The sequence below is a fragment of the Cornus florida genome, unplaced genomic scaffold, assembly GCF_030987335.1.
Source record: "Cornus florida cultivar Cherokee Brave unplaced genomic scaffold, ASM3098733v1 CherokeeBrave_3.0.0_Hap2_Chr11, whole genome shotgun sequence".
In the NCBI taxonomy this organism is placed as follows: domain Eukaryota; kingdom Viridiplantae; phylum Streptophyta; class Magnoliopsida; order Cornales; family Cornaceae; genus Cornus; species Cornus florida.
In genome coordinates, this window is record NW_026775581.1 from 111,406,429 (window position 1) to 111,478,517 (window position 72,089).

A 72,089-nucleotide genomic window follows, 5' to 3' on the forward strand; every position below is an offset into this window, starting at 1 on the left:
ATTGATTTTTATGTATTTTAAAATTATTTTATTGTGACAACAATAAAATGCTTATTTAATAAGATTACATACGCTAATGCACATAAATGGAGAGAGATTCTTATATATCCGGAATTGGGAGGCGTGGTATGAGGTTTTTAGTCAGGGTGGGTGTTGGAGGCATGTGAGATGGGGACCCACAAGGAGAGTGGCGATTATAAATAGGTGGCCGTATGAATGCACGTGAGGGAGAGTGATGCCAGCCGCTCACGTGCGCCCATCCCCTGCCGTTCATCTGCCACACTGGCTGCCGGCTCGCGTGCGGTGGGGACCGATCTTTCTCTCTCTAAAATACACGCACTCTCTCTATATATATACATATATAAACCTCTCTATGTTGTATGGAGTAATCTGTATGCATGTCATTGTCTGGTGAAATCCGTCTCAACGGAACGACGTTAACGGACGTTTGCTTGGCTTAACGCCATTACACTCTGGAGTCGTTATGGTTCGTTAGAGTGGTTTCCTTCAATGCCCAAGCTATCCCAATTTTTCTCACATATTTCCCAGCATAAAAGTGCAAAAATAAAATGAAAATATAGCACATTTTTGCCAATGTTCTATTTTAAAGTAGGGTAAATTGCACTCACACCCCCAAGTAGGGGTGTAACTTAGGTTGGGTAACTCAATTCAAGCCTAGTCCGATTTTTCATGCGTTTGGACAATTATTTTTACAATTAAGATTGGGTTTGAATTGAAAAATATCAATCCGAATTTAATTAGGGTTGAGTTTGGGTAGAATTGCTAACAATCCGAGCCAATCCAAATCCGAATTATAATATTATTTTCATATATATTTTTACTTTTAAATGCATTATATATAATATTTAAACTATGATTACTTTTTTTTTTTTTTTTTTTTTTCAACTTCTCTTGTTAAATCTTACCTTATTGTATGTTAACATTTAGGATAATGAATTTTCTAAAAATTTATTTGTAATTTAGTAATAATCTACAAAAAGTATCTTTAAACTTTTTCTGGATTAAGAGTAATTTAATCTAAAACTAATTCAAAATCATATTAAATTTTCGGTGTAAGGATTAGCCATATGAGTAATCCGAATTAATTCGAAGTTTCTATCCGAAATCGAAGCCCGAGTTGCAAGCCCGAATTTAAAAGTAGAAGGATGTGTTGGACTTGGGTTGAGTAGTTAAGGTTAAGGACATGGTTAAGGTTGGAAACCTGGGTTTAGCATTTCATATGGTGGGTTGGACGCAAGTTATACCTCAAATCAGCCCGAATTACAATCATACCCCTTGAGGTTTGGGTCAAAACCATTCAGCGGTCGGTCAACGCACAAGTTTATATTGACACCTGAACCTGTTAATTGACAAAAATAACCCTAATTAATATTCATAATCCCCTCTCACCCACCACCGCCACCGCCGCAACCACCCACACACACACAACCACAACCACTGCCATAACCACACCCGCCACAACCAAACACGCCGCCACACACCCAAACACTGGCTGAGCAAGTTGTTGGACCACCGAGCAAGATTTAACCCTACCCACGGCGAAGAGAAGAACGATGATTGGGTGGTGGCAGCAGACTGGATCGTTTTTTGTTGAGATTTTACCTATTATAATCCGGGATTATACAGATCCTACAGCTGTAGGATTGAATAATTTACTCTTTGATTTAGGACTAATTGGTAGATAATTTATTTTCCAATTATTGTATATTTAGTTACCTAATTTAGCTAGGTATTACTCTATAAATTGGATGTAATACCATCGTGAATATTATTGAATTGAGTTTTTAATCCTCATATTCTTTATTTGAATTTCAAGATGGTATCAGAGCCATCCTTGAATCATACCTAATAGACCTTTAAATCTCTTTGAATTTATCATATGACGTTTGATTCTAGACAGGTCTCACCTCTTACTTCCTCCTCCCAACAATTTGTTTCTACTGCCAATGGTACTTCGACCCCAGTTATTTGGGAAGGATCTTTAACACTCACTGATAATTTGCATTTAGATTCTGTTTTAGTTGTTCTATCCTTAACTTATAATCTTTTGTCAGTTTCTCAAATAACAACAGCTTTATCTTGTGTTGTAATTTTTTGGCCTGATTTTTATGTGTTTAAGGACATCTAAACAAAGCAGATGATTGGTTGTGGTATTAGGCGAGGGAAGCTTTATTACTTGGACTTGATGTCAAAAAGTTCTAACAAGTTACGACAAGCATTAACAGTGGATGTTTATAAGGGGGAGAAAAAGAAATCTGAAATCTGGTTGTGGCATCGACGTCTGGGGCATGCTTCCTTTGGTTATCTGAAAAAATTATTTCCTAGTTTATTTAAAAAATTTGATGGTTCTAGTTTCCGCTGTAATATTTATGAACTAGCAAAGAGCCATCGTGCTTCGTTTCCATTATGTTTGAATAAAAGTCCACTTCTTTTAATGGATATACATTCTGATGTTTGGGGTCCGTCCAAAGTCACTATTTTAGGTGGATTACGTTGGTTTGTTACTTTTATTGATGACTGTACCAGGATGACCTGGTTGTGCTTGATGAAATCCAAAAGTGAAGTGAACTTATTATTTTAAAAGTTTCATAAATTGGTTGCAACTCACTACAATGAACATATTCAGGTTCTCCGTAGTGACAATGGTAGAGAATATCAGAGTTTTGATCTTCAACACTATTTGGGAGCATATGAAACTATTCATCAAACCACTTGTTCCAATACACCCAAGAAGAACGGGGTTGCAGAGCGAAAAAATCATCACTTATTAGAGGTTGTTCATGCTTCATTGATAGAAGCTCATATGCCGTTATCGTATTGGGGAGAAGCACTTATGTCTACCACATATCTAATCAATCGAGTACCTTCCAGCTCTATTGACTTCCAAACACCATTGCAGGCTCTCACTGATGCAGTTGTTGCCCCAACCGTCCCAAATCTACCTCCTCATGTCTTTGGTTGTGTAGCATTTGTACACTTCCATAAGTATAAGCGCAACAAGCTAAATCCTCGAGCATTGTGATGTGTTTTTCTCGGATATGCTCATCATAAAAAGGGGTATCGCTGTTATTACCCTCCAACTTAACGAATGTTTATCACCAAGGATGTTGTTTTCCATGAAGACTCAATATATTTTTCCTCTGCGTCTGAACTTCAGGGGAAGTACTAGAAAGAAATTCAAACTCTCGATTATGATTATCACACTTTTGAGGACGGCGTTTCTAGTGGTGCTGACTCACAAGTTGAACCAGCCAATCAGGAATCGGGCGAATTGGATTCGAGTGGTATAAGTTTGGATCAAAGTGGTGATGAACGCCCAGAAATGGCACCAACTCCACCGTCGTCTGAGTTTGAGTCCCTCGCAACTGATATATCAAACTAATCGCCTGCTGAGGATGTTCTTGATTTACTGCCTGAGCCACTCAGAAAACAATTGCCACAGCGTCACACTAGAGGCATTCCTCAACCCACATATGAACCCGAACTGTCTAGTAAAGTTAAGTATCCTATGAGTCATTATATGTCGAACCATCGTTTGTCATAATCAAAATTGTCATTTGTAAATTAATTATCTACTGTATCTATTCATAACAGTGTGCATGAAGCCTTAGTTGACCCTAGGTGGAAAGCAGCTATGGAAGAGGAGATGAAATCCTTACAGAAAAATAACACTTGGGAACTCATTAATCCTCCATCAGGAAAGAAACCAATAGGATGTCGATGGATCTACATTGTGAAATATAAAGTCGATAGCACAGTTGAACGCTTTAAAACAAGATTGGTGGCAAAAGGTTACACCCAAACCTATGGAATCAATTACACAGAGAATTCGAAATGAAAGATCTAGGTCCTTTGAGATATTTTCTTGGGATTGAAGTATCTCGATCTAATAAATGAATCTTTCTATCTCAAAGAAAATATGCCTTAGATCTATTACAAGAGACTGGCATGATAGCATGTCAACCAGCTGAGACACCAGTGGAAGAAGGACTGAAGTTATGTGTTGAGTCCAATCAAGTACCTGCTAATAAAAGAAGATACCAAAGACTTGTAGGGAGATTGATGTACTTAGCACACACGAGACCGGATCTGGTTTATGCATTGAATATTGTTAGCCAGTTTATGTATGATCCTGGAGAGCAACATATGAATGCAGTTATGCGCATTTTGAGGTTTCTGAAATCTACTCCTGGAAAAGGAATTTTGTTCACTAAAAATGCTGGTTATCAAAACATAGATACATATATTGATGCTGATTGGGCTAGAGCTATAGATGATAAGCGATTTACTCATAGTTGTTAAAAGCGCCGGAGGCGCGCACCTGAGGCGCAAGGCGCCTCCAGGTGCCACCTTGGCGCCTTGAAAGACTTAAGGTGAGGCACTTTAGCTAGGCGAGCGCCTTTGAGGAAAAGGCGCAGTACAGGCGCGCCTGTATGGAAATTTATTTTTTTTACTATTATTTTGTTTGTTTATTTTTAGTTTTTATTTGTTTATTACAAAACTTATACATGCAAGCAACAAGTTACAAAGCAAAAAAAAAAAAAAAAGCAAAAGGAAAGAAGAAACAGAGAAGAGACATAGAACTAGAGAAACACGAGACGTTGAGATCTGCGAAGCGCCGAAGCTCGAATTTGCCGGATCTGCTTCTCTGCCAGTAAGTTCTTGCTTCTTGCTTCTTCTTCTCTCCTTCTTGCTTCTTCTTCTCTTCTCGGTAATTTTATTTTATTTTATTTTTATTATTATTATTTTTTCTCGGCTCTCTCTCTCTCGAGTCTAGTCTCTTGCTCCTTTTATTTTTTTATTTTTTTTATTCTCTTTGAGCCGAGCCTAAGAGGCTTTTCTTTTATTTTTATTTTTTATTTTTTTCTATTCTTCTTCTCTCGGCTCTCTCTGCTGTTCTTCTTTTTATTTTTTTATATTTTTTTTGTGTGGTTTAAAAGAATTCTATTCTTTTTTATACCTATTATATCCTAACTATTTTTTTTCCCATTATTAAATCTCAACTAATAATGAAAGTAATAGTGGGGCTAAAATAAAAGTTCTACTAACTTTTATTTTTATTTTTTTTCCTTATTTCTCTTCGATATTACAAAGGATGATGTTTTCCTTATTTTCATTTTAGATATTATAACTCTTCAAAATAGTAATTATAATGTTTGATTGTTTATTTATATATTTTTTATCTTTACAGGTTTTGTGATACCCCCGAATTTTCGAATGTGGGTTGGCCAGGCCCACGCCCGAATACCCGAGGATATCAAAACAAATTGATAATAAACAAACACAGAGTACAAAAGAATAAAGAAGAATAAATAAAATGCTGACAAGAAACTAAAATGATAATCTAATAATAAACCTCATAATATATTTCCATTAATTAATAAACTCTTCTGATAAAACTGATCCTCCAAAATACAACTCGGGAATCCATACTGTGTGGACCCCTAGAAAATCCAAACTAAACAAATGACAGTATTCTAAAACAGGAAACTGAATCATAAAGGAACTCCTATGTAGCATCGGAAGAATGAAGTAGATTGATCCCCGCTCAGCACGAACAACCTCTACTCGTGACGAACACCTGAAAAACAATGGTGGGTCAGGCCCACAAACAAGTTCTACTCTACTACAGTCCAAGCAGAGATCCGATACACGTATACATCCTAGTCAATCCAACAGTAACTAGTAGTCCGTATATATATATATACACACTAAAGGAACCTCACTAGACTATAGGATTGTCTCAACCTGAATAGTAGGCAACATGCAAAACGCACATATAGTGGGCATGAGTACCTAGACCTACTAGGGTACACAACTACACTATATCTAGCTACACATCCCTGGCGATATACGCACCCTAACCACTGATCCTGAGACTCAAGCTCATATCATGGCACCATACTTATATATATAAAATCTAGTGACCATCCTATCCAGTATAAATTAATCCTCCATAAGTCATTCAACTTGTTCAGCTGACCTGACTTGAATATAAGTAGGACTTAATATTTTAGTTAATCCATTCCCTTATATAATAAATTAATCCTCTATAAGTCATTCAACTTGTTCAGCTGACCTGACTTGAATATAAGTATGACTTAACATTTTAGTTAATCCATTCCTTTATATAAAATAGGTAGGACTTAACTGATAAGTTAATCCGTCCCTAGAATGCCACCGTCCCATACCGGTGCATTAAACCACACAATCCAACAATTGATGTAATAATTAAAGAAATACATCAAACATTCCAGAAATAACTATGATAATATGATATCAAGTTATCACAGAATATGAATGACTTATTATTTATTTAAGCTCATATATCATATGTCCTACACAAACTGAATCTTATACATGATGATATTTTATTATATCGTCAAATAAGCATTCTCCATATCCAATTCATCCTACACATTTATTCTCAATTGCTAAAGCATTTTAAAAGATTAAATCCATTCATTTGTGTAAACATTTAAATAGCAAGCATCGTTATGATTGAGTGTATTTAAATTTATTTAAACCCAAACCTAGTCCCTATTTAATGTTCAGGAATCCTAGGCATGTTTCTACGTTCCATCATTCCACATATATGAAAAATACATAATTCAAACATATAAAAATTCACACCAGAAATCAAATCAAAATCATGCATTTTTTAATTTATAACACAAGAACAGATATGACCCAATTTCACAAAAACCTATACTTTAATCCAATTAAACATGCATAATTATTTAATTTTATGTGTTTAGTAAATCCTGGAATTTCCTAGGCATGTACAGAAACACGAATCAAAGGGAAAGAGATAGAAGAAGAACTTGCCTTAAACTTTCGGATTGAAAGTTAAACTTCTTCTTCCTTGATCTTCTCTCTAAAGGGTTTTCTCCTCCTTCCTCCCTCTTTCTCATTCTCTCTCTAACTCTCTCTCTAGAATATATTACGTGATATATTTTCACTCCTTTTTCAACCTATAGTTGTGTATTTATAGGCTAAATAATAACCCTATTCCTTTTCCCAATCCAAGTCAACTTAATAAAAAAAAATAAAAATGAAAATATTAAAAAGGTAACTTAAAATATGTTACGTATATAATCTATGTATATCCTTATTAATTAAATAAAATATATACATTAGATTATTTAGTAATACTAAAGTTACCATAATATTAAAAGGTAACTTAAAACATGTTAAGTATATAATCTATCTGTATTCTCATTAAATAAATAAAATATATACATCAGATTATTTATTTATACTAAAGTTACCATAATATTAAAAAGGTAACTTAAAACATGTTACGTATAAAATATATGTATATCCTTATTATATAAATATATAAAATATATACATCAGATTATTTATTAATACTAAAGTTACTATAATATTAATAAATTACTTTCCTTTTTATATATATGTATATACATATATATCTATATATATATACATATACAACTATCCATGGATAATTATCCATACCCATCCAACCTCCTATCCAAGCAGTCCATGGGATCCAATTGGTTGGCCAATTACCACTAACCATAACCATAAAAGAAAAATAAAATAAAATAATAAAAGAAATGAAAACATTTAATTTACAATTAATTAACATTAATCAAATACATCATTTAAGCACACAATCTAATTAAACAAATAATACAAATAACAGCTAGACAAAATACAAATAACACATAGATAAGTAGCCAATTAATCAAGTAACACTTAATTCAATTAAACACATAAACAATTAGTCAAATAATCAATTAAACAAATAAAAAAAATATAATAAAAATAAATAAATAAATACCGAGACTATCCTTTTAAAATTAGGGGTATTACAGGTTTTCTATTCTCAGTTTGCAGTTTTCAAATGTGATGTTTACAATTTTCTATTTTCTTGGGTTCAAATGTGATGTTTATTTATATCCAATTTTGTAGATGTTATGCAATTTCATTTTCTCTTGTTGCTGTATTACAAAAATTGTTGTTTGCATATTAGTGTTATTCATCTATTCTGTGGTGACTGGTGAGGGAAAATTTTATATATATATATATATATATATATATATATATATATATATATATATATATATATATATATATTCTGTGCTGAGAAAAAAAAAAATTTATACAAACTTTTGGCATTATATATACAAATACAGTTATCGATTATTAATATTAAAAAAGGGCAAAATCCTATAAAGAAAATAAAAAATCCTAAATATCAAGTTTTGACATCCTCTTATTCTAATTGGCAATAAACCCCATTGAATTTACCCACACATTTCTTATTCACCCCTAGAATAATTTTTATCTGCAAGTGTGTGTATATAAATGTATGTTGTTATACATCTCTTGCCAGCAGCCCGTATCTATCATTATCTTGATATGTGAGTGTATAGACCATAGAGTACACCATCTTTGTCATTTAGTTGCCTTTTTCATCTTTATATATACTATTGCATCTTTAATACTTTATTAGGTGGGTTTTTCTTTTTCTTTTTTTTTTTTTTTTTTCTTTTTTTTCTTTTTTTTTTTAACGTGCGCCTTGCTTCAGTCGGGCGTGCGCCTCGCCTTGCGCCTCAGGCTCTAGGAGGCATTTGCGCTTTTGTGCTCCTTGAGCCTTTAACAACTATGGATCTACTTCTGGTTATTTCATTTTTGTAGGAGGTAATCTTGTTACATGGAGAAGTAAGAAACAAAATATTGTTGCTCGCTCGAGTGCAGAAGCTGAATTCAGAGGTATGACGCTTGGACTTTGTGAAACTTTGTGGTTAAGACTCTATTGCGGGATTTGGGTTATCTACCCAGGCAACCGATTCGACTATATTGTGATACTAAAGCAACATGTGATATTACCCATAATCCAGTTCAACATGATCGTACGAAGCATGTCGAAATAGACAGATTCTTCTTTAAGGAGAAGTTGGATGAAATAATTGTGGAGTTGCCTAAGATTTGATCTAAGGATCAACTAGTTGACATTCTCACCAAAGCAGTCTTAAATCAAGTTGTTTCAAAATTTTTAGACAAATTGGGCATGTGTGACATCTATACATCAACTTGAGGGGGAGTGTTGAGATTTTACCTATTATAATCCAGGATTATAAAGATCCTACAGTTGTAGGATTGAATTATTTACTCCTTGATTTAGAGCTAATTGGTAGGTAATTTGTTTTCCAATTATTGTATATTTAATTATCTATTTTAGTTAGGTATTACTCTATAAATTGGATGTAATACCATCGTGAATATTATTGAATTGAGTTTTTAATCCTCATATTCTTTCTTTGAACTTCAAGATTTTCTTCCTCAGATCGCCGCCATATGCACTTTTACGCTCTCCACACGCGTAGATCTAACACATTTTTCATGCGCGCACATGTCACTTTCTTCTTCAGCGATTCTAGTCTTCTTTATACCCTGATCATCATTAACTCTTTAACGCCGTCAAGCATCAAAGATGTTGTTACCCTCTGTTGCTTTTCTTCTTCAATGCCGCCTCTAAGATTTCCTCCTACCTTGTCGTCCTCTGCTTTCGCTTCTACGACCTCAACTCCCTCAAGGCCAAACCCCGAATCTGTTGGGATTTATATGCCCTGGCATAGCAAATTCCTATTTGGATTAAAGTGACATATGTTCCTGACATATCTGAAATATTTATGATTTATATAATTGGTGGATTCAATGTATTATGTTTCAATTTATTTTGGAATTGATAGTGTCCATTTAATTACGAGAGATATTTATATATGTATGTGGTGGCGATCAATACATGAATATAAATGGTAATCATAAATGGTTCATAGTTGGTAATTATGGATAGACTTATAATTAATTAAGACTTGAACTTGATCCGCGTTAGGTTGAGATATATTGCGAGAGTCGTCGTATGCAATTGCTCCCTATCACCGTCATGGCATTTGACTCTTAAGCATGAGAAAATTATAAACTCTTTTATTAATTAATAATTACTTTGATTTGTTCGGCGGATTTTTCGGGATCCTTAGACCGACACTTTGGGTAGTTATATAATTAATAGTTAGAGGGTTATATTTTCAATATTTGTATTATTGCTACTTGTATTTATTTTGTATTGATTATGGTTGATCACAAAGTAAATTCGAAGGCCTTCGTGTGTTTTTAGACAAAATGATTTATTATATATTTATTTATTTAAATTATTATTTTTGTCAAACAAATGTTTTATTGTGATCGAATAAAAAATAATCAATGGTACCAAAATAAATATATTAATTAAGTAGTCGGATTGATGGCTTTATTTATCCGATAACTAATTATGCATAGAGGGGTCAAAGTGCAATATTGACTTTGAGGTTATTTAATATTTAATTGGAGTTCAATTAATTTCTTTTAGTGGAGTAGAAATTAATTTATGAATTGATTGAATTGGGTTCATGGACTGGACCAATTATTAATTCATTGTAGGCAATAAAATAATAAGCCCAAATGATTCTCACTCATAGCCGAACTTGATATTGGAATCATATTATATTTGAGACATGTGAATTAGAGATTGAGAAGGATTAGTTGTTTCTTTTTCTTTACCTTTATGTTGCCTATAAATATACATGGTCTATGTATATTTTGGGGGTGATTTTTAGTGGAAGGAAAAAGGAATATATTTTCTCTCTCTAGAAAATTAGGGTTTATGTTCTCATCTAATGAAGGCTCCCATAAGCTTAGTTTTCCAAGGTCATTCATGGAGGCTTATGAGTGATTCCTAAAGGCAAAACAATTACCAAGAAGATGGAGATCGAAGGAGAAGGCATCTTGCTAAGGGATTTACAATAAGTGAGAACATTCACTTTAGAGGAAAGATTTAAAGGTTTACTCAGATCTTTGATGTAAGTATTCAATCCATTAATTGAATGATACATCATATTTTATTTTTGCATAAAACTTGTTTCTATGTGATGAATCAAGATCTGTGAAAGAAAATCTCTCGAAAAGTTTTTAAAACTATCACGTTTCCCAACAGAATCTTTGCCGGAATCAGCCGCATTGAGGAGAACGAAGAACAAATCAACCCTGTCACAACCAAGCCTGCATTGCTGAAGTTTCTGTGATTGTCATGAAAAGCAAAACCCTTTTCTCGCTAGAGTCAGTCAGGAGACGAGCCCACTCTCCACCCACATCTCCACCTGAATGTGTTCTCACGAGACCAATCGTAGTGGCTACCTTCTTGTACAGAAGCCATGTTTTATGCCTTTGTTATGATGTAACATATATGATAGTTAGTAACCGGACGAAGAAGGGAATGGCCCCCCAACAGGATTGTGTAGGGTTAGAGAGAGAATGTAAAATGAAGGGTATTTTGGTGCTTCAAAATTTAGTTTAAAGGTTATATTAGTAATTTATATTTTTTTATGTATTTGTTGACCAAGTCAAATGTTAAAATAGTGGTTTCCTCAGGTAAAGGAGGTGTGTATAAACATTTTGAAACTTGAGGGAGTGTCAACGTAAACTAGTGTGTTGATCAGCCGTTGAGTGGCGTTGACTCAAACCTTAGGCTCAATACAAATTACTCTTTAAAGCGCGCGCGCACACATATATTTGTTTTCATAATATATTCACATACAAATTCTTGAAAAAATATTCACGTACACACATTCACATGCACATATCCTTCTTTTTTTCTTCCCGGCAGACAAGATTTCATCATCATTAAGAAATAAATTTTTTGTAACAGGTTAACTCATACAGCTACACACAGTGTTCTCCAGTGAAGAGGAGAGGGTATACCAATATCCAATGTTTCATACCTCTTAATATAGCGTGAATGAGAATGCTTATATAATTACATGAATCAGAATGCTTTGTTACACTTCTATTGTGATATAGCGTGTTGCATATACGATTGACAATTTAATTAAATTGAGCTAGTGTTGTACATTTTATTTAGTGTGTTGTTTGTGTGTTCAATATGTCAATATATATATATATATATGTATATATCTCAATATTAACAACTGTAAAGCAAAGGGTTTTATTTCGTAATTATATATGTCTTTAGATGTTTTGGTGATATTTAACTAAAATATCTTAACATATAGGTAGACTTTAAATCACATAAAGCGAAAATGAGAAAATTAAATCACAAATAATGAAAATTTTAGTAAGAAAGAGCGAAAGCGAGTTTAGAATGACACTCGTTGCGAAAAATTGTATGACTTAGGATAGACTTAAAACGTTATTCCATCTTAGCCTAATCAAATGAGACACTTGTCATTTATTTTTATTGTTTCACTCGTTGACAACATGAAAATTAATTTGCGCTCCTCACTATCTATCCAATGAATGAAAGGCAGAGGCCTTTGGTGTTGCCTCCAATAAGGAATAAACAAAAAACCTAACTTAGATAATTTGTTATATACACCCATGGATAAGCTTATTAAAAAGGAATTGCTTTGTATAGATTAAAAGATGCTGAATAAAAACTAACCAGATTGGCTTAAATAACCAGAAACACAACTCAACATTTCATTTTCTTTATACTTTGAGGGCCTGTTGGCAACCGTTTATATTTTATGTTTTTTTGGTTGGAATGTATAGTGCGAAGGAAAAACACGAAGCGTGGTGGTAAAATTTGTTGCGATTTGAATAATATCGAATTGCATCCGAAAAAGAATTCAAAACTGAAAGCGTCAAATTGGTGCTACAGTTTTCAACTAACAATTTTATTTGTCAAACTTGTAATAGTTTTTTGCCAAACATGTTTTCATATTTTTACTTTTAAAAATCGTCCAACAAATATACGTAACGAAACATACTTCCGAATAGTATTATTGATGACACTGTAAAGTAGAACATTGTTTTTGTTTCGGGTCAAAGTAAAAACACAAAACAACTGTGATTTCTAATAGACCTGTGTTAGCTTCCCCAATTATGTTTTTCAATTTAATTCTATTTACGAACATAACCTCGATAGATTACTAATTTTAAGAATTGAATTAAAAAATTAAATATTTACTAAAAAAACTTACTTGTAATAGAATAGAATAAAAAAAAAAAAGAAAAGAAAAAAGAATTTATGTGGTTAATCTATTCATGTCATATAAAATTAAGGATACTGAGGACAGAACAAAATAAAATTCAATTTTTTTTTTTTTCCTTTTGTTTAAGAACACTTGGAAAAAGACATTGGTTACATCTTTATAGTTATTTTAGATGCATGCATTAATAATTCTAATTTTAATCCTCCATGTGTCACAAAAGTAATGTCTGAATTATATATATCTATGCATCTATGGAATTGGTAATTCATGTAAAATTGAAATTCTAATGAGTAGTAACATGAAAATACAGGGGTATATTTGGTAGAGTGAAAAAGGGTATGGGCATCAGTTGGGAGATTATTGGAGGAAGCCAAGGGTTACGTGAGAGCGCGTGGTGGGAGGGAGGACTAGGACTAGCCGGTACGTCGCTCTCTTTCTCGTGACGGTGTCACGTGGGGATGAGAGAGAAAAGTGGGACCCACTTGAAAACCCGTCGAAAAGAAGGCAACTTAGTGGGGGCATGTGCTTTCCTTTCCTAAGTGACCTGTCGTTTCGGGGTCATTGAAGTCCAAAAGCTGTCTGACGTGGCACTCTCACGTGCTACCCCCTCTCATCCCCTTTTGGCTGGTCCTCGTACATCATACGTGGTCCCACATTTTGCTCGACACGTGTCACCTAACTCTGTGAGGGAGCTTTTTTAATTGCTCTTGTTCGTGAAGGGCTGGCCCACAGTAGAGCCCATTTGGAGTATGGTTGAAAATTGGGCTTGATATGAGGTCCAAACTTTGAATTCCTGTCAACCGTTGGGTTTTTGAGCTTGTCAACAACTAATATTTGCTGAGCCGAAGCCTGATTAAGTTAACTTACAGACTTTTTTGTTTTTTTGTTTTGGGGCCTAACTTAAAGATGTGAAATGGAAGGATCAGAAGACGATGATTCAATATGGCTCTCAATCTTCGGATTTCGGATCATTAATTGGTCAGCAAGAAAGCAACGAACATTTCGTCTAAAGATGCTGTGGCGGTGTTCGACATCTGGACAAGAGTTGGACATGGCTCGAGCACATGTAAAATTTATATATATATATATATTGTTTTGGACTTGTTAAAAATACCTTTTGAACACTTTCAGGGCGGGGTAGTCACAAATTATTATTATTTTTTTGTATAAAAAAAGGAATTCAATGCAATTTAAAATATATTAAGAGTTAAGTAAAAAAAACATTAGGGTTAAGTGTAGAAAAACAAGTCTAAAGTGTATTTTGCATCACACTTCCACACACTGTTTTAAAAAACGTTATATTATTTCTTTTGTTTTTTTAAATATGTGTAGAAACACCCCTTAAATGTTGCATTTTTTAAAACAAAAAGTAATGCTTTATTGCCCCTTTTTCTCTTTTTAACCTTTTGAAAATATCCAAAAAAAGTATAGGGTATTATGTGACATTAACTATATTTAATAATAATATGGCAATCGTATAAAAAAAGAAAAAGAAAAAGGGAGTTTTGAGACACACAAAATTGTTGATGTTCACTTTCGGACCCTTGTATTTGAGGTTTCAAAAGAAATGTTTGTGAATTAAGAATAAAAAACCAAGAAGAAAAACTTATCATGAATTCAATGATTCAGAACAAATTTTAAATAAAAAGATTATTTACAAAAGATATTAGCCTTCTTGCGGAAACAAACTGACAATAATGTGCTACTAATCTGGCCCAATACCATAACAAGCCTGACTTTAATTAGGAATCAATCCATCATCTACAGCCCAACCAAATAGTACCCTCTCTCTCTGCATGTTCACTTTGGTAATATTGCCCATTACCATAACAAACCTGACTTGTATTAGCCCGGTAGGGATTGCTTTATAAGCTTTGAGAAGTTGTGTTTGGTAATTATTAAAACAGCTTCTAATGATTATTAAATTTAGAGCATTTGAACAAAGTTAGAATTTGGAGATTTTAAACTATGTTTTGAGTAGAGGTTTAATATTTTAGATAAATATTTCTCATTAGTCAATTACTCTCTTTTTTTTTTTTTTTTATAAAGACAATTACACTCATTTCTCAATAAAATTACTATTATCTAATATGTTACATCCTATCAAAGATATTATTATAAATTTAGCAATATAAATATTTTAAAAAAATATTGTTACAAAATAATATAAAAAATAATTTACCTATGAAAGTACTTGTTATAATGTGTCACCAAACACATAAGAGCACCCGTATGTTAAAAAAGTCTTTTGTATGATATGTAAATTTTTTTTTAGGGTTAATTCCAAAAAAATGAGTTTATGGAGGTGAAATGCAAAAAGAAAAAAAAAAAAAAAAAAAAAAAGGAGAAAAATGCCAAAATAATGAAATTTACTGTACATTTTATTTTAATTCCCAAACTGCCCTTTAAAAATTTGAAGTTCGTCATTCCTTGCCCCTTGTCATAGCCACCGTCACTCGTCATCATCACCGCCATAGTAAAACCCTACTCATTCACGATTCTCCGGCAGCCGCCCTTCATTGTCGGCGTTCTCTGAGCTTTACTTTACTAATGATAAAAAATCTTATTTTTCTGCAGCCTTTCCATGGATTTCTTGTTCCGACAGAGTAGTGAGCGCGGCGATATCTGATTCATATGGGACTTTGGATATGCTCCTGATCCCGGCAATTCCTTTGCGTTTCATTCTTGTGAACGTACTTACCTAGGGCGCAGGCGGTATTGGTCACGAACGGTCTAAGAAGTGAGTCAGAAAGTGGATATCCTCGAAATGGCACTCTCTTTCCTTCAGAAGCTAGGTTAAAGAGAACTTGGTGCGCAAATAGATAGAGTAGCATCAAATACAACCAATATCCCAATTCAACAACCTCATCGTTTCATATCACGATTTCATTCCATCGCAACCCAAGGCGAGGTGTTCAGCGATCTCGTACTAAACCTCAAGCATTCCTCTTTTTATTAACATCTCTGAACAATAGTCATCTTTCTTTCTTGAAGCTGAGTCAAATAGCATGTCTGTGGCTTGGTATGTGGTTCAGTCTTCTCTTTATCTCCATTTTCGCAACTGGGATATTGGATCTTAAGTGGAGTGGTGTTGGTATTGAAGACCGGTGGGGAAATGAACTATTTTGTGTCATTGATGGTACATCGGCACGTCTCTTTGGAATCCTCACGGCTGATTCTGAGATGAAGAGAGAAAGGGTAGGTGAATTAGTGAAGTTGGTGTAAGGGTAATAGGGTTATTTCTCAACACAATTGACGGACATTTTGGTAATCAAGACAAATTCCTTTTTCTTTTTTGAAAACATTGACTTTGACTACGTTTTGGCATTTAACCTGCATAATCCCATTTTTTTAACCCCAATGTGTTAAGATACACCCGTCATTAATTTGTAAAATAGTTATGTATTTTGTACAACGTTTTTTTACAGACACTTCAACATATTTTCTTTTTTAGAGCTGCAAATGAGCCGAGCCGAGCCAAGCCGAGCTTTATCATGTTCGGACTCGGCTCACCTATGCTAGTAGTGGGCTCGGGTGAGCCTAGTCAAACCTGGCTCGAGCTCGGCTCGCCAGAATTTTGGCAAGCTCGGGCTCGGCTCGCCTTAAAAAAAAAAAAAAATTAAAAGAAAAGCTTTAGATTTGAATTGCTTTAGATCTGTAGCAACTGTTTTCAACTAATTATTTGGAATCTATGAATCCATCACTGCATTTCTTTAACTGTCTACGCATCTTCCTCTGATTTCATTAACACTAAAATGAGATTGAGACGTCATAAGAGAAAAGAAACCCAAGAAAAATATTTGAGAGACAGAGATCTGTGGATACTGTCACTAATGAGCGAGAGGAAGATGTGCTGAATTGAAAGGGATTAAAGAGCCAACCAGTAAGAGAGGCAGAAGGATGCGTAGGAGAGGAAGAAGGATGCTTTGTTGAAACTGAAGGTCACCGGTCCAGTAAGGCGAGGAAGAAGGATATTTGTTGCGGCTGGATATGGGAACTCAAATGGTCAAATGTAATCAATGGTTGATACATATATAATATATATATGATGATAGGGTAAACAGGTTAGTGGAGTTGGGCTTAAGTTAAAAGAATGGGCTTAATGAAGAATCAAGTTGGCCTTAAGTTAAAAGAATTTGGGCTTAATGAAGAATCAAGTTGGGCTTATGAACACACAGTTTAGACTGAAATTATATTATGGGCTAATAAATTTATATAGAAATTTTTTAAAAAATAAATAAATGAACCTTTTACTAAACGAGCCTGTTCGTGAGCCTAACGAGTCCTAAAAATGTGTTCAAGCTCGGCTCGTTTACTAAACGAACAAGCTCGAGCCGAACTTTTAACGAGCCGAGCCCGAGCTGTTCATGAACAGCTCGATTCATTTGCAGCCCTATTCTTTTTCTTGTCCAGACATGAAACTGATTGGGAGATATATTTTTACACAAAAAGTATAAAACAACACATCTAAAAATAAATAATTCTAAATTTATTATGATTCATCAAATTTAACAAAAAAAAAAAAATATATATATATATATATATATAGACACACACACACACACGGTTGAAGATTTTCTTACATTGGTCAAAAAACAAACACACACACACACACATACATTGGAACGTAAAAGACATTAATTTTCATGGTACAAGGAATTCGTGTCGTAAATGACATACCATATTTACTATTCTTTCCTCATACGAATGATTTCGGAGTTGAAAATTCAAGTTAGTTAGAAATGTGAAAATTACTTATCAAGAAGAAAAAAAAGAAGCTGAAAATGTGAAATTTTAAAACAAAAAAAGATATATTATTATTAAAATAAAAAGATGAAAATGATTATGATGTGAAAACAATAAAGTCCATTGCCCTCTTAGTCCAATGGTATAATCTCTTTATGAGAATGATTCGTATTAGGGTGTGGGCAATGTGTGCACGTGTGAGTACTTAGCTGATAAAAAAAGAAAAAAATTAATGATGAAAGTAAAAACAAAACTTTTTGATGGAATTCAAGAAATTTGAAAAAGAAGAGAGTAAAAGAGAAAAGAAAGGAAGGATTAGAGATTTTTAGAAAGGAAATATTTTAGGGGGCGCCCATTTTATAAAATTTTACAAAGATAGATGCGTAAGAGTGAAAAAATCAAAATAATAATATTCAAAAGCACATTAAAAAGAAATAGAAAAAATTCGTGAATGCTGTAAAATGAGAATGTTAAAGTGAAGGACAGGAGCGGATTGTGGCTTGTTAGAGGATGTTTTTAATGTTTTGGCAGGACTAAGATGGCTTGTAAAAGAAGCAGCTTTCTTACACTGCATTTTATTAATGATGTTCATCAACTAGTTTTTGGTAAAGCAATGGGAATGAGCTTGAATCAGAATATGTTGTCTTTTGCTTTGAAGATCGATTCGTTCGAAATTGCAAATGTCTCCATAATTTTGATCCCGGTTGGTTGGATTTTTTCCAATAAGAGTTTATATGTTCAAAACTCTGGTGTCATCCTTTACTTTATTTAGAGGGGTTACAAATGAACCGAGCTGATAATGAATAGTTCGGGGGAAGATCCATTTTAAAAAAAAATCTATATACATTAGCCCATTTAATATAAATTCAATCCAAACTCATGCAAGTTCATAAGCCCAACTTCATTTTAACTTTAAGCCCAACTTCGTTAAACATTAAGCCCAATTACACTTAAGCTATTACCCTATCACCACATATTTATCTTTACTGCTTTACATGACCCGTTAAATTGCCTAACCAATTTAATTACATTTGTGAAAAACCTAACCATATGTAACCGCACCAACAAATCTCTTGCTCTCTTGCTCAGCGTCTCCAACAAATCTCTGAAATTTGTGTGTGATGAAACCCTAATCGGGCTTTGTATGTATATATACGCGAATCCCTAACACATTATTCAAGCGTACCTTCCTTCAAAATCTTCAGCTTAATTTTTGGTTCCCAATGGCTTCCACCAGCACACACATACACATTGCTTCCTCCTCTTCTGCCCCTACCTTTCACGAAGTATTCTTGAGCTTTAGAGGTGAAGATATTCGCAAGACCTTTGTAGACCATCTGGATCGAGCTTTTTTTCTTAGTGGAATCTACACCTCCAAAAACTATGCTTCCTCCAGGTGGTGTTTGGATGAACTGGTTAAAATCCTTGAATGCGAGGAGACGATGGGGCAAGCAGTCATACCAGTCTTCTATGATGTGGTTCCTTCAGAAGTGCGGTACCAAACAGGGAGCTTTGAATCAGCCTTTAAGATTCATGAGAAAGGGAGGAACGAGGACAAAGTGCAGAAGTGGAAGACAGCTCTCAAAAAATATGTATCAATTTTGAATCCCTTAAAAACATAAATAAGATTTAAGTCAAAATTTAAACAACATTCAATTTAAAAACTTAACACTTTAGTTTACAAATGAATAAAGAATTCATGTACTAATAGCACAAATTAATACTTGCTTATGAAAAAAAAATAGCACAATCGTTCAAACAAAATTATATTTCTGAAATACATATTCAGTTATTCTGTCCTTGAAAGAGAGTAATTTGATTTTTTATTTTTTTTGAAAAATAATATTGCACTTTGAGTGGTTGAAAAATGAAGAGAGACACCTTACCTCAGTCCGCTGTGATTTTTTTAGATCCACTGTGCTCAAAATCATAGATCTAAATACAGAAAAATCAAATGTAAAGTGAGAGAATTTTTTAATCTGAAAATAGAACCTGTGTTTGTTTTGTCTAAATATGATGGTCTCCATAGTCTGATCTTTTCCACTTGTTGTCACCATCGTTGGGAAATCAGTAGTCACAGCTCAATTGCAAACTTTATCTCGAAACAAAAAAGGAATGAATTATGAAAGAGTGCAATTTGTTATATATAATATCTGAAATTATTCAATTAATATTAAACTTTAATCGATTAAGATTCTTGAGATTCTTAAGATGCAACGGTCAAAATCATACAATCTGAAAACCGAAAAAACACAAAATGCAGAGTGAGAGAACCCAGAGGAGAGAATGGGAAGAGAATTGCGTTTGCATTCTGCACAAAAAAATAAAAAATAAAAATAAAAATAAAATAATATAGAATAAGATTAATTATACTCACGCCCCTTAAAGTTTACCATATTGACAATTAGAGGAAAGTAAATTATTTTTTGAACACGATAAAATAAGCTAAATGCCCTTTGACTTGTCAACAACCATATTTATATCATAAAATGACTTGAATGCCCTCTCTCCCACACTATATTCACAATTCATAACCACAAAATATATATGTATACATATATACCGTTAGACTCTCTATCAATGACATTGATGTTCTTTAGAGAGAGAGACTCCATTAAAATTATACATTTATATATATATATATACACACACACACGTGTAATATTGTCCATATAAAACAATAAGAGGTAGATTCAGTACTGCATTTCCAAATCATCCCCAAGCTTCAAACAATGAACAAAGCTAGACATTGCAAAACCCATAAATAGAATCAAACCGATTGCGCTATCAACTATAACCGATTCTTATCTGCATATATATATATATAGACACACTCATGTACATATATATAATTATATATACGTTTCCATCTGCAAACAAGGACCCAAATTGCAAACCAAATTGCCCTAATTGAAGGGATAACTGAAAGGTTTTTTTTGTTCTCTACACACACATATATATACATATATACATGTCAAGAGAGAGAGAAAAATAAAAAAATAAAACTTTTATTACGGACTAACAAGCCTTGGAGATAGTTCTTGGAATGGTTCTCAATGAACTGCGCACTTGGCAACTACGACTTTCTGTGTGCTGACCGGCGACCAAAAAGAGACGTTAGTCTCCAAATCGAAGCACTGATTAGGCTTCGAATTCAGAGTCCCTAATTTCATGGTCCCATCACCATCGCCCAAACCCTAATTAAGATCACAAAGCGAATTAAATAATAGCAAATGAAATAGCCAAAATCTGCCACAACCGTCGCCCGAATCTTCTCAAGCTTTCATCGTCATCAACCGTCGCCATCCTTGGAGTGTCTTCGCTGTTGCGTCGTCGTCGGAATTTGCTGCCGTCATCGTTGGAATCGCGCCTCGCTGTTGTCGTCGCCAACAACCACCATCAAAAAACCAGTCGTCATGTTGATTCGTCGTCGCCAGAGCCATTTTGTCGGATCTCCATTGTCGGAAAAGCTTTCGCAGGTAGCAAGTTGTGGAAGAATTAGTGGGATCTCGATGGTTTTGACTTTTGGGAAAAAAAAGGTCAGGAAAATTAAAAGTAAAAAACTAATATTAATATTGCATAAGGGCATTTTAGTCATTTAATTGTTCTGATATTTTATATTGACAATTAATAAGATATTAAAGGGTTAATTAGACATTTCACCTACTTTTAGGCTTTGTTTAGATCCAAAATTTAACATGCTTGTTATTTTCAAAAAACATCATATTTTCATCTGACTGTCAATAAAGTAAATTTTAGAAAGTGCAAGTGTAATGCGGTATTCAAAAAACGAAAAAGAAGATTTTTAATTTTAAAAATATGTTAAAAGAGGTAAACTATATAATAAATATTATTAAATATGTTAAAAGTATGAATATAATAAAGGATAAAGTGCATTAAAACTCCTAAATTATGACTCAATTACAATAAATCTAAACTATTATTTTGTTGCATTTAAGAGCAAGTTGTCAATAGGCCGTTAACGGAAAAAGAAAATGGCCTTTTAACCCCTAAAATGAACGGCGTCATTTGAAGTTGTATCTAACTTCAGTTGCTGATGTAGCAGATACAGTCTTAAAGTCCAATAGAAACGTGACAACACATTAATATATTGGCTAAACCGGGCTTGAGCTGGGCTCACCCAAACCGTCCGGTCCATCACAGTAGCGGGTAAACCAAACCCGTCAGTATAGTCAACGCCCCCTCACCACCAGACCAATTTTTCGTAACCCCTTCTCCGCCTTCACCTTCACTCAATGTTACGCAGCCGATATAATTCCAAAGACAACCTCAACGCCTATTCGGCTCATCCCAGCCACCCGGTCGTTGTCGGAGAATCACTCCGGCCAATTTGTGAAGACATAATAATGCCCGTCGATTGGGTCGTTGATGATCTCTTCGGTCTGGTGGTCCCATGGCCCGATTCGACCATGAGTCGCATTCTTGAAGTTGAAGGAGGGTTTGGAAGAGAAAGAGAAAAGGGAGATTTTGGGAGTGATTGGAGGGATTAAGGAACGTTCTCAGCTTAGGGGAGAATTTCTCTCCGGCGAGGGAAAAAGGTTTTCGATTGCCTCCGGGATTGAGAGAATTGGAGGCGATGGATTCGATTGTGGAGTTGGTGAATGTTGAGAAAGAGAAGATTAGGGATCTGCTAGAGAGCGTGATTATCTTTGATTACGAACTTCCGGCACCCCAATCTGCCAACCTCTGCTGGTTTTGATGATTTCATGTTATATTTTCTTTTGCTTTACGAGGGAATTTTAATTGTTTTTTTTTGTTCTTTTCTTGTGTTGAACAATGGTGGAACTATCTGTTGGAACTTTTGTACATAAAGAAAACAAATGGTTACAACAAAATTAAGATTTTCATTTCTTCTTTCATTCGTGTCCGATGATCTAATCAATTGGAAGAGGGTTTGAAGATGAAGGGTTGGGAACAACACCCCTGTTAGAATATATATCATATTTTATATCTTAATAGTCATGAGTCTTAATTTTGTCTTTTAGTCATGAGTCTTAATTCCCCCCTCCGCGACAGGGGTGGCCATGGATCGAATTACCTAATCCGATCCGCTAGCAACGGATTAGGAGATTTTGAATTCACCACTAATCCGTTAGTCTACGAATCGGATTGGATCGAATCCGTGAAATGACGGATCGGTTCTCAATTCGCGAACTAAATTTTCCAAAATTGTCTATTTTCACCAAAGATGAAAGTGCATAAAAACTATGAAAGTGCAGATCCAGACGATGAAAGCGCGGAAGAAGTCGAGAAGAGAAGTGAGGCGGCGGTATTCTGAGAAGAGCAGATCAGTGGCTATGTTTCGATTTGGTGAAAGAGGTGGCAGAGCAGATCAGAAGAAGAAAGGTGAGGCGGCAGTATTCTGAGAAGAGCAGATCGGTGGCTATGTTTCGATTTGGTGAAGAAGATGGCAAAGCAAATCAAAAAAAAAGAGGTGAGGCGGCGGTTTTCTCACCGATCGGTGGCTAGGGTTTGATTTGGTGAAGGAGAAGTAGATCAGAAGAAGAGAGGTGAGGTGAGGCGGCCGCTTGTCATTGCTCTTCTTTGAGTTATTTTATCTTGGCTAGGTTTAGGTTAAATGAAAAAAAGAGAAAAGTTGGTTTGTGATGTCTGTCAATGGTCCACTACTCCACTGGTTGTATTTGTATAATACTATAAAACTAATTGTATTGTATAATACTATAAAAATAATTGTATAATATTATAGAACTAATTGTCAAAAAATTTAAATCCGCCAACGATCCGTGGGTTTGACAATCCAATCTGATCCGTACGGATCGGATCCACGGATTCGCGAATTTTTTGCCCACCACTATCACGTGACAACACATGCCTTCATTTCTGTTAGATTTTTAACTGTGACTTAACATTTGCAACAAATGAAATTGTTTAGAGGGTTAAGTGTCTTTCTTATAGTTAAGGGATTTTTTGGAAGAGAGAAGAAAGTATAAATTATATATATATAATAAACTAAAAAATTTACTGGGCCCAAAGGTACTTTTTACCTTACACAGGTTATACTACAATTTTTTTGAACCTATACTAATAAAAATTGTTGTGCTCTCTCTGCTTTTTTGGGCTCTTGGTTTGTTTTTTATTCTTTCCTTCCGTGGCCCGTCTGATCTATGGGTTTGAGCTGTTGGACCGTGGGGTATGTATAATCTCTCCATGCGTGGGCAATGTGTGCACATGTGAATTTAGGTCATGTTTGGTGTGAGTGAATGGAATTAAATGAAGTGAGAATAGAATGTTTTTGTTTTCATTCTTTAGTTTGGTAACGAACTTTAAAGTTGGAATGATGATTCTTGCCAATTCTCCGAGAATGATAATTCTTACGTAAAAGAATGATCATTCCATTTTCACATTAGGATATTTTTCTTTACAACCAAACATGGGAATGAGAATGGTCAATTCCATTCTCATTCAATTATTTGATTCAATTCATTCCCACTTTATTTTATTAAACCACACCAAACTAGCCCTTAGCTGATAAAGAATGAAAAAAAAAAAAAAAAAAAAAAAAAAAAAGGTGTTTAACTTTAATTTAAGAAAATAAATACAAAACTTTTTGAAGGAATTAAAGAAATTTGATAAAGAATAAGAGTAAAAGATAAAATAAGAGGAAGGATCACATATTTTCAGAAAGGATAAATTTTAGGAGGCGCCCATTTTGTAAAATTTTACAAAGATAGATGCGTAAGAGTGAAAAAATCAAAATAATAATATTCAAAACCAAGGGTGGACACAGGGGTAGGCAAGGGTGGGCTTTAGCCTACCCTAAAAAAAAAAAATTTAATTTTTTTTTTTTTTACTATACTAATATATTGGCCCAGCCCAAAAAAAAATAAAATAAATAAATAAATAATAGTATTAGCCCACCTCAAAAACCCAATGAAGCCCAAGTAAACTCATCTACCATATTAAAATAAAGGCCTAAACCAATTCCTTAATATTCATGTTTAATGTTAGCCCACCCCACCTAAAAATCCTGGATTCGCCCTTGTTCAAAACGACATTAAAAAGAAATAGAAAAAATACGTCAATGCTGAGAATGTTGAAGTGAAGGATATGAGCGGATTGTGGCTTGTTAGAGGATGTTTTTAATGTTTTGGCAGGAAGCGTCATAAGGTGGCTTGTAAAAAAAGCAGCTTTCTTACACTGTATATCATTAAAGATGTTCATCAACTAGTTTTTAGCAGTGGGAATGAGCTTGAATCAAAATATGTTATATTTTGCTTTGGAGATAGTGGATTGATTTGCATGAAACTACTAAAGTCTCCATAATTTTCATCCCGATTGGTTGGATTTTTTCCAATAAGAGTTTACACACTCAAAACTCTGGAGTCATCTTTTACTTTATTTAGGTCTACAAATGAACTGAGTTGTTAATGAGTAATTCGGACTCGACTCGTTAAAAGTTCGGCTCCGATTCATTTGCGAAGTAAACGAGTCGAACTTGAACACATTTTTAAGGCTCGTTTATTAAACGAGCCGAGCTTGAACAATACTGACTTTGGCTCGTTAGGCTTGTGAACAAGCTCGTTTAGTAAAAGACCCATTTAGTTTTATTATTATTATTATTATTATTTTTTACATTAGCCCATTTAATCTAAACTGAATCCAAATTCATACAAGCCCAACTTCATTTTAATTTTAAGCCCAACCTCGTTAAACATTAAGCCTAATTACATTTAAGCTATTACCCTATCACCTAGGGTGCACAAAAGAACCGTGAAACCGTAGAACCGAACTAAACTAGAGCTTCGGTTCCGATTCTCACGGTTTCAATTCCAATTCCGAAAATCAGGAATCGTTCATTTACAGTTCGGTTCTGGTTCTCAGCCCGTGGGAATCGGAACAAAATTGTATATATATATATATATATATATATATATATATATATATATACATATATATTCCTTCTGTCCTTTATTAGTTATTCATTTTTTCCTTTTAGAGTGTCGCAAATTAAATGTTCATTTTGAAAAGTTAAATAAAATAAATAAAGTTAAATAAAATAAATATCATTTTTCCATAATTACCTTTCTAACTTTTCAAAAATCTTACAACTTGGTGTTATATATATTTAAAGTTTGAAAGACAACTTAATAATTTAAAATAAAAATAATACATTAATTATACGTCTCCTTAAAAAGTTATAAAATTAATGATAGACAACATATAATAGACGGAAAGAATATTATATTTAATTACATTATCTATTTAATTGTATACTATATTAGGTATACTAACCGTACTATGAAGTGACAAGTCTGTCTGCCAGATATATATAATTGTATAGTGTATAGTCACAATTAATCTATTTTAGTCACCAGATTCCTTCACCACGCGTTATTGGACTTTGTGTCATTGACTTCTGGTAATGGGAATCTTTAAACCTACATAACCTCTCATCTCATCTTAATTCTTGGTACCTTCCTTCAAAATCTTCAGCTTAATTTTTGGTTCCCAATGGCTTCCACCAGCACACACATACACATAGCTTCTTCCTCTCCGACCCCTACCATTCACGAAGTATTCTTGAGCTTTAGAGGTGAAGATACTCGCAAGAACTTTGTAGACCATTTGTATCGAGCTTTTTTCCTTAATGGAATCTACACCTTCAAAGATGACAAAGAACTCAAAAGTGGGGAAGAAATTTCACCCGCACTCCTCAAAGCAATCAAAGAATCAAGGATCGCTCTCATAATTTTCTCCAAAAACTATGCTTCCTCCAGGTGGTGTTTGGATGAACTGGTTAAAATCCTTGAATGCAAGGAGACGATGGGGCAAACAGTCATACCGGTCTTCTATGATGTGGTTCCTTCAGAAGTGCGGTACCAAATAGGGAGCTTTGAATCAGCCTTTAAGATTCATGAGAAAGGGAGGAACAAGGACAAAGTTCAGAGGTGGAAGACAGCTCTCACTCAAGCAGCAAACTTGAGCGGACATAGCGTTCCGGACATAGCAAGCGGGTAATTAACATAACTTTATTTACCGATTGCTTGCTTAGTTCCACTTCTCTCCTTTTTATTTCTTGTTTTTGGATAATTGAAAAATATATAACAATTTTGAGTCCCTTAAAAACACAAATACAAATAAGATTAAGTCAAAATTTAAAGAACATTCAATTAAAAAAATAAACACTTCAGTTTATAAATGAATAAAGAATTCATATACTAATAGCACAAATTAATACTTGCTTATGAAAAAAAATAGCACAATCGTTCAAACAAAATTATATTTTTGAAAATTGGTGAAAATTTACATATTCAGTTATTCGGTTCTTGAAAGAGAGCAATTTGATTTTTTATGTTTTTTTGGAAAGTAATATTGCACTTTGAGTGATTGAGAAATGAAGAGAGACACCATACCTCAGTTCGCTATGATTTTTTAGATGCAGTGTGCTCAAAATCATAGATCTGAAAGTAGAAAAATCAAATATAAAGTGAGAAAATTTTTGAATTTGAAAATAGAACCAGTGTCTGTTTGGTCTAAATATGATGGCCTCCATAGTCTGATCTTTTCCACTTGTCTCGATCCCAAACTTTGTCGTGAAACAAAAAAGGAATGAATTATGAAAGAGTGCAAGTTGATATATATATATATTTAAATTATTCAATTGATATTAAACTTTAATCGATTGAGATTCTTAAGATGCAATGGCCAAAATCATACAATCTGAAAACAGAAAAAACAAAATGCAGAGTGAGGGAACCCAGAGAAGAGAGAATGGGAAGAGAATTGCGTTTGCATTCTGCACAAAATAAAATAAAAATAAAAAATAAAAGCCATATTGCAAGGAAAAGAAAAGCTGGGGTGGAGGTAGATCCATGAAGGAAACAAACAAAAAATTGGGTCAAAGCATTGTATAAGATAATATATAACATAAAAAAACAAACAAACCCCCAATGCGTGGGACAAGAGATTCAAAAAACGAAAAAGAAGATTTTTTATTTTAAAAATATGTTAAAAGAAATAAACTATATATAATAAATGAGTAATGATACTCTGTTCGATCAAATTGGCCTATTCCTAATCCGAATCCTATAATTACCTAAATTGTTGATATTTTATTTGGGCGCTAAACATACCAAAAATAAATATGGAAAGAAGAAATTTTGACGACCCCTCTCTTTGATTTCTCCATTCCTCCTCTTTGTTCTGTTGCTTCTGTGATTTTTTTATTTTTTTTAAATAAAATCCACAAAACTGCTACAATATACAGAAGGCAAAATATATATTAAAAAAAAAAAAAAAACATGAATACATTACCTTCAATCTTATTAGGGTTTTTTTTTTTCAAGGAAACATATACGTTTATGTGTATTTTCCCCTTTAATTTTATGAATTTTCCCCTTTAATTTTATGAACCAATAGAGATTTCCCAATGCTTTGTTTTCCCTTCAATTTTGCAAAGTGGAAAAGAGAACCATGAATCAAGAAGAGGAATGGAGAAATCACAGAGATAGAAAGGCATCATCAAAATCTCTTCAGCTTCTTTCCAATATTTATTTTTGGTATCTTTTTAGCCGGCAAATAAAATATTAATTATTTAGGTAATTATGTGGCAGATACACGTAGGATTCGGACTAAAAATATGCCAATTTGATCAGACAGAGCATCATTACTCATAATAAATATGTTTAAAGTATGGATATAATAAAAGGTAAAGTGCATTAAACCTCCTTAAAGTATGAACCAATTACAATAAACCCCCTGAAGTAAGTAAAATTTTCTAAACTATTATTTTGTTGCACTTAAGGGCAAGTTGTCAATAGGCCGTTAACTAAAAAAGAAAATGACCTTTTAACCCTTAAAATGAACAGCGTCGTTTGAAGTTGTATCTAACTTCAGTTGCTGATGTAGCAAATACACTTTTAAAGTCCAATAGAAACATGACAACACATTAATATATTGGCTAAACCGGGCGTGAGCTAGGCTCACCCAAATCGTCCGGTCCATCACAACAACGAGTAAGTAAACCAATCCCATCAATATGGTCAACGCCCCCTCACCACCAGACCACTTCGCCGTAATCCCTCATCCGCCTTGACCTTCACTCATATGATGCACAGCCGATACAATTCCAAAGACGACCTCAATGCCTATTCGGCTTATCCCAGCCACTTGGTCGTCGTCGGAGAATCATTCCAGCCGATTTGTGAAGACATAATAATGCCCGTCGATTGGGTCGTTGATGATCCCTCCTGTCCGGTGGTCCCACGGCCCGGTTCAACCATGAGTCGTGTTCTTGATGTTAAAGAAGGGTTTGGAGCAGAAAGAGAAAAGGGAGATTTTGGGAGTGATTGGAGGGATTAAGGAACGTTCTAAGCTTGGGGGAGAATTTTTCTCCGGCGAGGGAAAAAGGTTTTCGATTGCCTCCGGGATTGAGAGAATTGGAGGCAATGGATTCAATTGTGGAGTTGGTGAATGTTGAGAAAGAGAAGATTAGGGATCTGCTGGAGAGCGTGAGTGTCGTTGATTATGAACTTTCGGCACCCCAATCTGTCAACCTCTGTTGGTTTTGACGATTTCATGTCATATTTTATTTTGCTTAACTTTTTTACGAAAGAATTTATTTTATTTTTTTATTTTTTATTTTGTTGAATAATGGTGGAACTATTCGTTGGAACTTTTGTACATAAAGAAAACAAATGGTTACAACAAAATTAGGATTTTTCATTTCTTCTTTCATTCGTGTCCGATGATCCGATCAATTAGAAGAGGGTTTGAAGATGGAGGGTTGGGAACAAGACCCCTGTTAGAATATATATATATATATATATCATATTTTATAGGATAAAGTGCAAAAAAAACCCTTCAACTATTGGTCATGTGCAATTAACCCCCTGAACTACAATTTGCCCCCTTCAACTATTGAATTTGGTGCAATTAACCCCCAATGTGACATCTCCGACCAATTAGTGTAAATAAAAATAGTAAAAGACAATTTTACCCCTTACATAAAACTATGTTGTTTCAGTAAAAGAACGAGCATTCTTGTGTAGTGTTTCACACGCGTACGACGAGTTACACAACTTCAGATCGTGGCTTCGATGGATGTGTGTGGATCAATCCAATCGGTCCATCTCTGTCGCCTTGGACCTCCAGACCAACCAAATCCGACTCTTACCGACATTTGGTGTTCTTTCATTCAATTCCTCCCTGACGGCACCCTCCTACAGACCGGCGAAGTCCTCGATGGCATCCAAAAATTTCTTAAATTCATGCCTTATGAATCCATGGCGCTCTGCGATTGGATTGAACTTCAAGATGTCGAATAAGCCGAGGATTTGGTTACCACCAGAAGAGAAGAAGAAAGGTGACGGCGACGCAGCGGCAAAACTTAATTCTGCTACAGTCGACGGCGGCGGTGGGCGCCAGAGACTTACGGCAGAGGACGGTGAGGAGGTTCTTGGATCTGTTAACAGGGTTAGTGTGTTGGGTATCGTGCGGTGATAGTGTCCGTGTTCCGATCACCGCCGCAAGTCAACGCCGAGCTTTGCCTTATCCGTCGACCTCCCCATTCCTAGCTCGCCGCCGCCTTCATCGCAGCCGACACCATCAATTGAGCCTATCCCTGCCACTGTCAAGCACCGGGAAGGAGCGGAGGCTGATTTGGGCAAAGCCATCCATTTACGGGGCATTGACGTTTTCGGATGCAAGAATATGAGATCTTGTAATTGTTGTTGGAATCGGAATGGTGGAAACGGTTGATGTCGTCTAAGGAATGAATTTTTTCAATTCAATGATTTCCATATGAACTGCATCTTCCGGACCAGTAACGCCGCCGAGATCAACACAACGACCCTGGTCCCCAAACTGGAACTCACCCACTCGCTCCGGACTCACCACGGTGCAGACAACCGGCTTAGCTCAACACGTTTTAGGGACGACAAGGGAGATACCATAATTTCATTCACGAAGGACCTGATTAGAGTCGTTGGGCAAAGCCGCCGTCGAAGGTGTAGTTGTGGGGACGCGCCGGATGGTGGTGATGGTATCATCTGTTTTATTACGATGAACAGTGTGTATTTAGCATAAAGGCGTGTTTGGGTGTAAAGGTAAAGGGTTGTATGGTCATTTAAAGAAATTTGGGTTGTCACGTGACCCATCATGTGCGCCTTTACGGTCAAATTCAACTGGCTTATCACCGGACGGGGTTAATTGCACCAAATTGGTTAGTTCAGGGGGGTTATATCCCAAATTAGTAGATCAGGGGGGTTTTCTGCAAAATTGCCAATAATTGAAGGGGTTTTTTTGCACTTTACCTTATTTTACATCTTAATGGTCATGAGGGTTAATTTTGTCTTTTTAAAATCCCCCACCCCCCCCCCCCCCCCCCCCCCCCCGGCGGCGGGCGACAAACATGCCTTCATTTTTGTTAGGTTTTTAATGGTAACTTGACATTTGCGACAAATGAAATAATTTAGGGGAAGTGTCTTTCTCATAGTGCAGGGATTTTTTGAAAGCGAGAAGAAAGTTAAGAGGGATTTAGTGTACTTTACTCTATAATAAATTATATAAATATAATAAACTAAAAAAATTATTGGGGGGACTAAAGGTACTTTTTACCTTACATATACTAAAAATTTTTTGAACCTATACTAATAAAAATTGTTGTACTCTCTCTGCTTTTTTGGGCTCTTGGTTTGTTTTTTATCCTTTCCTTCTGTGGCCTGTTTGGTCTCTGGGCCTGAACTGTTGGGCCGTGGGGTATGTATATTCTTTACTTATATTCTATTACTTATTTACAGAGGAAAAAAATATATATATGGTGTAAAATTAATTAATTAATTATTTTTTTTTTTAAAATTTTATAAAATTTTAGTCACATGCATTCCTCTTGTCCTTTTTCCTAGTATTCATAAAAGGAGATCTCTAACATTACTTTTTTTTTTTTTTTTTCTTCTTGTGTTTCTTCTTGTCACTTGAACTCAATGGTAATTCCTAATATTAAATCATTCAACAATTGAATTACTAGACCTACACGTGCAACTTCAATAATTTTTTTTATTATTATTTTTTGTTGTATATTCTACTGTGTTTGAAAGGGTCTCAAACAGTACTTTCAAACCTGAAAGGCATATAACAATGCTTTTCATTTCTTTAAGACAAGGTGGTCAATACTTGGGCAATACTAGGGGTACTTTTGTTTTATGCTTTTTTAATAACTCTACAGTGTGTGTGAACCAACAGGTCAACCTAGCTAAAACATATTCTTTTTGTCCCAATATACAAGTCCTGGCACATGAATCTAATTCTTTTATGGTAATGGAGTTTTAATAATTTTTTATTATATTAATAAGAGTAAAGCTTCAAATATGCCCTTACTAAAAGACAAAATAGTGCTTGTAATTAGTGTAGTTGTTTAGTTAAAATGATAGTTTAGAAATGTTTTTGGAATGGAGCATCCTAAAATAAAAAGATGGACAACTATTTTGAATGGAAGGAGTAATATACATGTGTGTCATTGTGTCAATACAATTAAATCTATTAATTGTGCTTTCTATTACTTTGCTTGGTTTGTAACTATATAAACAGTTTTCTGTTCCCGAAAAACCAAAAACAGAAAACTGTACAAAACAACCCTGCTTAGTTCAGTTTTTTGAAAACTGTTTTCTGAATACTCAAATATAAAAATGCCTATTTTCAAATAATAGTCTTAAATAGTTCTCTGAAAAATGTTCTCTATTTTCTGAATTTCTAAAAATTGTTTTCAAAGTTACAAACCAAGCAAGCCTTGTATTCAATTTGAGTATTTGTTTTGTTGCAAAAACAAAATTTGTCTATCACATGTACTTGTATTAATTTTATCTCTCGTTATGATTTATTCCAACTCACCATAGTGGCAACTGTCTAACTTTGCAGGCACGAGTCAGAATGTATCCAAAAAATTATTGGAGATATTTTCAGTAAACTGAACCGTTCATCTCCAATTGTTGGCGATGATGATGATCTGATTGGGATAGAGTCCCATGTGAAGGAAGTGGAATCATTGTTACGTATGGAGTTGAATGATGTTCGCTCTGTAGGTATATGGGGAATGGGGGGCATAGGAAAGAGTACTATTGCCAAAGCTGTATATGACCGGATCTCCCATCAGTTTCAAGGTAGTTGCTTTCTTAGAAATGTTAGAGAAAACTCAGAAAGTAGTAAAGATTTGGAAGCTTTACAAGAAAAGCTCCATTCACAAATCTTAAATGGAAGTACTTTTGTTGGTTTAGCAGCAGATGCGATAAGATACAGGCTACGATGCAGACGGGTTCTTGTCGTTCTTGATGATGTGGATCAAGTGCAACAACTAGAAGCATTAGCTAGAAAGCATTGGTTTGGTTCTGGAAGTAGAATCATCATAACAACAAGAGATGAACAGCTGCTAATAAGTCACGGAGTGACTCAACTATACGAAGCCAAGGCATTGAAATTTAATGAAGCTATCCAGCTCTTTTCTTCAAAGGCCTTTTTTCAAAGTTCTCCACATGAAGATTACAAGGTACTCTCAGAGGACATAGTACACTATACTGGTGGCCTTCCATTAGCTCTTAGAATTTTGGGTTCCTCTCTATGTGGTAAAACAGTTGAGGAATGGACGAGTGCATTGAGTCAGCTGCATACAATTTCAGACGAAAATATTCTCAAAGTGCTTAAGATCAGTTACGATGGACTGACCAAATTGGAGAAGAAAATTTTCCTTGATATTGCATGTTTCTTCAAAGGGAAACAAAAGGATTTTGTGACAAGAATACTCGACGGTTGCTGCGGCTTCAAACCAGATTATGGAATACGTGTTCTCATTCAAAAATCTCTCTTAACTATGTCAGACGATCACTTTTCGATGCATGATTTGGTACAGGAAATGGGCTGGTATATTGTTCGTGAAGAATCTCCAGAGCCTGGGGAACGTAGCAGGTTATGGGTTCGAAAGGAAGTTTGTAATGTATTGGCGGAAAATTCGGTAAGAAGGCTTGTGAAAATTAATGTAGCATTTTTACTAACAGACATGTTATTGAAGCAGCCACATTTTGTAATCCTAACACATATTTTCTATTTTACTTATGTTTTGTGCTAGGGGACTAAAAAAGTTAAAGCCATAGTTTTGGAACTGGTCGAAGCGGAAGATGTTGGCCTTAGTACTGAAGCCTTCACAAAGATGACCAATTTAAGGCTGCTCATTTTGCAAAATGTGTTGTTTTCTGATGGTTCTCGTGGTAGCGCTGCACATCTTTCAAATCAGTTGAAGTGGCTTGATTGGCATGCATACCCTTCAAACTATTTGCCAGCAAGTTTTCGGGCAGAGAATCTTGTTGAACTCAAAATGTGTTACAGCCGCATTGTACGACTTTGGAAGGAAATAAAGGTCTGATCAATAATAGTATGTATTTTACCTTTATTGAATATTGTCATGTTTGTGAGAGTGATCAGTTATTCTAATATTTTCCATTTCTTTCAACAGCCTCTGCCCAATCTGAAAGTCATCAATCTCAGTCACTCCCATAGGCTATCCAGTTCCCCGGACTTCACAGTTGTTCCAAAACTGGAGACACTGATTCTTGAGGATTGCACGAGTTTGGTGGAGGTTCACCCATCCCTTGGGGGACTCAAAAGGCTTGTTTTCTTAAATTTGAGAGGTTGCACAAATCTTAAGAAATTTCCAAGCAGTATTCATTTGGAATATCTTGAGACACTGAATTTATCAGGCTGCTGGAGATTAGAAAATTTTCCAGAAATATTGGGAGATATGGTACATCTATCAGAGCTGTATTTGGATAGGACTGCCATAAAAGAACTGCCCTCGTCAATTGAACGTCTCACTAGCCTTATTTTGATGGATTTACGTGAATGCAAAAACCTTTCACTTCTTCCAGAAACCATTTGTAGGTTGAGCTGTTTGAAAAATCTTGAACTCACCGGCTGTTCAACACTTGAGGAATTGCCAGAAGATATTGGAAATTTAAAATGTTTAGAGGAGCTTCATGCAGATAAAACTGGTATCAAGCGACTACCATCCTCCATTAATCTTTTGAAAGAGCTCAAAGACTTATCCCTTAGTGGATGCAAGGGAACAATGTCGACTCAGTCATCCTCTTTGTTTTTCTTAGCACGTAAACGTGAACATTTTCCGGGTTTGGTGCTTCCTTCTGTTGCAGGTTTATATTCCTTAAGAGAACTTAATCTCAATGATTGCAATCTCTCTGTGATTCCCAGTGACATTGGCAGTTTATCCTCTTTGAAAGAGTTGTATTTAAACAGAAACAATTTTGAAAGTTTACCTTCAAGCATCTCTCAGCTTCCCGATCTTGAAATGTTTGAGTTAGTAGGGTGCAAGAGGCTGAAAGCATTGCCAGAGCTTCCATTCAGTCGTTACTTTCAGGCAGATGATTGCCAATCTTTAATAAGCATCGGAGATCTGTCTAGGATGGACAAAGTCAGTTTCACTAATTGCACGAAGCTGTTAGAGAATAAAGAGAGTGAAAACGAGGTTGATATGTTGCTGAGAATTGTGCTTCAGGTTAGTCTCTCTCTTAATTCTTTCTATATATATATATATATATATATATTTGCACATATATAGTATATATGAATGAATGACATGTTTTCTTGGTACAGAATATCTGTTATTGGAATTTTTGCCCTCGTATGCTTTTACCGGGAAGAGAGATTCCAGAGTGGTTCACCCATCAGTATGAGGCTACTAACGCATCTGTGCAACTGCCTCCAGATTGGTTTAACGACGAGACATTTTTGGGAGTTGCCGTGTGTGTTGCTTTCGACTCCGCAACTGCAATGCGTAGCATCTCCGCCCGGGCCATCATGGGCCATCAAACGACATTCTTCCTCATTCCCGAAGGTACAACCGTTGATTCGGGACATATCTACTTTCAATATTATCCATTTTATCGTAATGACTATGTACGTGATGAGCGTCAACATGTCAGCGAATTTGAGGTTTGCTATTACGAAGAGGATACGATGGTGAGGAAGTGGGGACTCCGTCTAATGTACAAGGAAGATGTAATTAGAAGGAAGGCTATTGATGATGGTGATGGGCTGAAATCATTGAATTAAATGGAAGTGCCTCCTGCTCTCACTCTCATGATGATGAAGCACGAGAAGGGAAGGATGATGGGTGTGGGAATTTGGGAATCATTGACGGGTCAGCTGAAGAAGAAATTAGTCTTGCTCTTAACAAAAAGCGTGATGACTGTGACAATGGAAGTGTCTCCTGCTCTCACTCTCATGCTCATGATGAAAGCCGCTGGTGTTGTGGATGCATTCCATGGTTAATTTTCAAAAATTCCCCTTTCCCTCACTAGATAAATTAAATTCTCAAGAATGGCAAAGTAACCTTCACCAATATTAAGCGTAAGGTTAGATGTTTCCCACATCTACCCCTCATATATATATATATATATATATATTCCCCGTCAAATCTTTTTTTCTTTTTCTTTTTTACCCTCTCATTTTTCGTTTTTTTTCCTCTTTTGATGTATGTTGTAATATAACTTTTTTTTTTCTTTTTAAATTTATTACTATATATGTATATTTTATATTTATAAATTTTTCTTTATTGTACTTTATAGCAAGGATGCGGCCTTTGATGCGTCTGAACGATGTGATATACTTACTTTGTCAAGAGGAGGTGGTTGATTCGATGGCTCCAATTGTTGATTCATCGATGGCTCAAGGTGTCAGTGAGCTGGTGGAGCTAAAAGAGGTTCATTTAAAGAATTCTCTACATTATTAATGGTCATGTTGGTTGAAAAAAGTATTTTATTATGTTCAATATTTTCTCATGTTCAATGCCTCCCTTGAAGTATAGGCTAATTAAATCATTGGAGATCCGCCAACTTCAAATGTTGTAGGGCTTATGGGCCTGACGTGGTTTTTATTGTTTAGCAAGGTTGGCCTGTATGGCCAATCATTTTTGTTTTCGGGTCTTTGTTTGGTTCAGACTCTTTTCTTTCTTATTGGCAATTGCCAATTGTGCATTTCTTAAATTTATAAAAATTGTTTGACTTTTCAAAATAAATAAATAAAGTGCAACGACTCAATGACCCAATGTGGGATTTATTACCGATTGTATTTTAGTGCAATGATTACATTTTGATTTGATTAATCTATATTTTTGCAATTTCTTTTTTTCAATCAAGTACAACCCCACGCCTGCCCACAGCACAAATGGATGCATGATAAAATCCTAAAAGCAAATTGATACATAAAAAAATAATTAAAAAAAAAATCCTAAAAGCAAATGATAGGGATGGGAAGAGACTCGAAATTAAGGTTGGGAAAAATAAAGATAATATAACAAGCAGTTGTGTGTGATCCCGACTTAGATAGTTTGATTTTCATAACCTTCACTAATTGAAAGACAGGAAAAATCTTCTCTAGTATAAGAAATTGGGTGAAGTACGTTAAATCTTTTTTTTTTTCTATCTGTGTTTTTCAGTAAATTCTCCTTTATTATTATTTTTTGTCAAAAATCCCCCCTCAACTATTAGAAGGGGTGGTTTAACTAACTATTAGGGGGGTGATTTAATTCTCAAATATATATATGTATATATAGCAAATAAATTTCAAGAAAAAAAAAAAAAAACCGTAGATTTATATCAGCTAAAAAAAAAAAAAATAGGCATTATTTCTGGTAGTGTCCCTTTAATAAATCTATATAAAATGAAAATCAATAAAAACCAAATAAATGAATACATAATATAATTCTCAAATATATATATATATATATATATATATATATATATAACAAATAAATTTCAAGAAAAAAAACCTAGATTTATATTGGAGAAAAAAAAAACCATTGTAACAACATGTAATCTTCTTCTTGTTCAACTTCTTTTATTTACCCATCATTATAATATTATATATAATTTGTATCATAATATAATGGTATATATAATATGTATCATTAAATATTATTTAAATATATTTTCATTTCCATCTAGCCTTCAAACCAATATATAGTTTTTTATTTAGGAAAAAATCTAGTTTTTTTTTTTTTTTCCTCTTGAAATTTATTTGCTATATATATATTTGAGAACTATATTGTGCATTCATTTATTTGGTTTTTGTTGATTTTCATTTTATATAGATTTATGAAAGGGACATTACCATAAATAATGCCTATTTTTTTTTCCCAATATAAATCTAGGTTTTTTTTTTTTTTTTTTTTTTTTCTTGAAATTTATTTGCTATATATATATATATATATATATATATATATTTGAGAATTAAATCACCTCCCTCTAATAGTTAGTTAGTGGAAGTTAGTTAAATCACCCACCTCTAATAGTTGAGGGGGGTTTTTTGACAAAAAAAATAAAAAAATGGGGGTTTACTGAAAAACACAGATAGAAAAGGGAGGTTTAATGTAGCTCACCCTAAGAATTTTGCAATATTATGTGGTGTACTCAAAACTATACCCTTTTGGTTGTATTTTGGTAAGGGTGCAATTTGGGTTGGGCAACTCAAACCCAACTTGAGCTTGCCCGATTTTCTGTGGATTTGGACAATTATTTTTACAAATAGGATTGAGTCTGGGTTGAAAAATCTTAATTAGAATTTTATTAAGGTTGGGCTTGGGTTGAGGTACTAGCAATCCGAGCAAATCCGAACCCGAATTCTAATATTATTTTTATATATATTTTTAATTTTAAATACATTATATATAATTTTTAAATTACGATTACCTTTTTTTTTTCAACTTCATTTGTTAAATCTTAACTTATTGCATGTTAACATATAAGATAATTAATTTTCTGAGAACTTGTTTGTAATTTATTCAAAATTTATAAAATGTCTTTAATTTTTTTTTTTTTTGTTTAACAGTAATTTAATCTAAAACTAATTCAAGATCATGTTCAATTTTTCATTATGAAGATTAGTTATATGAATAACTCGAATTTACTCTAATTTTTAACATGGAATCTAAGCCCAAGTTGTAAACCCGAATTTAAAAGTAGAAGGATGGGTTGGGCTCGAATTGAATAGTTAGGGTTGAAGATAGGGTTGGGTTAGGTTTAGGTTTAGCATTTCATATGATGGGTTGGGCTTAAGTTATACCTCAAATTCGCCTGAATTGCAGCCCTATATTTTGGTAACTCCTTCAATGTGGTAGCTCATTATATGAGTAGGTGTGATGCGGATGATTGCGAATAATCATTAGGTTAATTACATGTTGCGTAATTCCACATCGATAAGGTGAATGTGAAGTAAAACCTAAGAACAAAACTGGACATATTTGTTTAGTATTGGGGAGATCAACTGTCCCAAGCACTGAAGTTTGCATGCATTTATACATCCATATAAATTAATGTATGTGCATTTTTTTAATCCCCTGATCATGCATGTGCTCTTGTGAGGTTCCTAGTAGTAAACAACTAATTACCCAAAGTCTGCCAGAAAAAAAACACAAATGCTCTATAAGCAACTAATAGGCTCTAGTAGTAAACAACTAATAGGGTCTTCAGGAATTCAGCTTCCACACAATCATCTGTATTGAAGCAAATCTGTACTCCACTGCAGAAGCTTTGCGATCTCGTCACAATGCGGAATTCTCACAACTAGCAATGGAGTGGACCTATCCTCGAGCCACAATTCGACCACCTCCGATGCCTCCAGATCTGTGAACAGAGGCAATGCATCTCAGCGTGGTTGAAATCAACCTTGTCACCGGCATTTTTGTGGGGATATCCATTTCTAACTGCCGTGGTTGTTAGCAACAGCTATCCTCCTCATTTCGGTTATGGGCTTTTTGCTCTTGTTTGGGCTTTCTAGTCCTGTGAGCCCTAGGGCTTTCTGGTTCCTTGCACTGTAAATGTTTCCCATGGGCCCTCCTTGGGCCCAATGTATTTCCTTAACAATTAATATATTTGCTTCATTATCCGGAGAAAAAAAAAAAAAAAAAAAAAAACTCTATATATTGCTCCTCAAACTGAACATATATTCTTTTAAACATTGATACTCTCTATTGCTTACATACAAGTATGATGATTCGCACTTGTTTTCACTACAACATACATATATATAGAAACAAAACAGAAAGAACTATCAAAATTGTGATTTCTCATAGGGCTATCGATCACTCTCATCAGTTATTCTTCGGTGGGTGGGGTTTCGGCACATTATAATCAGCACTGAATGATACAAAACCAACCATTTTTACATTCACAGCACGATCAGGACTTGTATTGCTCAGTGTGTGTTCTACATTCATTGAAGCTCCTCGTTTCGCGCCTTCCTCGTTCACCGTCTCTTTTGTCAAGATCCTTTCTCCCATCATTTTTCTCCCTCCAAATCCTACAATTCTAGCTTCAGCAGCAGTAGGAACAGCATCAAAAATTTCCTGTAACATTTTTATTTTAGGACACAAAAAATTAGCGTTAAACATATAATAATGATTTTATGAAACAATCATGCATGTGAAAATAATCAATATATAATTCACCTTTTCTGTACTTACAGATATTCTATCACCAACTTCCATCTTCTCCATAACTACAAATATTAAGTGTAGGAATTAATTAGACTTTCAAGTGAAATTCATTAGGTTAAAGAAAGAAAGAAAATAAAAAAAGAAAAAGGAGTCGACTTACGGAATTGGTTGGTAAATGCAAGATTGTCCCTTAGGGTAAGAAAAATGAATAGAAGTCCAAGTACAAAGCTAGTAAACCTCATGGACACCATTTTTGTTTCCTTTTCTTCTTTGGTGTGTCTGTTAAACAAGGAATGAGAGAGGAAGGAAATGAAACGTAGGAGGGGATTAATTTATAGAAAGTCCAAAGTCCAAACACAAGTCAAAGCTAGGGTTCCAACATCTACTTTTTTTCTCCATTTGATTGATAAAATAAGACTATTTGCTTAACATGCAGTTCTTGGGAAAACTCAAAAGCTAAAGCGGTGTTTAAAGTTGGAGTAAAAAAGTATAAAATGGTTTTTCTGGGTTGGATCACAATGTTAGGTTAAAGGCCTGTGATGGCGTGGAATGGAAGATACGAGTGTTCTGCGCTTGTCTGCCGCCATGCATGCAACGAGGAGAGTTTGTTTTGGTGGCCAATGCAGCTACACAAAAATCAAAGGGCCGGTTTAATATTTATATTACGAGAAAAACTCTAGTCCCCATATAAGCATACACACACACATATATGCATTATGTATGTGTGTGTGTATATTATATATATATATATATATATATATATATGAGGCAATGTATTGGGAGAGGTAATTAATTTTGTATTACCATATACTAATGGTAGTGGAGGCTACATGGGCTAAGTCTAAAGTTGGTTTTATAGGTGTGAAGTGAGTACTATAGTTCATACATTTGTGGAAGTCTCAAGAATCGGCTTGAATTTGGTTGGCTTTGACTGGGAATAGTTTCGCATGGGTATAAGTGCCATTTTATGACTAGGACTGGGAGAAAGTAAATAAAAAGTAGATTTACAACTTAGAAGAATTTCAAAGGAACTAGGGTTGTGGCCCCTATAAGGTTCATAGTCAGTCTTGGCTAGTACATGTGTGCTTTAAAATGATCTATCATCAGTTAATTAATTAAGAGCAGCTTGCTCCGTTTGGCAAAGATGGCCAACTTTTGGAGATGCTCCAACGAAATATGAAAAAAGTAGGTCTCTTTTTTGTGATCGCCAATCACCATGGAGGTCGCCCAAAAGGGCTATTGGGCTATTTTTTGTGGGCTCATTTTTGTTTTCTTTTATTTTTTTTTAATTCAGGTCCAGAATATTGTATCAACCCAGAATATTATTTCTAAGAGCATGTTTGGCTGAAATAAAAGTTAAAATTCAGATTTTTGACTTACTTTTTTTTTTTTCCTCAAAATAATCGAACCAAAGAGCCGTTAAAACACTATTTGGCTGATACAAACAGTGTCTTAAAGTTTTTTTGGGCAAAAAAAAGTTTTAAAAAATTGGAAAAAAAAGTGATTTTTTTTTTTTGTTTTCAAAATTTTCAATATTCATATTGACATTATAGCCATTTTAGGTACTGTTTGGTTGACCCAAACAGTGCCTTCACAGCTATATTGGTTAACCAAACAATTTTATTTATTTATTTATTTTCCCTAACAAATTGAAATTTATTTTAAAATATGATCTTTTTTTAAAAAAAACGTGTCTTTGTTTTCACTATAAATTAATAAATCAAATGATAGGTTTACTTGAAAAAAATTGATATTTTGCTATAATAAGTTGAGATGAATGTAATAATGATGAGATGAACAAATGGTTGTTTATAGTAATGAAAAATGTAACCGTTATAAATATAGCCGTTAGGAAAAAGTTTAAAAATAAATTTTATTTTAAAATTTAAAACTATTAATATTTTTGGAGAGCAAAAATGCATTATTGAAGTACATGATTTTAGAGAGTTTATTAGAGATGCTCTAAAAATGTATATTTCACCAAACCATACTTACTTATCGGCTGTGTCAGTCCATGACAGCCGGTGAAGGGCAAGAAAGAGAGGAAATTAATTGTACTCTCCTACAAAATGTAAGTCTTGATTAATTAAATTGAGTCATTCTAGAGTTATCCAACTGAGAGGTCGTTGCAATTTCACTAAATACTTGTATTTATGGGGAATACTTACTTATCTGCTAAAAACAAAAAAATATTTACTTATAAGAGAAAAAATAAAAATTAAAGGAATTGAAGGGTTGGGCACGTGTAACATTGTTTAAAAACAAAAATAAAATATAAATGAAGGGCAAGGCCTATTGTTTTCAAAACTTTAATATATATATATATATATATATATATATATATATATATATATATATATATATTCGATCAGTAGGATTTTAAATGAATTAGTACTCCTATATATTGTTTGGTAAAAGGTGAAACTGGTGATTGGCAAGCAGAAATTCAGAGAAACAAGCTCAGAACCAATGCATTGAATCACCAACCCATCATGATTAACTATACATTAACATTAATATTTTATAGTTAGGGTTTGTGAGTGCAGAACACGAGAGCGTGCCCTCCAACTTTATATCAGTGAGTAACCCTACGCAATTATATATATATATATATTACTGTAGTCAATTTAACCTTAGTCGGTTCTACCATCAATGAAAGCATAAAGGAAAAAAATAATAATAATAACTGCGTAGAATTTGCAATTCAATATTCATTATTCAACGTTGTAAGTTGTGCGACATGGCGCAAATAGGCACATGGGAGGCAATTTGGACCGTAATATAAATGTCAGTCACCGTTACACCTTGGTACTTGTTGTTTGGTAATCGTTGCACATTCCTTACCATTACTTTGCTTCCAACAGTGCAATAATTCTTCATTAATGGTCAAATGACAATCAAAATTTGTGAAAATATTGGTAGCAGTGACATATATACATATTTATCATATAATATAATACATTTTGTATTTCAATAAAGCAATATTATAAAAAGAATACTTCCATAATAAGAGTTGTGAATCTCTTCATAGTTTACAAGTCCATATTAAATAATATATTCAACTTTTAATTTCACAATGTAAAAAAATTCTCAATTTAATGGTTAAAAAATTCTCCCTTCATAGCATTTACCTTTTGGGTTGGTTGGTTGTGCTTTTGCCTTGTTTGGGCTGCGAGTTAGTTTTATTTTCTTTCTTTATTCTTTTTATCAAAAAAAAAGAAGGAAAAAACACAATTCTTTTATACTTGTAATTAGCTTTCTGTTTTAACAAAATTGTTTAAATTTGGGGGAAAAAAACGAAGGAACCAAAAAAGAATTAATTAAAGGACTGGATCAGATTTTGAGGCGTGAAATGAACATGTATGGATTTAATGCTACCAAATTTCGCCAAAGTGCATGTGATTGGTATTGTGTATTCTACATAAAACCCACTGCTGTGAAAATGGGCATATATTTGTTTGAAACAAAGCTAAGGTCATCCTTTTAACCAAAATGTTAGGGTGAATGCTTCCACATTCCTACCATAGTATGCAACAAAATGAGATCGATCCATATATTTTGAAATTTTATGGTCCTAAAATGTAATTTATATCTATTGACTCCACTCCTTCGGACTATCGTACCATCAACTTATTAAGTTAATGAAAAATATTTAATTTTAATATTTAAATTCTCTAACAGAAACTATCACAACTAGAGACATTTCTAAAACTTCATATCAAAAGGAGATTCCAACCATAGAGGAATGTTTCTGGTGGGAAATCAAGAACAGAAACAGCTAGCTAGCATAAGTACTGTATTACTAATAGTGTCATGTGTTTTAGTCTTTGGATTTGTACCCAAAAATGTACGGAAAGGAAGCTTTGAGGGTTTGGGGATTCTAAAGTTTATGTAGATATGAGTAAAAATATAAGTAAACCAAGACTTGGAGTTGGGGTTAAATTTTCAAACTTGGGAGTTTCAAGAAAAGGAAAGTTTGTTTGCTTTTAATGGACATGGTCACATGGTTGCCACAACCATGCCCTTTTATTTTAATAATGTGGATTAACAAATTAATTAAGAGTTCCGTCACCCGCGGTGTCGCATATTCGTCCTCAAGACTAAGGTCATACATGTGATTACAAAAGTATATATGAATATATATAGTCATATGCCAACCTCTTGCAAATCTAGTTTCAAATGACAAAAACAATCGGTGGAGTCAAAATAGGGATAGGTGCTTCGTACTACTAGTATATTAATTTGGGAATCCATTCTAATTCTTGCCTACATGACAATTCGCCACACTAGCATGATTATACGAGGTATGATCAATCACTCAGATTCAGAAAACACATTACTCGCATTTTTCCAATTTGATATATATGTTTCATAATGTACGGATCAATTTATTTGTGCTAAACTGAATATAGTTGGTAGGGTTGGCCCAAAAGTGTCGAACTAGGAGGTATGACTTTTACCACTCATTCTACTCCTTGGACATGAATGTCCATATATCTTTTTATTTTTTAAACACAATGTCCAAACTTCCTGCAATAATTCTAAATGGAGACTGAGGTATGGTGTGCACGTTATTCAAAGTTCAGAGACTCAAAGCATAATTTTACAAAATTTTCTGGCGATGTGACTCAATAAATCTAAAACAAGTATCAAAAGCAAAAATTAAAATTTAAAACACATGTTCAAAAACAAAAATTATGCAATTCTCAATTTAATTTTAACATTTGTTGCAATTTTCTTAGACCACATTAACAGGTTGGCCGAAATGGATTGAACCCAGCATTGTTTTGTTTTTATGATGGAATGGAATGGGTTTTGAGCAACATTGTGAAAGATGCACAGTAAATATAAGGAAATCAATAATATGATATATATATATATATATATATATATATATTTGAGTTGCAGTGGTAGATCAAATTTCATTAATAATAACTTAATAAGAGATCATCAATCAATAAACCTTTGCGAGGGGAAAAAGAGTATTTTATTATACCTATTGAAAGTTTAATAATATGTGAAAATAATAAAAATAAATTATTATATTAAGTTTAACTTGAACAGAAATGAGTTTAAAACTAAATTAAATCCTAACCAAATCCACAAATTAAACAAATTCAATCTAAACAATCTTCGTTTTTGGTTAGATATCCCAACAATTTTGAGCTCAGATTGACTTTGACACCCCAACCTCCCTACTCCCTTCTATGTCCCGTACAGTATTCCACTATTACCAATTTCCATTCAACGCATGATGGGATGTATTTTCAGTAATTTCATAGTTACAGCTATAATGTCTCTTCGTAAATACTCGAAAGATCGGGCCTCTTTCAGTAATTCCACACCACGTCCACAGAACCAAAACATAGCATCCTCCCGCGAAAATCAAAGCCGCCATTTCCCGCCAAAACCAAAATTTCACCAATTTATCACTAAAACCCTACCCAATTCACACACAAACCAAACAATTGAACCAAAGTTGTAGGAGAAGAAGAGAGAGAAGAAACCCAGGACGCCATGAAAATCCGAGTGTTGAAGCTTCGAGAGGCTCACAAGAACAATGACACAGCCTCCTTCTGTTCGATTTTGTGGGACCTCCAAGCGGAACACATTGTGACCTCGTCGTCTTCGGACTCATCGATCTGTATTCACGACCCTCTTTTACCCACAAATTCGCCCAAGATTCTTCGGAATCACAGAGATGGGGTCACCGCTTTAGCTCTCAGCCCTAATTCAACGTGCCTCGCCTCCGGATCTATGGATCATTCTGTCAAGCTTTACAGATTTCCAAGTAATTTCTCTTCCTTTCCTATTCAATCTGCCATACCAAATGTCATAAATATTTGATTTGGTGTTTTCTATTGATGAATTTGGTATTATTTGTTCTTTATTTACTTATGACTTTTTAAAAATTAGATTAGCAATAAATTGTGAACCGGAAATGTAAACAACAAATTTATTAGGTCTGGTTCAATTATGATGAGGCATTTCTATGAAAATTATTGCAAAAATTACATAATCGAAGTTGCTGTTAGAAATTATAGCCACTTGTGTTTCACATTGATGGATTATTGAATCAAGATGTTTGGGCATTTCAATCTTTACTAAAAAATGGGAATGGTTCGTGTTTGATTTGTACCTGGTGTAATAGACCATGGTTTAATGAGTAAATCTCTTACAAGTGTTATTCGGTTTATTGGTAATTGGTCGAACACTTAAATAGTGTAGAAGTCCTTTGGATGAAAATTATAGAGCAGTCAAGCACTATTGCTTATAGGGTCTTACAAATAGAGTATGAGCCAAACTGAAAAGCACAAGTCTTTGCACAAGGTTTCTGCTATTAGGTATATTCATGGTAAGTCCTATGTTACAACAGTGACTTCCACCTTTAAAAAAAAAAAAAAAAAAAATCTGGTCCTCTTCTATAAGTATCAAATACCAACAACTTTGATCAATCCTTCTGTCCTTATATAGTCGTTAAAAACTGGCAACTGTGCAGGCCAATTTTACTCATCATTCCCATGCTGGACCAAGAATTTGGAATGGTTCATCGAAGTAGACAAATACGTGATCTGGTATTATTTTGATATTAGAGTTTAGTGATCAAATATCATAAAATCTCTTATTTAGAGACAAAGATAATTGTATCTAGTTATGTTTAACTGGTAATAAAATAAAAAAGCTCTAATTAGTGGCTTCTATGCACATTTTCAATTTTGCGGTGAAAGATGCTATAATGAAATGGAGTTGCCAGTATATTTGAAATTCAAAAGAGGATTATATGATGGTCATTGAAAAATATGTTTTTTTGCAAACATGGCAACAACTTGGAGAGTTCTGTTTCTAACTCTCTTACTAGATCTAAAATTTCTTTTTCTTTTTGCAAACTGTCAAACAGATATTGTATGCAAGGATCGGCAACAAATTTTATCACTTACATTTTGGATGATCCGTTTTTATTTTTATTTTTTATAAGTAAGTCTCATCATAATCTTGATCATAGACTCAAGTGAGTGTGGCACTTGAACTAGAATCCTCAAATCCCTCAACTTGAGGAAATTAGGACATGGCTAAGCATTTATAATTTTTAGTATTCTTCCGTTAGTTTCTTCTTGTAAATAGTTTTTTTTTTTTTAAAATTATTTTTATATATATTTATTTATTTATTACAAGACATATCATTTTAAAGTAGTAATATAATAAAAGAAAATTAATAAGAGATTTTGCTGTACAATTCTATAGAAATTTGAATTGTGATATGCTGACTTAGTATATGTCCAATTAAACATGTTAGATCCATATGCAAGTACTGTGTGCGGTTCACTCATCAGTAATATGTGTATCTGAAGTCTAAAGTACGTATTTCATCACAATTTTTTTGTTACCTTCCATATCATTGAAATTTTGTGTGGAAAACTTTAGCCTTCATCATAGATACTTCAAAATTTTAGGAATCTCTTCATTCTTATGTCTCAAGGGCATGGTAGCTACTTTACTTTCATGTCTAAAGTTCTGAAGTTTTGTTCCGTGTTACATGGACTCCGGTCATAGATTTTAGATCAGCCTTTACATTTCTAATGGTCAGAAGTAGTGCCATTACGGTTAGTAGGTTACAGAATAAGAGCTTGTTATCTCTCTCTCTAAATCAAAGTTCCCAACTATATAAAAGCCTTAGCCATTTCCAATCATTATGGATAGTTTTGAATAAAATTTTATGGATCTTCTTATCAGGTGGAGAGTTTCAGACAAATATCACCAGATTTACCCTGCCAATTCGCACGGTTGGTTTTAATAAATCTGGTAGCATGTTGGCAGCTGCTGGTGATGATGAGGGAATTAAACTTGTCAATACAATAGATGGTTCAATTGCGAGGGTTCTCAAAGGACATAAAGGGTGTGTCACTGGCTTGGCTTTTGATCCCAACAGTGAATACTTGGCATCAGTTGATTCAGTTGGGACTGTCATATATTGGGAACTCCATTCTGGAAGAATCCTCCATACCCTTAAAGGCATAACTCCCGACACTGGTTCCAATCTTTCCATCATGAATGTACTCAACTGGAGTCCAGATGGGGAGACTTTAGCTGTGCCGGGTTTAAAGAATGATGTGGTGATGTATGATAGAGATACAGCTGAAAAGCTGTTTTCCTTAAGAGGTGATCATGTCCAACCTGTATGTTTCATGTCTTGGTCACCTAATGGGAAATATATAGCCACTTCTGGTTTAGACAAACAGCTTTTGATTTGGGATGTTGACCAGAGGCAAGACATCAACAGGCAGAAATTTGATGATATAATATGTTGTATGGCATGGAAACCAAATGGGAATGCATTGGCTGTTATTAATGTTATGGGAAAGTATGGTGTGTGGGAATCGCCTGTTCCATCATCAATGAAATCGCCTGCAGAAGGAATTCCTAGTTTACAGTCTAAGAACAGTAACGGACTCCTCTTGTTTGATGAAGATGAAAAGGAGCCTAGTACATCTGGTAGTTTAAGTGATCTTGGTGAAGATAGTTACGGTGAATCTGAACCACCTAGCAGAAAAAGATTACGAAAACAGTCTGCATATGATGATGATTTTGATGAAGAAAACAATGACGAGTTTAAATTGCTTCCAAAGGTTGAATCCCGCAAAAAAGTCTCTAGTGGCCAGAAGGAAAGCCTGAATAATGGAAAGAAGGCATTAAGAAGTCCGACAACATCTGCAGGGCCAAAACTGCAGGATGCTTTTCAACCAGGTGCTACTCCTGCACAGCCCGGGAAAAGGTGTTTTCTGTGCTACAGCATGCTTGGAAGTATAACCACAATTGAACATGATGGTTACTCCCATATAGAGGTATTTCATATTATTGTCATCTTATAATCTGTTTTTGTAGTTTCATAATGATTCTTTTTTTTTATTTTTCTTTTTTTTATTTTATAGTAATAACTTAATTAATAATTCTGCCAGTGATGATTAGACTCAAGTTTGGCAGCCAAAGAACGGGAGGTAGTTTGACATTCCTGTTTTACTTAAAAAGGACATTTAGAACCTTTATGAATAATGGTATGGATGCCTGAAGTTCATAAAATTCACATAGAAAACAAACTAAATTATACCAGTTTAATGATCTAGCCAACTCATATATGTCATTAAAATCTTGAACTGAGCCAAGAATACACAAAATTTGATTTTAATTTTAGTTTAATTATCTCACTGTCGTACTTGAAAGATAGTTGTTGGATCTACTATAATGCATTTGGTGTATCTCACCCATCTATACAGAATGTTCTTAATCACAGTTTTCGTATATTATATACTTATATAACATTATAATTGGTTGCAGATCGATTTTCATGACACTAGCACAGGCCCACGAGTTCCAGCAATGACTGATTATTTTGGTTTTACAATGGCTTCATTAAATGAAAATGGAAGTGTCTTTGCAAATCCATGCAAGGGTGAAAAGAACATGAGTACTCTAATGTATCGTCCATTCAGCAGCTGGGCTAATAACAGTGAGGTTAGCTTATTCTTATTTCTAACATATTTGTGTTTTTGGTTTACTTTCATGCACTATACCTATGCACACGTACAAACATTGCATCTACAAATGCATCACTTCCTGTGTGATAAATCTGTGAAGTTTGCAAAAGCTAAATTTGGTCACCCAATGCAATGACAGTGGTCTATGCGATTTGAGGAAGAAGAAGTGAAGGTTGTGGCACTTGGTTCTGCTTGGGTAGCTGCTGTTACAAGTCTTAATTTTCTCCGAATCTTCACTGAGGGTGGTTTGCAGGTTTGTCATATAAACATAGTCAATGTCTGTTCAAAATATTTCACAAATAAACATTTTATCATGTTAATGTAAACTCTTGCTTTAGTTAAGTTTATGCTCATGAAAAGCACTAGAATGACAAATTGAAGGAAATGAGTTTTGATTTTCTTTCTATATTTGTTCCCCCACCACCCAAAAAAAATATATATATATATTAAGGAGTAAATGAAAAATAAAGTAGAATAAAGTGAAAGAGAAATTTGTATTTTTTGTTGAGAAGATTATAAGGATTCTCTTTTGAGATTGCGGGAGTTTGGGTAGGGTTCTGAAGAGAGACAAGAATTACTGTATTAGATGTAGAATAATGGAATTTTAAGTTAGAGTGAAAACTGAGGGAGATTTTTAGGAGAGAGATATGGCATGCCAATAGTGGAAATCTGTAGAAAATTATGAGAGATTTCTGCTATTGCCTGTTTTTCCCTTTTCCATGGCTAATGAGTCAAGGGTTTGTCCCTATTTATAGAAGTTCAGGGAGTACAGAAACCTAGTGGTAGCTGGCACATGTGTTAAACACAGCCTAACGGGCTGGAGGAGGAAGAACCATTTGGAGATGCCACAGGAGCAAGGGAGGTACATGTAGGTGAGGCGGAGTCACTGGAGTGTGCCTAGCACAGCATGTGGCGAACATAACCTGAAAGACATGTGCCCTCTCTTATGACCAACACAATAACCAAGACACACATCATGCAAGGAATACACCTCAATTGGCCTTCAAGTTTAATCATCAATTGTAAAAGCCTTAGTATCCCAAAGAGGACTATGATGTATGCTGGAGGTCACAGTGGCTACCCACCGAGCTTGAGAAGCTTTTCAAACGCTGTTCCTAACGTAGGCAAGCCTTAGATGTGTTTAGATGCATGTGCTCAAAGGCAGATTTAGGTACAAAATAGCTTTATGAAGCATGGTATATTCAACATTAACGTCACACTTAAAGCAATTATGTAACAGAAGGAACAAGAGGAGAGTTTCATGTAAAATATGGCTTGAATTATTAGATGTGATTTCTAGGTTCTTGCCTAGTCAGACCCATCTGACACATTTCTACGTACCTACTCAGGTGTTACGTGTTCAAAATAAGTCCTTCATATATCTATGTTTTGCAAAGTTGATGCTACATCAATACTTGATTACCAATTTATTGTTGATCCTAATTTCTTAGATATAGAATTCTTGGATGACGCCTAAAGACAATCATAATCTTGTTAGCAGTTGGTTCTGACATACGATTAGGTGATTAGAAGATGGTTCTGTATGCTGCCAGTTAGGAACTGTCTGTTTCTTTAAGAAGAGGGTTTTCCCTCCAAACTTGGATTTTCATGAACCCACAGGTTTTGTCAACTTAATGGCTTTATGTAGGAGATGGGTTCTCCATACAAAATTTATCTTCCTGTTGCATATGTTCTCCATCTGCATAAATTCTAGCAGCTTTACAATAGTGAGGCTCCTTTGTTATCAATTTGAAGTGATATAAATAGAATTTTATGCCTGACAATTGGCTAGAGGATCGATCTCCAGGTGGAGAAATTATTCATTGCAACCGTTGTAACGGTGACGTGGTGCAATGGATGGCTACAAACACTCCACCAAAGCAAAGTGGACCTACAATAAAACAAAAAGCTGATATATGTGCTTTGGCGGAGTGTTTGTAACCCTCCGTTGCACCACATCACTGTTACAACGGTTGCAATGAATAATTTCTCCTCCAGGTGGGGCAAAGTTGTGTTGGTGTGTGTGAGTTGTTTATTCAAACAGGGAAAAAAAAGTAAATAGAAATTGTTGCGACTTTGGATACTGCTACCAGTGTTTTTAAATAAAGAAACCAAGAAGTGTTGAAATACTGCTGCTAATTTTTATTTGATCTTGACTATGCATGGACTTATTTACTTAGTAATATGCTATTTTGAATTACATCTTATAGATTACTGATATGTGGGTTGGTCTCTGTGCATCTGTGTTGCCACATTGTTATACTTGTAGAGATATGTACTCTCTCTGGATGGGCCAGTGGTGACTGCATCAGGCTTTAAGGATGAACTTGTGGTTGTCACACATGCTTCTCCTTCTCTTCCCTCAAATGATCAGGTATTGTTTCAACTTTCAACTTTTGTTCGACACTCCCCTGGGTGAATTGTGTTGCCTCTATTAGTTCCTTTGCTCAACCCCAACACCCTGGGAATCTACCTAGCTAAAACATTAATAAGGTCAACAACTAGCAATCTAGAAGGGAATAGTACTATTCTTGTTTTGAAGTTGTTTTAATAAAGATGTGAAAATAAATAAATTATCTACCCTAATAAAAATTGGTACTTCTAGTAGGAATTCATTGACCAAAGGAATCGCACCTACATAGCACTGATTGATCAGATATGTTGTTGTTGTATTAAGTATATGTAAGCCTTAGTCGTCATTCTTTCTTCTAGAACACAGTGGTCCCATGCATCGATTCTGTTCAAGAGCCTATTATGATTTTCACAAAAATGCTTAGTCCTTTTTACCCTGGGACATGCAGATGCTAGAGTTTAGAATGTTCAACGTTTGTAATGGGACCCAGCCCATCAGAGGACGTCTTCCATTGACACCTGGTTCATGTCTAACCTGGCTTGGTTTCAGTGAAGAAGGTCAATTATGTTCTTTTGATTCTAAGGTGAGCCAAGCCTAATCCTTGATTCATGTCATTAGAAGATTCTATAATTTCTTCTTTGCAACTTGATATACATCTTTAATTAAATTTGAAGGGTGTGCTGAGGGTGTTTACAGATCAATATGGAGGCAGCTGGCTCCCACTCTTCAGGTACAAGGTTCTTTTTAAATACAAGGAATGATTTACTTTTGTTATCAACAGTTGGCCAATAAAAATTCTACTTTTGCAGTGCTAGGAAAGTAAAGAAGCCAGATGAAAACTATTGGGTTGTTGGCTTGAATGCAAGCAAGTTGTTTTGCATTGTTTGCAAATCTCCTGATTCATTCCCACAGGTAGTACAACTGATTATCTCTTTTCTTTTATGCCTGCTTTACTGTTTGGCCAAGTATTTCATCATTCTTTTTCCTTTTACTTTCTTTTTTCAGGTCATCCCCAAACCAGTTCTCACGCTAATAGATCTTTCATTTCCTCTACCATCCTCTGACCTGGGAGCAGAAACCCTTGAAAATGAATTTATAATGAAAAACATGCATCTCTCACAGGTATATTGCTTTTGTGGCATTTCTGCTTTGTTATCATGAAAACTGTTAGGGTTGTCAGTGAAGATTAAGAGTACTTTATATGCATTCTGAGAGTTACTAGTTATTATTTGAATGAACTGTTTTTTCTTTCTTTGTTTGTTTTGGGTTAAGTTCCTAGAAAAGCTGTTTGATAGTTGAGTTATTTATACAAAATTCCTTGCAGATTCATAAAAGAATTGAGGAAATGGCAGCTGCCAATCAGGACACCAATTTACTTGATGACGAGGCTTTCAATACAGAAGCAGCTCTTGATAGATGCATCTTGAGGCTCATTGCATCCTGCTGCAATGGTGAGTCATTAAAAGTTAATGGTATCTGAATAATAAGTTGCAAATTATATATTATCTAGCTTTTCCATAATTGGTTTATTTTCTTTCCTTTTTGCCTTTATGATATGTATCCAAAATGCAAAATATGAGTACCAATGCTTGTTTGTGATGGTTAATTTCAGGTGATAAACTTGTGAGGGCTACTGAACTTGTGAAACTTCTGTCACTTGAAAAATCAGTTAAAGGTGCAATAAAACTTGTAACCGCTCTTAAGCTTCCTAATTTGGCAGAGCGATTCAATACCATATTGGAGGTAAGCCTTCAATATCTGAAAAAGAACCGGAAGTTCTTCATTTGATATTTTTGATCAGATTGAAAGCTTTTGTTTTTGTTGTGGTTTTTATGCCCTTTTCCCTTCTTACAGCAAAGAATGCTAAATGAAACTTCGGGGATTACAGCCATACCACTCCCAACCTCAAATTATGATACTGCCATCAAAGCTGATGCTGTGATCAGCAACAAGACCTTTTCCTCAACTGAAAGAGGTAGTACTTCAGAATCCGTTATTCCATTACCATCAGAAAAGTCGTCATCCCCTCCCTTCACAAAGAGAGGGACGTCGGAAGAGCCAGCTAAAGCTGGAAAGGTGAAATTAGAACAAAATCATACTGCAAAACTGGACAAAGTAGGGGAGTCGAAGAATGTAGGAGGGCAAAAGAATGCCAGGGAAGTGAAGAATGCAGAAGAGCCAAAGAAGTTAGGGGAGGTAAATCTGGTGGAACCAATTCGCCCCTCTAACCCTTTTGCTAAGTCATCAAACAACCAAGAGAAATCATCTCTCTTTGATTCTCTAAAGAAGTCAAAGAAGCTTGACAGCACAGGTAAAAAATAAAGAGGAAACGCAAGGAAAAACATGCCAAGCCTTTTCTTTCCCCCTCTTTTTCTTTTTTCTTTTTCCAAATTGGCATGAATTATTTATGTTGTACATCAAAGAGGCACTGGATCTGTTTTTATATATTTGATCAATGTAAATGCTTCTATTCACTTGCTGAAGTTTGGCAAAATGTGTTCTTTGGGGTTAAAATCTGTCTATGGAGTCTGGACTCCTGGACTCTTCCATGGTATTACCACCCTCCGTAGAGAGAACATGGCCGAAAAGAAAATTTGGAAGACGGTGGGATAGGAATATACGAATTGGTGGACTTGTGAAAAGCTTTGAATTCAATGCACAGTTGACAGTTTCTCCCTTTATGTCAGTGTGTTCCCTATGTGAGCTCAAAAGTGAGATTTTGAAATTTCATTAGAAACCTCTGTTTTCTTGCACATATAATTGCATTTTCAAAATTGTATCTTTCATATAAAAGAGTTTAGCACCAAATATCAAGAAATTATTTATTGTAACTGTTATAACTAAGGTTTTTTTTAAAAAAAATCAAAATATCATTTTTATAGAACTTTTTTCATGTCATGTTTGTGAGCACTAAATTTGTGCTTTGGATTTGGCATGGGAGGAAGTTTTTGATACAGATTAAGAATAGACTATTCCAAGATAGAGGGTTAATATGTTATTGGGGATAATTTTACTTACCTCCCCTCAGGTTAGGCCTAATTGCAGACAGTACCCCTAACGTTTCAAATATTACACCTCCCTCCCTCCAAGTTAGCTCAGTCATAACAGTCTGCTCCTCTCGTTAGTAGTCAACGCCGTCTTTTGATGATGTCAGCCTCTTCTCAATGTGAAATACCACATTTGTCCTTAAAAAGGTTGCAAAGACATTTACACCCTCACTTTTGATTTAAAATTCTTTAATGCCCTCAATATAAAGACAAAAGACCTACTATGTCTATATATATATATATATATATATATATATATATATAGATATACTTTATCATCTCCTCTCTCCTCCGTATGAGTCTCTCTGAACTACCATGTCTATATATAGAATTTCTCTCTAAAATTCTATATACAAGACCTCTCTAATGCCATATGTTTGTCTATTTATTAACAAACACCAAAAAGTAAACAATAAATTTCAAGAAAACCCATATTAAACATTTTTTTTTTTTTTTTAGGTAATTACCATGTTAAACATTTTGTCAAAGGGAAGGCCACATATAGGAGTTTCTGATAACAACAAAAAAAAAAAAGGAAACATAGAAACCCAATTTGGGTCTCTACTTGGGTCACACTGAAGACGGGGAAGATTTCTCAAAGACGGAGAGGAATTTCCAGGCCGTCGTTGCTGGGGTTAGGCGGTGGCGATCTCGGCGGTGATGAGGGCCTCCGGGTACGGACCAGGTGAAGGGGAAGAAGAAGAAACCGAGGACGGCGAAGAGAGGGCCAGCGGGTTGGACCACATGTTCTTCGCCAAAGAGGTGGGAAAGAGAAAGAGAAAGAGAAACAAGTGACAGGAGAGATCCAGTGGCCCAGTTTGCTTCGTAATTTTTTTTCTGTGCTTTGTTCTCGAAACCCCAGTCCTTGCTTGCTTCTTGTTTTCTATTCATATGTTTTGCTTCCAAAACTACTTTACCTATGGGATTGTTCAGCTCACTTTGGCCAATTGAGCCCACATGCATCCAGAAGATCCAACTCTAAACCCAGAAACCATCCCTTATTCTTTGATTGATCATCTGTTCCATAAAGGTAGCATGAGGTTGTTTGGTTGTTTTGTTTTTGTTTCCCAGGAAAAGAAAAAAAAAAAAAAAATCTAAGCTCAAGGGTACAAATGGTCATTTGTTAAAATAATTTGATAATATTTTACATTAATATAATAATAGAGGGTATATTAGTACTTTCACTTGAATTTCTACCGGAATCTAACGCCGGCCACATTGAAGGGAGGTTGGTGTAATATTTGAAACGTTAAGGGTACTGCCTGTAATTAGGCCTAATCTCAAGGGAGGTAGGTGAAATTATCCCTATGTTATTGCAAGTGCAAAAATTGATTAGACTAACAAAATGGAATAATTACATCAAAACATGGTTTTTTTTTTTTTTTTTGGGAAAAATGCAAACAACCCCCCTGAACTATGTCAAATCGGCATTTTATCCCCCTAGACTACAAAAATGAACAAATCAGTACCACAACTATCCAAATCTGTGTAAGTTAACCCCTGAAGCTCAATTCCGACCACTTTCCGGCCGACTTCATTGTAAATTTACAAAATTACCCATTGTAATTAAGAAAAAAAAATACGAAAATAAATAATCAGCGTGAATCCGGCGAAGAACGATAATGGTGACGGCGAGACTGAATCGGCAATGTGCAATTTTCAGGTAAGGATTCCTGGTACGACCGGCTGGTGCAGCGATGGCGGCATGGGCCGATTACATGTCGGTTGTGACCTTGCGGCACGGCATCGGCGGGCAAGGAGAACTCGGCTGTGAGCTTCTTAGTGGTGAGTTCGGCTGTGATGAACTCGCGATGCGGCACTGGCAGACAAGAATTGGCCGGCTGGTTCGTCGGTGCCCATGGCCGTGATTGAATTTGGCAGAAACATGGCGGCGTGGTGGAATAGCGGAATTGGTCTTGATCGGATTGGTATTAACGATCAAGATGGTGCGAAACCCGTCTTCGAGTCGAGCCATGGCGATCTGGATCGCCGTGTTGGCTTTGTTTTGGTCGTTAGTGATCGTCGCCGACTCCATAGAGCGCTAAATCTCGTTGACGGCCTGAAAATAGCGATCGATCTCGTGGCGGTCACCATTGAAGATCATACGTTCTCTGGTGTCCTCTAACGCCGTAAAGTCCCACTGGAGGATAATCTTCTCGGCTGATTCAAACGCGACGGTGAGGTTCTCCGGTGATTCCATAACGGAAACATAGGGATTCAATCAATGACAACTTTGAAAATTCAGAATCTATAAAGGAAAAGGTGATTTTTATTTTCCTATTTTTTTTTTTTTTATCTAATATCTCTCTCTCTCTCTGTCTGAGATAATAGCTAGTAATTTTTGTGTTTTGTGGCGGTGGGCTTTTGACTTGTTAGAATTATGGTTTCTCTGAATTGAGAGACGTATGAAAATTAAACAAACCAAATTTGACCACAGGACCACTGTATCATCAAAGTCTACTCCTATCTTTTACTATGAGCACAGTGATGATCTTCCAGGTTCGCCGGCGACTATGGTCGTGATTGAATTTGGCAAAAACACGGCGCCAATGTGGAGCAGCGGAATCGATAATGGAATGAACTGATAAGTGATGAACATGATGATGAAATTTCCATTGAAAGATGGGTCTGTAATTGTTTGAGTCTATAGTGATAATTCATGAACAACCCACAACATCTCTCTCACTCTAAATTTCTTTCTCCCTCTATAACCATCCATTTTTTTTTTTGCTTTTCCTTTTTTATTGCTATTTATTATTACCCTCTGCAAGTCTCCCTTTTGATTTGTTCTATTATACGGAGTAATTGGGTTCTTCATTTGCTTTTTCTTTCTTACATTCCTTGATTGAACCAACACTGGTTATCAGAGGCTTAACAAATAAATAATAGTATTAATGAGTATTCTAGGGCAATTTTGAAATTAAAAGAAAATGACCGCACTTGTGGGCCGGAAAATGGTAGGAATTGAGCTTCAGGGGTTAACTTGCACGGATTTGGATAGTTATGGTACTGATTTGTTCATTTTTGTAGTCCAGGGGGGTAAAATGCCGATTTGCGATAGTTTAGGGGGGTTGTTTGCACTTTTGCCTTTTTTTTTCATGGAAATAAACTTACACACATTGCTCACAAAGTTTGGGAGATAAAGATATCACTAGACCCCATCCACTAGACCCCACTCAATAGTTAATATGTGGTCAATCCTAGGATATCCTTACTCCCGTATAGGTCATCCGAATTCCAATACTCTTCTTGTCACAGGGTTAAATTCTGAACACGAATCTAGTGGCATGTGATGACACTAAGCCAGAAATATGAACAACTTTTCTCTGAATTTCTAACTTAGCTTAGCCAACTCACACTTATCGCCTAGAACAAACATTATGATACCCCTCGGATCCGAGACACGGGTTGATCAGGCCTAGGCCCAAACCCGAGGGAATATCAAACAATTAAAGTATTTTAAAGCGAACACAGATGACAAAATGAAATAATAAGGATGGAATAACACTGAAAGAAACATTAATTATAAAACCATCCATGCATAACTATATAATAAAACTCCAGTCCTCCAAAACTTCAAGGTTACAACTTGGGAACCCACTGGTGGACCCCTAACCAAAAGTTCAACTGAAATTGAAACTGAAAATAGATAATGCTAGAAACATCGAGAGAAATCCTACGTAATCAGATGAATGTGAGACTGTCCTCGACAAGCACGATCAAGCTCTAAGGCTGGAACCGTCCTGCACCTGAAAAGAATAATAAAGGAGTGGGTCAGACCCACGAGCAAGTTCTAATCTAACTGCAATCCATACAGTGATCCGATACGCAGATACACCGTAGACACCTCACAATATCTATCTAGTCCATACGTATAAATATATCCATACTAAGGGACATTCACTAGTCTATAATAGGGGTCTCAACCTGAATAGAAGGCAACATGCGAATACGTACCCAAAGGTGGGCATGAGTACCTAAACCTAACAGGGTACACCTCAACCTATTATAACCAGTTACGCATTCATCGCATATACGCACCCTAACCAACGAGTCTGAGACTCAAGCTCAGCTCGTGGTACCATAAACGTATATATAAAATCCATCCAAATCCAGGGTATGTAGTTCAAATATTTAATAAACTAACATACAACAAACCAACTGGTTAGTCACTCAACTTATTCAGTTGATGCGACTTAACCTCCGTCCATTAATCCAGGAAGCCACTCAACTTAGTTGCAGTTGACATGTCTTAACCAAAATTAGGATTCAATATTTATAAATCCATTCCTTAAATCCGTTAGGTTAGATTTAGGTGTTTGGAGCTAAACTGTCACCAGTATGTCACCGTCCCATACCGGTGCATATAATCCTCCATATCCTTGTAAATTACATCATATATATAACAGTTTAGTGATTTACAGTCCAAAATTTATATCCAAATAATTGCAAAAGGAATATTAATAATCTAGCAATTAAAATCCAATAGTAATCCATGTAATTGCATCGAAGAATTAAATATTCTAACAATTAACATCCAACACATGCATAGTTCAAATTTAATAAAACAATGACCCTATCATATATTAAAATTAGTTCTATAATAATATTATAGTCCAATAAATCGCTAAATTAATCTAAGCGATCTAGTTCCCTCCATCCGGTAACAGAGTACTAAGTCATATACTTATATTTTGTTGTATCCTTTAGCACAGAGCCCCCACTATGCCACAAGTCCAATATATTACTTTAAAAGACTTCATCGTGCATTTAAAATAAATTTAAAATCATTTTATAGCACCCTAAACCATGAGATTAAAATTAATCAACAAATCTCTTTTCAGCCGTTAACTGTACGCAAAGTTGTCAAATAGCGTACTGTTAATTCCATTTAAAACTAAGGGGTAAATTTATGCAATTCAAGACCTTAGTTACATGTTAAAATTATTATTTAAACACCCAATTAAATTTTTAAAACTGATTAATAACCCAGAATGCCCAAACAGTGACTGAAAGTCACTTTTACGCACAAAACAAAGAAAGAGCCTGCTCTAGAAAAGTAGAGTAGGCTCAAGGTGACATAGAGCTGGCTCTACCACACCTTGGAGTCGGCTTTAACAGGTGGGAGCCGGCTCTTGGCATTCCAGAGCCGGCTCTCTCTCCCCCTGTGAGCTTCCTCTCCGTTTCAGCTTTGTTCTGACCTCTGTTCTAACTCCGGCCAACTACAACCCTTCTGTTTGGTTTCTTAAACTGATCTTAAGTATCTTATTAACACCCAAGAACATCCCAAAGGTTTGATAACAACCATTAGACCCAATCACAGAGATTAAATTTTTGCTACCGAACTAACATGCGATAGGAACAAATCTGAAACTATTTGACAAATTGAAACGGAACAAATTGCAATACATATTTAAAATAGAATAATAACAACCCTATGAGTTTTATATAACCCCAGTATTGTTCCTATATTTTGTTTACAGTAGTTGCAATAAAAACAGAGACTAAAGTTATAACAGAAACAACATGCTTGCAGGACAAAAAACTTGAACGAAACTTGTTTGCACTGCAACAGATTTATTTTCAACACCACAGACCATCAATATAGCATAAGTTAAACATGTAAATTCCAGTTACTGATTGATTAAACCCTAAAGATTATCTAGGTGCATAGAACACGAGCCAAAGAGAAGGAGAAAGAGAAGAACTTACCTGTAGTTTTAGACTCAAAACTTATGCCGTCGTCCTAACTTCCGGCAACCACAGACTACCTTCTAGCCTCCTCTGGTTCTGGTCTAATCCACCAAAATCCTCCCTTGGTACTCACTGTTCTTCTCCTTGACAATTCTTACAGTGCCTCCGTTCACAACCCTCTGTGCTACGAACTTACTTCACGTTTAAGAATTATGATTGTAAACCCTAGGCTAAAGCATAATAGTTGTATTTATAGGTTTAACTCTAAAACCCTAATCCTTGTAATTTTAGAGACAGACCCCTAATCTTAATCCTAGTCGGCCCATAAACAAAACTGTGAGTCAATTAATGTATTTAAAAACTCATGTAACTTAATTTTAACATTACCAGAATTATAGTAATTTAATTACCTAAGTTTAAAACAGTGAATTACAAATAATACAATTAATAATTTACGAAAATAGACACAACAATTAAGAATTTAAATAAACCAAATAATGCACATAAAACCAATTTAATTCAAATTTCAAATAACCAATTAAACAAATGAAAAACAATAAAATAGTTAAACAAATGAAAAACAATAAAATAAATAAAAATGCAATAAAGACAATAAAATATATAAAAATGCAATACAATAAATATTAAAAATGCCGAGACTATCCTTTTAAAATTAGGGGTATTACACACATCAAGTAAAACACTGAACATACAAGTATAATTGCAAGAATGTAAGGACAATAACACCCACGAACTTACAGAAGCACAAGGTTTTCAATCTTTTACTATTATCCATAAAACAGTACAAGGAAAGGCCTTAACCTGCAGAAGCATACAAGAGTCTCTCACAACACAACTCTGTGTCTCACTCTCTATCTGTCTTTCTACAGAACCCACATTAGCAATATACAGGTAAACTCTCAAAACCGTCCACTAAAGTGATGGATGACACCCCCATCCACCTAGGGTCGTGCTGGCACCCTCTAAGTGTGTCAGCACTACATATGCAGTTGGCAAACCTAACTGCTATTTTGTTGGTATACTCTGCTCATGCCACATGCATAGGAAGTTACTAAGCACACCCCCACTCCCCATAATATATGCACACGAGTGGGAAGTGTTAGTAACTTCCCCCAACCAACTAAGTCCACTTAGCCATCTTCTGTAACCATCAGCATAGTGGAGGAAAACCGACTTCAACTGCCTGTGCCACATGTATGGGAAGTTACTTAGCACACCCCCACTCCCCAAAATGAGTGGAAAGTGTAAGTAACTTCCCCCAACCAATTGAGCCCACTTAGCCATTTTTGTAATCATCAGCATAGTGGAGGAAAACTGACTCCAACCGCCTGTGCCATATGCATGGGAAGTTACTCAGTATACCCCTGCTCCCCAAAATGAGTGGAAAGTGCTAGTAATTTCCCCCAACCAACTGAGCCAACTTTGTAAACCTAGCCCGTGCCAAGCCCACTAACCTGCATCCACATATAAATATCTCAGAGTGCACGGCGTGCCAAGTCATGCACGCTTGTGTGCACGTCCGAGTGCACGCCCATAAAAGCGCTGCTGCACGCCGGCGCGCACGCTGGTGCTTATCTACGCGTGCCATGCTTGAACGCCCGTGTGCACGCGACTGCACTCCCGCGTGCACACCAGGCTGAACCCGTGCTTGTGCGCACCATTGCTCACTTGTTTGCCATTCGGTAGTTCGTATGCTCCCCTCTTGTGTAACCATCTTGGAGTGGTGCAACACGTACCCATGCACGTTGGCTAAGCCCTCTAAACAAGTCATGCCATAACTCAACTGATGTGCTCAACAGACCCCTCCTTATATAGTTCTAAGGAAAATCAGCACTCTGACAGGAATAGACATTACCTATGCTTGAGGAGTCATAATGGCCTTTTAGACCCTTCCCGACATCCAAATCGAGTGCCGTTTGCTCCAACCATCTTTTATGGATTCAAGGTACCTTCCATAAAGATCCCGAATTAAAATTCCTAACTTCACTTTTTCACCATATTTACAAAAATACCGTTGAACACCCCCAGTGCACATTGACAGCATTCCATGACTGTGAGGTGGCTCTAAGGTCCACCCCGTAACACTTCTCCTCAGGACAACTGACCAAACGAGGGATTGAAACAATTATTTGAGGACAACTCTCGTAATTTCACACGCTTTTACGAAATCGCAGTGAATTCCGCTTCTAAAGTCTATGTATAGTTCTAAAGCAAATAAACTCTGAAAGCCAAATTCAAAGCTCTATCTGCTCATTGATGGCGGAAATGGTATATCTTAATGTCCACGAAGATGAAGAAGACGACCGAGATGACGGCATTTTAACCCTCGACTCCGTCCCCTATTGGTCTCTTGACTTTGACAGCTTCGATGTCTGTACCTTAGATCCCGATTCTCTCTCCGAATCCCCATCTGCAAATCTCAACCATCAAACCACCACAGTACGTCATCAACAGGTCTCCAATCGACTTCGAGTGTTGAACGGCTTTACAGAGACGGATTCGATCACTAACGTCGATTTCTTCGACCGCGAAAACCAGGTAAACTTTGTTATGGACTTGTTTCATCAACGCGTTGAGCAATCATCGTCGGATCTGAATTTGGATCCGGATTTTGGGGTTATTGAAGGGAATGAGGAAATGGGTTCGAATGATTTGGAGCTAGATCTTGGTTTGGGGTTAGGGTTTGGTATGGATAGGAATGGTTTGCCCAATGCTGATGCTAATTGTGGGTTTATGGTTGCGGATTGCGGCGACGATTTCTTTATGTCGAGGAGAGGCTCTGCGTCTGAATCCGGCGAGTCATCCGCCCTATGCGGTGGCACCGATCAATTCGTGGGTGATCTGAGGGTTGTTGGGATCGGGTCGGATTCGGAAGAGGATAAAAGTGAAGTTCTTGATATTGATTTGAACGCAGAGGATGATTTTGCGTTGGATAATACATGCGAAGACGGTACAGGCCTTCGGCTTTGTTGGGATTCGTTTGGATTGGAGGATCACAGGGATGTGAATGAAGATTTTGAGTGGGAGGAAGTGGATGGTAGGGTTGATGAAAGAGAAGTTTTGAGTATGTTTCTCGATGCCGATGCAGATGAAGATTTGGATGCATCCCTTTTGGCTGTACTTCCTTCTGAAGAAGAAGTGGTAGAGAGGGGGGGTACGTTGAGGAATTTGGAATGGGAAGTTCTGTTAAATTCTCAGGATTTGGATATAAACCTGGAACTAGAACAAGGTGGTGTACCTTATTTGGGTGATCCCGAATATGAAATGTTATTTGGGCAATTTGCAGAAGATGAAAATGCTTTGGTAGGTCCGCCACCTGCTTCCAAAACTGTTGTTGAAAATCTTCCATCTGTTGTTTTAACTCAAGAAAATGTGGAAAAGAACAATGCCCTTTGTGCGGTTTGTAAGGATGAGATAAATGCTGGGGAACAAGCAAAGCAGCTACCTTGTTCTCACCATTACCATGGGGACTGCATTGTGCCTTGGCTGGGAATTCGGAATACCTGCCCTGTCTGTCGCTACGAATTGCCCACAGATGATCTTGATTATGAGAGGAGAAGGAGGAACAGGAGAGCTGGCCGTGTCCAGTGAATGCTTTCTAAGGTCAGAATATGGTTTTAAAGTTTCTCTTGAGCATAGGTTGTGCCATTGTAGATAATTTTGTTGTTGAAGTCGGTTTTCTCCCTTGAGGATAATGATATTCTAAAGACTTCATATTTTTATTTTATTTTGGAAATATATGAATGTTATATAGCTAGTTTGCAATCTTGGTTATCATATAAATAAAATTTTGGTGATTCATAAATTGATTGTTTATTTTTATCAGTGGATATGGTACCTCTCTCAGATTAATAGGTAGATTGTGCTGTGCAGGTGCTAGAATTACATTGTTCAGTATATCTATTATCCTTTCAATTTTTGTGTTACCCATCTTGTCTCTACCCAGACCTCATCAGTAGATAGGGGATATAACCCAATTCATTAAATGTGAATAGGATAAATTTTATATTGTATAGAATAACAAGTATAATCTAGCTTTATTAATTAATGATCTCATTCACAATTCCGAAGGTAAACTCGTGATAATCCATTTGCATTGTTATTACACTAAAACTCATTACACGATTCTCTAGATTAAGTAAGTAATCAGTGGACAATAACATCTAATAACTCGAAAGTTATTTAGCAACTTCTCAGATTTTTAATTACTTGGACTGATACTAATAGAGTGGTTCATTACTTAGAAACTAATATTCAACTTTACAAACAATATTAAAGATAAGGTAAATTGTTGGGGGGGTGGTGGGGAATTCAAAGTTTACAACTAACCTCCCTAAACTGAATTTCATGTCAACTAACCTCCTGATCTACCTAAAGTTGCAGTTTGCCCCTTTTGTCAGATTGCAATCAAGATTGAACAAAAATAAGCCAGGTGCATTGCACGTGCTGTTTATTTGGCAAAAAATGATCACTATACACATCATTGAATTATTATATTTTATATTTTTAAATTTAAAACATATATTATATCATTCTAGTAAGAATCAACCATCTTTCACCATTAAGGATCACACAAAACTAACCCTTGTCTCTTTAAGAGTCGTTTTATGTACCATGTTACCATCCTCGTTCGAAGAGCTTATCAGTCAGGTGAATCGGTGATTGGAAAATCTAGTTGAGAGATAGTAAGGACTTAGACACATGATTTTGAGAAAGTTAAATGGAAAATTTGATTTTTCAGTAATTAGTTTCAGCACATACACATTTTCTTGATCTTAACATAGTTAAAATAGATATTTAGAAAAAAATTATGATATTGGCAAAATTTATCACTGACAAAACATTGACAAACAGGAGCAGAATTCTGTATCAGTGAACAAAGGGAAGGAGGACTGTGGAATTTCCGAAACTTTCAATACTGTCAGCAATTTTTGACACCTCAGGAGAGGACAGTTCAATTTCTCCCCTTTTTTGGAGCTAGTTGGTATCTCAATGTAACCTGCATTTTAGTACAACCTGACATATTCATTGCACAAGAAGCTTCTATTTTGGATGAAAAACTCTTTTTCTTAGTTTAGCAATGATTTGAGGACTACAATAGAGAGAACACCAGGTCTCAAACTTCATTGCACATAAAATATATATATTTTAGAAAAATGACTCTAGGCTGTTATTCCAATTTTAATTAAAATTAAATTCAGAGTTAAAAAATAGTGGAAGATCAAGTACATGTTGAAAAGTGAAGAAAACCTACAGATCAATGCAGCCTAGGGTCAGGTTGCACTTGTCCAGCCTAAGGGTGAAGTCCCTCTATGCTTTCCTCATAGTTTATTAGAGCAAAAGTGGTAATTGTGTTGTCGTTTTTGGACAAATAATTGCATTTAATCCAATTGCATTTTTCACTTCTCCTATTTGACACACAATAGATTTGAGTCTTGTCATGTTCATAGTTTCAAGTTCACTTGATTATCTGTAAGTTTTCATTTTTACTTTTTCAAGTCTCCAGTTAGTTTTCCATTTTGGACTGGGAAAAAAGTGCATCTAGTGTATTAATATTCCTTCCTCTTTTGTAAGTAATGATATTTGAACCTTGTGTGCAGAATTTGAACTCCAGTTGCATACCTGTTAAATCTTTCCATTGGAATCTCTCTCTCTTTGACTAATAACTCCATGCAACATGCAATTAAGCCTTTTTGTTTTCATACAGGTCATGTTCATCATTAATGTCTTTTCACTAACCTATGATACTTCTGTATACCCTCATATGCAAGCATGTACGACAGGCAATGGTGCTGTGAGCACTAAGTTGTGCAAAGATTTTTATTTTTATTTTTATTTTTATTTTTACTACTAGTAACGCTAGCATTGGTGGCTTAAATTTATAAAAGCTAATATATTTATATGCTCGTACACATACAACACACACAGATCACATTAAGATACAGCTTTGGAACTTTTAGTTACTGACCATGGTATCCTTACTCTGGAGTCTAGTCCTACCTCATCTACCTTGAACCCAATCACAACTCTCTCTCTCAAAACCCTTCTTCAAGTGACCTAAAAGTGAAGGTATGCGGTACCGCAAATTGGAAGAACGCAAGAGCACACCTCACTATTTCATGCTGTCACACAAAACAGGCGACTCCACAGATCACCTAAATATGCAGCCATGTCTCAGGACTCTACCTCATGCCAACTTCAACATTGGTGCCTAATTTAACACATTGTACCAAGATACACATCCTTAATTAACTTGTATCTATTCTTTACTCCATTAATACTCTTGAAATACAGTTTCTGTGTGATTAATTCCAATGAAGCCGAAGAGGACTAATGGAGCATTTTCAATGAGACAGCCAAAAAGATTCACATTCAACAGAGAACCGGCTCAAAGAGTACAGTTGCATAAAAAGAAGCGAACTGCAGAGCTTCAGTTGCAAGTTTATCATCTTGTACTGTGATCGGCAGATAAATAACGATTTATTTATTTATTTGTCAGAGAACAATTGCCAAATCTTTCAAGAGAATGCAACTCTTACTCCAAAAAGTTATTGTGGATCAGGAAACCTACCAAGTGATCTAGAAGTGGTTAGTTGCTTGCTGCACCATCCGTCTGAGTGCTGAAGCTTCAACCCGTCTATCACTAGTTCCATGAATTTGCTTCATCGACTAGGTGTATATGCTTTTTGGTTGATTTATTATGATAGTTAATGATATATATATATTTATTCTGTAGATATTACATTGAAAATATGTTATGGCACTTTTGAACAGTTCTGTTTTATGGATTTGTTCTGATGCACTGAGATTACAAGGTAGAATTAGCCATCTTTGTGATTAGAATCATGTTCAATGTACCTATTGTTTCTGTATTTGTTTTGATCTTGCACCATCTCATCTGATCATACATACCCAAAAGAGACTGCGCATCATTACACACTTCCATTTGTTCTCCCTCAAAATTGAAAAATTGCCAGAGCAGTGCCTCAAAAGCCTTCTGCTCCACCAACAATGCGAGAGCCATCAAGCCCGTCCTGTCGACCGACAATGCTGCAGCCACCAAGCCCTCCTCCACCAGTATTAATTCCTTCCATGTCTGATCTGCAAGCGTCCGTGGTTGAGAGAGCTTCAAACGCCAGTGGTTCCACCATTTGATGCTGCTCATCCTGAGCATAATAACCTGGATTGGCCTGTGATGGTAGTTGCATTTTGCTTCCAGTCTGCAGTTGCAATCGTCCTTAATTCACTTCAAGTTGGCGATGAACTTCCTACAGCCTTCCATATGATTAATCTCGCTATGGTAGTTGCTGTTGCAGCACTCATCGTGTCGAAGCACATCTCTTCAAAGTCCCCGGTTGGAGCTCGAGCACTAGAACATGTGGAGATCTTTTCTGGGGTCACTGCGTTCGTCATCGCCATCACAATATCTTCTACACTCTACCTCAAGCTCACCTCTTGGATCATCTTTGCTCTTTCCCTAGCTGTCATTTTAGTATTCAACTGCCGCAAAGCTCCTGTTTGATCATATATTGAAGGATCGTGTATTAGCCATCCAGGTTCCACTTGGACCATACACAATTTTACCTAATTTTCTTTTGCTCAGTGATTCATTGGTTTCTGAGCATATCCAGTTTGGGACGAAGTCAAGAATTTACTATTATAGAAGAAAAGAAGGGAGAGGGTTAAAATGTCAAAAGATTTTAGCTTAGTGTTTGAAAATTTAGTTTGCAAATCAAAAGTGAATTAAAGAACGTTGACAAGAGCACACTTCATTTTATAGTTGGTTGACAATAAAGGTTAATTTGTTATTAATGTCCAACATTTTATCTTAGTGTTTGAAAATTTAGGAAGAGAGAGGTAGCTTTGCTTAGTTTCCAACCATGTTCAATAGAAATTGCAGGACAAAGAGCAAACCTTGTAGAGTGGATCATGAAGTTGCAGAGTAAGTCCCATAATTGTTTGTAACATTTTCAATATGATGGAAGTTACATGGTGTGAACTGTTAAATTGCTTGGTATGTGATGAAACTTACATGGTGTTATAATGATTAGTACATGATGTTGACTTATTTACATGGTATTATATTAATTGGTATATATGATGTGAACACATGTTTTGAAAAGTTTGACCGTTTAAACATAATAATGAAAAAACTATCAATAAATTATTCCAATCTCTTACTTTTAGCATCACTCTTTTCAATTAGTGATTATAATATATATATATATATATATTTTTAACTTCTATGTTTTTAAGTTCATGTGTAATTTTTAAAGTTAATGTATTTATATATACTTTTTAGTTTTAGTTAATTAATTAATCTTACATTATTAATTTTATTGAATTATATTAAAAAATCTTGTGTAGCTTTCACATTGATTTTAATATACAAAGCGTAAAAATTCTAGAATGATTTTTTTTAAGATCCTACACAAAAGAAAAAAGGTATTTAAAATATTACTTATTTTCATTTAAACATAATTAAATGGAAATTAAAATTATAAAATGATTAAAAAAATATATTTGCTACTAAGGAAATTTTAAACGTGTTTAAATAATTAAACAAAAAAAATTACATGTCAATTATTTTTAAAAATAAATTGTAATCATAAAACTTTATTTCTATTTTGAAAGCTATAAATGAAATTATTAAGTGATTCAGTATTTAAATGGGAAAAGAAATATATATATATACACCTAAAATGAAAATGACCGTTTGATTATTAGGTCTGAATGGTCCATTCATCGTTAGCTTTGGCAATTACCATGAAGCTACCCTTAATGGTAAAACCAGATATAAAAAGGCCTCCTAGGAAACCTTGAGAAATATAAAATTATACAATTAAGCTAGTAGTATTAACTGAGTGGAAGAAAATGCCGGAGAAATGCCTTCCATCACCCTGCCAACACCACCAGAGCCCATCTCCTCCACCATTTCCTCCTGCGGCTGTCGTGGTGGTGCAGAAGCAGCATATAGAGGTTGAACCATCTACAGTGATTCCACCTCCATCCCTCGATCAATCAATATTGTTAACTGCAGTTTGCTTACAATCTGCTGTAACTGCTATTGCACTTCAATCAGTACTGCAAACAAGACTCCCATCTGTAGCCTTCCACTTGATGTGTCTTGCCATGGTTGTCTCTGTAACCGCCGCCGTCGTGGCAAACTACATCTTCCCCAAGTTTCCCATCCAAGCTCGAGCACTACAATATGTGGGGATCTACTCTGCCGTCCAGTTTCTCTTCATAGCTGTCATGGGATCTATTCCACTGTTGTTCTCGGATGTTGAAACCTGTAATGCTCTTTTCTGTTCTGTCTTTGGGGTAAATCTTATGTGCTTCTTAGGCCTTTCTCTTGTCTTATTATGTTGGGTGCATTCTTTTAGGGCTGTGATTCATGTCTGAAAAAACAAAATTTATATGTATTTTGAAATGTCTAATAGTCACATATCATTTCAATAAACAACAAATTCCTTTAACAATATAGTATTATGTGTGAACATTGTAAATGCCTTATAATTGGTCCCTTTCTTTGGATTCTGTATTACAGAATTGGTATTATTATGTGGGAACATCATTGTAACTGAGTTCAAAATTCTTAATTTAAAAAATGTGAATTGAACAATTGTAAAATTTTGGCTAAGAGTTTCTAGAGTGCAATATACATTAAATTCACATTATAAATGCCTTGTAATGTGATTGTTTTTTAGCATACGTTACATACATAGTTAAATGCCCTTAAATTATATATATAAATATATGTATATAGATATATACCTTTGTGTATTGTTGTCATGGATGATGGTTGTTTTTGGTAAGTCTTCTCTTTAACAGTTAGTTACATGGAGTCATTGAGTGAAATTTGGAAATTAGATAAATTATCAAAGGCATCATTAATTTTTGTATGATCTGTCATTAGAAAATGTGCTGTTAAACATTTTAAAGGTTTACTGGCCATAGTCGCTGGATAATCGCTTTGTGATTAGTTAAAAAACGAACCAATCACGTGTACTTGACTTTATTAGGTTTCCAATTATTCTGGGGAACAAATCCATTTATGAGGTTCATACCTCGTAGTTTGACATAAAAGTACTACTGTATAAGTAGAGAATTAATAATTTCACTCCAGTTTATAAATACATTGAAGCAATAATAAAGTTGCTTGTCCCATATTCGGTCCACCTCAAATAATTAGTACTTTTAAAAAATACACGGATAAGGCATGGAATTTAATACATTACAAAATAATAATATAAATATATTATTATGTATTAAAAATAATAAAATTTCTTCACTTTATTCAAATAATTATGAAGGGAATCACTAATTTAGTGCTTTAAATTTGAAGTTTATTATTCTTATTTTCTTTATTATATTTCTAATTAACCTATAATATGTTTCAAACTGAATTGAATCTCATTCTTTTTAAAAAAATAAAAAAATTACAAAATCACCTTACTGTCTTGAAAGTATCCCAAACTTGTACTTGTCGTGTTGAATCAGAAAATACAATACTCAAATTACAAGACACTTCTTACACGTGTTTGGGCCATGTCTCACGCATGTCCATATCCATATGTTCAACTCCTAAGAATAGTATTCGTGCTTCTTAGCAGAGATATTACATATTTGTTATTCAATTTTATGCCGTATATTTATTGATAATCAATTAATTATCTACATTTTTTTTTTCTTCATGCTTTTTTTTTATTGAAAAGCATTTTCAAATATTGAAGCTAAACTTATGATCGAGGTTATGCATAAAAATAAAAAGAGAAGTGCACCAAACTTGTCTGATTTTCTCTTTCAAGTTTGTTTTCTTGAATTGAATAATACATAAGTTTTTTTTTTTTCTTCTTCTTCTTTTTCTTTAATCCATTCATTCAAGTCTATTTATTAATATACAAACCAACTCTTATTTTTCTAATTTAAAAATATGGAGTCTCCTTTTATACAAGATTAATCTCTGGATGATGGTTCCTCCTTCCTTGTTTTCTTTTCTTTCTTATTCCGCCTCCACTTTGGCTTGGAGGGCAAGGGAGGTCATACCACGACTGAACTCATTTGAATTAATGAGTACTCATATAATATATATATTTCTTTTTAGAGCACGTGTATCAAGCGGTTCCCCAACATATACAATATTCAAGTCAGAAATGCGATTAAAAAATAAGACCTAAA

The 72,089-nt window shown here is 35.0% G+C and overlaps 5 protein-coding genes across 7 annotated transcripts; all 5 read left to right on the forward strand.

Moving 5' to 3' along the window:
• The first annotated feature begins 19,012 nt into the window (after positions 1-19,012).
• LOC132281857 (disease resistance protein TAO1-like) lies at positions 19,013-23,176 on the forward strand. Its single transcript, XM_059783520.1, has 2 exons — positions 19,013-19,381; positions 23,030-23,176. The coding sequence occupies exons 1-2, from the start codon at positions 19,013-19,015 to the stop codon at positions 23,174-23,176; spliced, it is 516 nt and encodes a 171-aa protein (XP_059639503.1).
• Positions 23,177-26,149: 2,973 nt separating this feature from the next.
• Positions 26,150-36,871, forward strand: LOC132285734 (disease resistance protein RPV1-like). 3 transcript variants are annotated; one of them, XM_059787930.1, is made up of 7 exons: positions 26,150-26,785; positions 32,685-33,771; positions 33,886-34,173; positions 34,270-35,325; positions 35,424-35,664; positions 35,753-36,184; positions 36,398-36,871. In XM_059787930.1, exons 1-6 carry the CDS (start codon positions 26,283-26,285, stop codon positions 35,791-35,793), a joined length of 3,216 nt encoding a protein of 1,071 aa, XP_059643913.1. In that variant the 5' UTR covers positions 26,150-26,282; the 3' UTR covers positions 35,794-36,184; positions 36,398-36,871. The 3 variants fall into 3 exon arrangements, with proteins under 3 accessions (XP_059643913.1, XP_059643911.1, XP_059643912.1); XM_059787928.1 differs by having other exon boundaries at positions 35,424-36,184; XM_059787929.1 differs by having other exon boundaries at positions 35,424-36,096.
• On the forward strand, positions 28,464-29,645 carry LOC132285653 (stress-response A/B barrel domain-containing protein UP3-like). Its single transcript, XM_059787848.1, is given in 3 exon segments — positions 28,464-28,479; positions 28,792-29,132; positions 29,135-29,645. Coding segments are annotated over 3 exon segments (564 nt in total). The 3' UTR covers positions 29,342-29,645.
• Positions 36,872-45,497: 8,626 nt separating the features above from the next.
• On the forward strand, positions 45,498-54,660 carry LOC132286484 (protein ENHANCER OF LHP1 1). The gene is made up of 12 exons (XM_059788832.1): positions 45,498-46,054; positions 47,995-49,103; positions 49,594-49,770; positions 49,933-50,046; positions 52,063-52,167; positions 52,595-52,729; positions 52,821-52,876; positions 52,956-53,058; positions 53,152-53,268; positions 53,471-53,597; positions 53,759-53,889; positions 54,001-54,660. The coding sequence occupies exons 1-12, from the start codon at positions 45,781-45,783 to the stop codon at positions 54,466-54,468; spliced, it is 2,916 nt and encodes a 971-aa protein (XP_059644815.1). The 5' UTR covers positions 45,498-45,780; the 3' UTR covers positions 54,469-54,660.
• Positions 54,661-63,030: 8,370 nt separating this feature from the next.
• LOC132283859 (uncharacterized) lies at positions 63,031-67,736 on the forward strand. The gene is made up of 2 exons (XM_059785892.1): positions 63,031-64,511; positions 65,763-67,736. The coding sequence occupies exon 1, from the start codon at positions 63,165-63,167 to the stop codon at positions 64,497-64,499; it is 1,335 nt and encodes a 444-aa protein (XP_059641875.1). The 5' UTR covers positions 63,031-63,164; the 3' UTR covers positions 64,500-64,511; positions 65,763-67,736.
• Positions 67,737-72,089: the final 4,353 nt, after the last annotated feature.

Coding starts and splice junctions, on each gene's coding strand:
- LOC132286484 (XM_059788832.1), top strand. CDS start 45,781: ATGAAAATCCGAGTGTTGAAGCTTCGAGAGGCTCACAAGAACAATGAC. Junction 46,055..47,994: donor CAAGCTTTACAGATTTCCAA/GTAATTTCTCTT, acceptor TCTTCTTATCAG/GTGGAGAGTTTCAGACAAAT. Junction 52,730..52,820: donor TATGTTCTTTTGATTCTAAG/GTGAGCCAAGCC, acceptor TTAAATTTGAAG/GGTGTGCTGAGGGTGTTTAC.
- LOC132281857 (XM_059783520.1), top strand. CDS start 19,013: ATGGCTTCCACCAGCACACACATACACATTGCTTCCTCCTCTTCTGCC. Junction 19,382..23,029: donor AGACAGCTCTCAAAAAATAT/GTATCAATTTTG, acceptor ATGAAAGTGCAG/ATCCAGACGATGAAAGCGCG.
- LOC132283859 (XM_059785892.1), top strand. CDS start 63,165: ATGGCGGAAATGGTATATCTTAATGTCCACGAAGATGAAGAAGACGAC.
- LOC132285734 (XM_059787928.1), top strand. CDS start 26,283: ATGGCTTCCACCAGCACACACATACACATAGCTTCTTCCTCTCCGACC. Junction 33,772..33,885: donor ATGTATTGGCGGAAAATTCG/GTAAGAAGGCTT, acceptor GTTTTGTGCTAG/GGGACTAAAAAAGTTAAAGC. Junction 34,174..34,269: donor GACTTTGGAAGGAAATAAAG/GTCTGATCAATA, acceptor TTCTTTCAACAG/CCTCTGCCCAATCTGAAAGT.